This window comes from Grampus griseus (assembly GCF_964374135.1).
Source record: "Grampus griseus genome assembly, chromosome: 16".
Lineage (NCBI taxonomy): Eukaryota > Metazoa > Chordata > Mammalia > Artiodactyla > Delphinidae > Grampus > Grampus griseus.
Genome location: NC_139010.1, coordinates 84,312,897 through 84,384,651, shown reverse-complemented (window position 1 = coordinate 84,384,651; position 71,755 = coordinate 84,312,897).

Sequence of the window (71,755 nt, the reverse complement as noted above, 5' to 3'; positions counted from 1 at the left end):
CGGACTCTCAACCACTGCGCCACCAGGGAAGCCCAAGGTCTGCATCTTTATTCCCGTCTTGCCTCTAGGTTCTTCTGACCACTTTTTTTTCTTTCTTTCTTTCTTTTTTTTGATTCCATATGTATGTGTTAGCATACGGTATTTGTTTTTCTCTTTCTGACTTACTTCACTCTGTATGACAGACTCTAGGTCCATCCACCTCACTACAAATAACTCAATTTCATTTCTTTTTATGGCTGAGTAATATTCCATTGTATATATGTGCCACATCTTCTTTATCCATTCATCTGTTGATGGACATTTAGGTTGCTTCCATGTCCTGGCTATTGTAAATAGAGCTGCAATGAACATTGTGGTACATGACTCTTTTTGAGTTATGGTTTTCTCAGGGTACATGCTCCAAAACATACAAGCGGCTCATGCAGCTCAATATCAAAAAACAAACAACCCAATCCAAACATGTTCAGAAGACCTAAACAGACATTTCTCCAAAGAAGATATACAGAGTGCCAACAAACACATGAAAGGATGCTCAACATCACTAATCATTAGAGAAATGCAAATCAAAACTACAATGAGGTATCACCTCACACCAGTCAGAATGGCCATCATCAAAAAATCTACAAACAACAAACGCTGGAGAGGGTGTGGAGAAAAGGGAACCCTCTTGCACTGTTGGTGGGAATGTAAATTGATACAGCCGCTATGGAGAACAATATGGAGGGTCCTTAAAAAACTACAAATAGAACTACCATACGACCCAGCAATCCCACTAAAGGAATGTCCTTTTATCCCTGCTCAGACCTGCAAACATTTGAAGGCAGGAGAGCGAGATCAAGACAGCCAAGGAGGGAGCAGTTAGCAGAAACTAGGTGAGCTGCGGCTGCAGGAGAGGCTGGTGGAGGATGGAGACTGGGCGGGGGGTGGCGGCCAGGCTCCTGGGGAGGGAGGCGAGGGGGAGGGAAGCTGCCGGCTGCGGAAGGCTCCCCAGCTGGATGGCAGAGCCCTGTGTTAGCTCGCAGAGCACAGGGCAGGGCGGAAGAAGTGGTGTGGGAGCAGTCGGGCTGTCTCCGCAGCGAGGGCGTCCAGACAAGCCCCGAGTGCCAGGTCACAGCGTGTCAGCAGCTGCCCCTTCCTCCTGCCGTCCTCTCGGCCTCACAGACAGACCCCCGACGTTGGACGTTTCGACACGCTTGTGTCCAAACGCCCAGATAGGAATAGAATCTAGATTTTCTGTGTGCTCACCAGCGCGTGCTTGACATTTGCCAACAACCCACTTATTCAGAAACATCAATAAATTAATTCATAATTCGAACCGATTTTGCCGGGCCTCCTGCTGCTTCTGCCGTGACCAGTGATCTTTCATCGTGAGTCACCGCTCTGCTTGGATCAAAGTTCTCCGGCAGACGTGTCTGTCCCCACTCTCTCCTCCCCGGCTTCAGTGCCGAGGCCCCTGCTGCCCTAGGCACCGGGGATCGGGGATACGTGCCCCTGCCCGCAGGGGGCCACGGGGAGGAGGGGATGGTGTCCTAGCCAGCCCACGACAGGAGAGGTCCTCTAACTGCAGGGAAGGGCTGAGCGGGAAGGGAGTGGGCACACTGGACAGGAAGTGACCAGCCCACGTCAGAAGGGCTGTCCCATGGTAAGCGAGGTGGGCAGGGGGGCGCAGGGGTTGGGGGGCTTCCCTCCACCTTCAGGGCAGTGGAAGCCACTGCAGGACTCCAAGCTGGTGGCAGGTGGTCCAACGAGCAAGTCCACGGGAGTCGCGGGGCAGCGTGGAGGACGGGCGGGCGGGGGGGCCAAGTAGGAGGAGGCAGCAGGTGCTCAGACCACAGAGGATGGTCGGGTCTGGGGCTGGGTGTGAACACCAGGCGGCAAGTGGGCGGGGCTCGGGAGGAACTAGGGGTCTCTGGGGAAGGCGTCTCACGTGGGCAGGACCCACCCAGAGTGCCCTGCGCCACCTTTCTGCTCACCTGGTCGCTGATCAGGCTCTTGGGCCATGGTGTCTTTCTTCTCTGTCCCACCCCACCCCACGTCAAAAGTAGCACGGAATGCACCCTCATCTCCAGTCACCCCACCCCCATGCATTGGCTCAGGTCCACGTGGGCCCAGGGCCCCTGGTCCTTTCCTTACGGGCAGAGACAGGCCGCCGAGAGCCCCTCCCCCGGGAGCCCCTTGCAGGCGGGCAGTGGGCAGTCTCCGTCCTTGCTGCCCTGAGGACACGTCGGGCTGGACCGCAGCGTCAGTTAGCCCTGTCTCCTTTGCAACGTTCCTTAGGGTGAATGTTGCAGACCCCGTGGTGCTCATCTCTGTACACAAGAGCCTATTTAGGGATTGCTGTGATACTCCCATTCCACTGATGAGAAAACCTTTTCTGGGAAGAGTGGCCCAGGCCAGGTCACCAGGCCTGAAACAAAGAAGCAAGGACTCGGCATAGTTAACACCAGGCCAGCCTTGCGATAAGCAGCTTTACGTGTCTGTAACTATGGTGCCTGATTATGTCACCAAACACGAATCTAAGGGCTTCGTGCAGGGATTCTGTAGGCGGTTAACACTGATAATCGTTCGACTTTAGGGAAAGGTGATGACCTTTGAGAACGTAGGTGGGCTTCACCGCATCCATGAAGCCTTAACAACAAAAACTGAGGTTCCCTGAAGAAAAAAAAATCTGCCTCAAAAGCGCAGCATCACAGCCTGCCTGAGTCTCCAGCCTGCCCTGCAGGTTTCAGACGTGCCTACCCCCAACATCACACGAGCCATTCCTTTAAAAAACCTCCTACTCTGTATCTGCCACTGGTTCTGTTTCTCTGGAGAGCGCTGACAAGTCCAGCCTTCTCTGACAAATACACATTCTTCCTGTGTTCTGTACTCAAGGGGGCAAACAGAACTAAAGGAAATGTGGGTGGGTGCTTGCAAAAAGGGTCCCATCAATCTTAAATCTCCCACGCCGGTGACCTTTGCCTGTGTATATTTCTAGGATGGACGGTGCCCAGGGCGATGGCATCTCATAACCACTGTATCCCTGGATTCAACAACAGATGCTCACACCCTCTTCCCAGGGGTTCTGAGGCCCACCTGAAGCCAAAAAGGAACCATTCCTGGCCTGGTGTTCTCACACCCAAGGCCAGAATCACACTTAATAACCAGACATTTAACAGTTCACTAGCTTGATCCATATCTCAGGGTCCAGGCTCTGAGCCCAAACCATTGCACTGGGTTGAATTACGTCCCCCCAAAAGATGTGTTTGAGTCCTAATCTCCTGTGCCTGTGAATGTGCCCTTATTTGGAAACAGGGTCTCTGCAGATGTGTTAAGTGAGGTCCCAAGGTGCGGTCACGTGGGCTTCGGGCGGTCCCAGTAGAATGATTGGCCTCCCGTACGAAGAGGAAAGTCTGGACACAGACAGAGGCCACGCGATGATGGAGGTGGCGACTGGAGGGCTGTATCTACCGGCCAGCGGTCATCAAGGATTACCGGAAGCCACCAGAAGCTGGGCGAGAAGCCTGGAACAGTCTCCCTCTGAGCCCCAGGAGGAACTAGCCTGCGACACCTTGAGTTTTGAACTTCTGGCCTCCGGAGCTGTGAAAGAACTAATCCAGGTTGTGGTACTTTGTCATGGTGGCCTGAGAAAACTGGTACAGCATCCTTGATACACTGTCCTTGACTGCAGACTCGGGGGAAAGAGCTATCTAGATACGTCCACCAAAGATAGCATCTTACAGATACCCACCATCCTTCTGTTGGACACTGAAAAGATGCAAGACTTGGTTCGGGGTTGGAAATGTCAATACCTTCTTTCTATGAAGAAAACCACAGCTGTGCAGAGACTCTGATTACAAGCGACACCCACCTCCACAGGTGCTGGGATTCCCAAGGACCTCAGAAGTCCTCAGTCCGGTCTGCACCTCTAATGTGAAGTTCGGGATACGGACAGTGAATACGAAAAGAGCCATCACCCCCTCGCCAGGGTGCTCACTCACGGACGTCCCCACACCCGGTCCAGCTGCCGACCCATCACCAGATCGGTGTAGGACGTTCCAGGCTAGAGAAGGTCGGTTCCTTGAATGTCCCGATTCCTCAGTAAGCTCAGCTCGAGCCCCCCGTGGAGAATAAGCACATCAGGCTGTTGCGTCTTATAGTCCTGCTGGGAAAATCCACTTTGAATGCTTGAAACCTAGAGTCACTGGGCACAGAGATTTTCAGTTTGTAAGAGGACCTGGAACTGCATTCGGCAGCACCTGGGGACAGAGGTTGGTGGCCCTCACCCCCTCGCTCTCTTTCTTGCTGTCTCTCTACCTCCAGGCAAGAGAAAGCTGACAGGTGAGTCTTTTTTCTACTGATGGCTGGAATTTGGCATTAACGGTACCAGCGATCTGCAACCAGCCTACAATCGTGTAGCGATATGCAATGGATGAAGCCGAGGCCAGAACACTGCTGTGTCCAGAGAGCTGCGTTGTACTTGACGATATCACATCATAGAATTTTAATGTGCAACTTATTGTCTGGAAAAAAAAAAACCCTCTGTAGGCCCACTAATGGATGGCCCGAGGTCCCCGAGCCCTGCTTCTGTGGCTTTGAAAGGAATCGACGCCTCCTGGGATGAAGATACTGAATCTCAAAAAGAACAGGTTTGAGTAGGAGAAATAGACATTTCTGAGTCTATTCTAGAAAGATCACCTGGACGGGTTTTTACACACTCAGAGAATGACAGGAAAGACTGGGTCTTCTAAAAGAGTGGCACAAGCAAGGTGAAACTAAATACTCGTGAGGTTTGCTTTCCTTTACCCACTCAATCCACCCAGCCCTGTGCCGCGCAGATGCCCTCTGACCCCCAGCTGGATTCCGCCAAAGGGGCGAGGGCATCAGGGGGTGTGAGACGGGGACGAGAGGGGTTCAGGGTGCTGCCACCCCGCTTCCTCCTCCAGCTGGCCGCATCACCCCCCCCCCCGACATCTCAAGCTCCCCTCCAGCTCCCAGCCCAGCTCGGGCCGTGCAGCCACGCTGTCCAAGTGCCAGAATCCCACCCTTTCTCTAGCCTCCCTTTTCACAGTATCTCTTCGCTACCCTTCCTCGAGTCCCCTCAGCTAATCGGGGGACCCTCTGCTTCCCGCACGCCTGGCCCCAGTGCCTCTCAGGCATCCCTGGTGACCTTTCTTTTAATGTTGGTGATGTCATGACCGTGTAGATCCTTGAAGAAATCTAATTGCTGGGAAAGCACCTGCCAGCCGCTACGGTACGTGACACGCTGGTCTTTGTGGCCGCCCTCTGGGGGAGTGGGTTTCTGTTTCTGCTCTAGAATCCACACACCCCGCCAACAAGGACCGCTTTGCTCGCACGGGGCCGTGTCTGACATTGTCAAGTTATGGAGACTTCGGAGGAGAAGGAGTGAGGGTCCAAGTTCCCAGCGATGGCCGGAGCCTGGGGCGGGGGGACTAACGACACCACGTGGAACACGCCGTCGGGGAAGGGCTGCCTTGGGAGGGAGTTGTGCGGCTAATGGTTTATCTGTCAAAGGTTTCAAAGCAGAATCAACCCTCCTCCCAAAATGAAAAGTATAAATGCGGCGCGTTCCTAAGGACTCACTCACACCTGCAGCAAATGTTCGCTGAATCCTCCCCGCACGACGGGCGCGGCTCCGGGTGCTGGATCGCGGTGGGCCAAACCGTCTCAGCCCACGGGAAGCCCACCACCCACAACAGCATTGGTAGCAGCCGTGCCGCAGAGAGCTGCTCTGCAGCAGGACCCACCAGAGATGCGCCCTGAGCGCAAGAGCCGGCGTGACTACCAGCCCAGCCCCGCGCCCGTCGCCAGGGGCTCTCAGAGGCCCTCCGAGACGTTTGGGGCCGGGCAGGCCTGGGGATCTGCATTGCATTCTCCGGTGAGTCTACTGCCATTGTCTGTGAAGTTCGCTTAGAGAGAAGCTGCGTTCCTGTGTCTGCCTGTGCACCAGCCCCAGAAATGGAGGCCCCAGGAGGAGGCCGGACTGTCCTCACGCTTGCCCACTTCCCTGCGAAGCTTGGCCCAGCGGCCCAGGATGTAGGGGCCTCCTGGATGGTCTTCCTGGACGGTCGCACTGAGGGCCTGCTCCAGGCAGAGACCCTGCCACGCAGATCCAGCCACCCTGGGGGTGACGCCAGTCTCACCCTGGCTGCTGGCCTCCCTCTGAGGATCCGCTGTCGCTCTCAGAGTTCCCTTTCCTCCGGCCGGTCTGATGACTTAGCAAGGCCAACTGCCTCCCTTACGGCCCCATCGTGGCGGGTTCTGTGGCCGGGATACTGTCCAGAACGGAGACACCCCGATGTGTTCCTCTCATCCCCACTCTGGAGCAATTTCTCCCGAGAAGGAACCAAGTCCCCGCCCGGTGCTGGCTCTGAGCCCCGGGGCGTGTCGGCTTCCTGCTCACATATGTTGTGCCTGGGACACGCCCCACAGAGGCAGCACAGGGAGGCCTGCTGGCCGTCGGGACCGCTCACAGCCCATCCCTGCCCCTCTCCCCATGCCCACCGGGCCCCTCCTTCCTCCCCCAGTGGACCCTTCACTAGCCCTGGGCATCACCCCACATTCCACTGGGGCTCTGACCTGACATTTCCAGGGCTGACCCCGAGTCTGGGTCCAGCTTTGCTTCTGCTCTGTCCAGACAGCGAGCGTGGGGTGGTTCCTGGGAAAACACAGCCCTGAGCCCCACGGGCCTGGCCCCAAGTCAGCTGGCACAGAGCCGCCCTTATCGCCCTTTCCAGTGTCATGCAGGCTGGGGACACCTGTTGCCCTCAAGGCTGAGGTCTTAGAGAGACATCCCCCCCCCCGCAACTGCATGGCAAGGGTGACCTCACAGAACATGGTTTAGGGTCAACCATTTCTTCGGGTAACCAGTTTCCACAGCTCCTGACTCAAGATCAATTCGCTCTGAGTTGACTGAGCCGAGCATGAGATGTTACCACTTAGGGAAAATGTTTAGAAAAAGAAGATGCAAGTCAGTGCAAAATCAGTCCTGCCAAAGCTGCCGCATTCCTGGTTCCTTCCCTGAATTCCGGGTACAGATTCTGCTCCCTGACCATGGCCAGCTGATGCTGAGACGCAGCTCTGATGTGACAGGCAAGCAGAACAATTGTCCAGCAGACACACACTGGAGGGAGCCCTCAGGGCCCCCATAAAAGAGGGGCTGCGACTTCTGAGTTGGATGGAAAAGTACCAGAGTCCCCCATTCCTACAGTGAGTCGTGTAGCAGGACAGGTCGTGCTTGGACGTGGTTCCCACTGAGTTAGAAATCCTGTGACAGCTGCTTTACTGTTGGAGCAGAATGTCCCCTATCTGCTTCCAGCCATGCACGCCATTAATCCAGAGGCTGATGAGAACTTGGGAGACGGCCACCAGTGTGGGAACATCAGTACAAAGCCATGTATGTAGCCTCCTGTAGGCGAGTGGAGGTCAAAGCCAGTTACCAGTAAACCCTCTGGCGTTGCTCTTGTCACTGTCGACTTAAAAAAAAAATGCACAACGTGAGAGTTGCGAGTAACTTTTATCTGGGGCAAAATGAGGACTCTAGCCCGGGAGACAGCATGTCAGAGAGCTCTGAGGAACTGCTCCCAAGAGGTGGGGGGAAGTCAGTAGAGATGTGATTTTGCTGAAGGGGGAGTACGCGAAATCAAGCACATATTTTTTGCAGAGGTTTCCGCTCGTCCCGAGGAGCAGACGTCACCAGGAAGGATTTTAGTGCCTCTCTAGATACAAGGAGATGCAAGAATTGGGCTCACAAAATCTGCTCCTGAAAATATCTGAACCATCTGACGGCCTGTGCTGCAAGTTTCTCCCAGAGCACAAAGCACCTCATTCCTGATCTCCGCCCTGAGCTCCTTTCAGGGGTGCTGAAGGTCAGCAGGTGCAGCGGCTCATGATTTGATCCTTGTAGAGGCAGATGGCAAGTGAAAATTTGTAGATGACATCACCCAGTGTACTGAGATGACTAGTGTCCCCCATTTCACGTCCACCGAACCCCCAGATGGTGACATTTGGAAATAGAGCCTTTGCAGATGTAATTAGTTAAGATGGGGTCGTACTGGATTAGCCTGGCCCCTTAAGCCAATGGCTGGTGTGCTTGTAAGAAAAGAAGAGACACACACACAGGGAAAGGCCATGGCACAGATGCAGGAATAGGAGGGGTGCAGCTGTGAGATAAGGAGTGTCCAGGATTCTGGCCATCACAGGAGCTGGAAGAGGCAGGAAGGACCCTCCCCTAGAGCCTCAGAGGGAGAACAGCCCTGCAGACATTGATTTAGGACTCCTGGCCTCCGAAACTATGAGACAGTAACCTTCTGTTGCTTTCAGCCCCTCGGTCTGCGATGCTCTGTTAAGCAGCCATGGGAAGCTAGGGCTTCCAGACGCCGCCCATGCGGTGGGGTGCAGCCACGTTAATTACAGGGACATCTGGGGAGGGGGGAGCCTCCCAGGTCACAGCCAGGAAGGAAAATCCCACGATGAGCAGGTGCTTCTGGGCAGAGCCTGGGTGTCCACTCATGCCCTTGGGATGGTAGGTACTGGGGCATCCAGGGGCCAGGGGCCAGATCCCGCCCTGGCTCTGGGCTCTCTCACCAGAGCCGCTCATCTCCTGCCCTGGAGACCTGGGCGGGCTTTGACGTTCCAAGGTACATGTCAAGAGCAGGTGCCTTGTGTCCGGGCACTCACTGATAAACTCGCTCTCCGAGTGGTGGCCAGATGGCCTTAGGTGGCCACGATGTCAGGGGTTTCCCTTAGGAAGTGCAGAGAACTGCAGATGTGCAAATCCACACTTGCGGTAAGTTTAGGGTCAGATGATTACTTTGCGAAGCGCTCAGCTCTGGGAGTATTCACAGTCCTCGGCCCCTGCCCCAGATGCAATTTAGAGACGCACTAAACTCTAAGATGGGGGCTCTGATCTTGCCCCCAGAGAAGGTTTGGATCCATTTTTTCCCAAAAAATCAAACAACCAATTATTCCACCGTGTTTTCCCAGTCATTCTGGAGCCCCTGCTTTGAGCATCCCTCAGCCACCGTGAGTCAGCCCTTTGAGAGACCAGGCACTGGACACGGGAAGAGAAGGCCCCAGACTGACAGAAAGGACTGTGCAGGTGCCGCTGCTCAGGGCAGGGACTGTTCTGGAAGGCCTGGAGGCTGGTGGCACGCCTGGAAGAGCCCTAAGTTCTCAGTGGGTCCCAGGTAGAAGCAGGTCTCGCCTCTGTCTGCAGTGCCAGGGGCCAGCAGGCTGGGGAACACGAGGGGCGTCACAGAGAGCTCTGGAGAGTGGAGGCTGGCAGTGCCCCATGGCCCCTCTGCGGCAAGCCTACCAGGCAGTCCTCAGCCAGAGTGGCTGGGTTTGGCCTGTTGGTGGTGGCCCCAGGATGGAGGGGTCATCAGCGAGAGCTTGTGCAGGGCTGAACAGGGCTGGGGCCGCGAGGGTGTCAGGCCGAGTCCTGGGCAGGGGTCTGACCAGCAGAGACGTGTCCCTATCTGAGCACAGAGCAGCCCAGGCCCATCCCCCTCATGGTGGGGGAGGGGTGTCAGGCCACCGGGCGAGCTGTTGGAGGGCCGTGCCCCTAACTTAGGGAGGTTTTGCCCTTGAATAAGGCTTATTTTCATTCACACCAACTCACGCTGAGCCTCGAGCAGAGAACAAGCTGCCCAGAGGCTCCAGTTAGGGGATGTAGGGCCCTCGTCCATCCCCAGCGTCCTTTCCTCCCCCCAACGTGGGCTCCCAAAGCCTCAGTGAGCCAGCCCCCCACTGAGGTTTACAATCGCTCTGATGGATCCCAAGCTGGAAAGCGTTTGCTCTCCTCCTTTCAGGATTGCGGACGCTGTAATATCAGCCAAAATAGAAAAAAAGAAGGACGGCATTGCCCGTGTTCCCTCTGCTGCAGTTTCTACCATCACCAAGGAAGGAGCTAGCGCCATTGCAAGAATTATTAAGATGCTAAGAAAATAAGCTGCTAAGAAAATGCATTTAGGTGTAAGAAAATGAAAGGGCCTTGGTTTTCTTTGCCAAAGCAATTATGCAGAGGGAATAAAACGTGATGTTATGACTATAACCTTCCCGCTAAACATTTCTTGCCCAGCCACGGCATAAGGATGGTTCGAATGGAGCAGGAAAGCAAGCCGAGTACAGAGACCAGGCGGCAGCCTGGAATACTTTAAAGGACCACGGGTGTGTGCTTGTCCATTCCTGTATCTTTTCAAGGATGCTCGATATCACCAGGGAAGAGCTGACGGTCACGACAAAGCCATTTGCTGCAAGGGCAGAACTGCTAGAAAACATGGTTCCACGAAGTCCGAATCACTAAGCTTTGCGGGACCTTATGTCTATTGGCTTCTGGGGAAACGGGTAAAAGCCATGAGCTCACTCGGTGTGTGCTACTTTTTCATTACCCTTTGGAAGCAACACGTGCCCTGCGTGTGGCAGTGGAAGGGCCTCATGTCACAGGAGGCGACTGAATAAGGGAGCAGGCCGCCAGGCAGGAGCCTCGGTCACGGCCGCCTCTGCCTCCTCTCTTCTCAGCACTTGCTCATTTTGGCAGGAGTCCCTGTTTCTACGATAGGCCTGGGCCAGTGGCCGTGGCTGAATGCGGGCAGGTCTGCGTGGAGCGCACGGGCCAGGCCTCCGGCTCTGGAGCGGAGCCCTCAGAGGTCAGAGCGCCGACCCGCACGTAACGCAGTTTCCATCCTACACGCTTTATCAATCAGCTCCACAAAACCCATAAGAACAGTTTTTAAATGTATGACTTGACCCCTTGAGCTGTAAATAAACATGAAAACATTTCGCTTCTTACCTACTTACTTAGCACCGGCTCAAGTGATGCTGTGATTTTTCAGAGATGTCTTCCCACAATTCACCAGCTTTGTTTTTCTTTTTGTCCACGATACGTCTCGAGAGGTAAACGGATCTGAATTCATTCTGCAGTTTCAGCATGGACTCTTTTTATTTCTCCCTTTAAAAAAAAAACAAAAACCAATGAACTGTGCACTATAAATAAGGAGAAATGAAATACTTTTTTTCGTGATGATAATGCTTAAACCTATTTCCCCTGATGAAACTCTTATGGTAATACACAAGCTCCGTTATAAATACATTTCTCATATTTTATGCAACTGGTTCTAAAGTTACAATATTTACAATGCACAAATACAAATTCCATCATTAATTCACGGGTTAGCTCAGTTACCCAAGAAATGGCGCAAACACAAACAGAAGTAATGGAAAGGCGGAGCCAGATGCCGGCCCCCCGGGGCCCACTGGCGAAGGGAGCGGAGGCCGCGGCGCCGGTGATGCCTCCATGTAGGTGTGGAGGGGCTGCGCTCTTGGCCCGGACTGCCCCCCACACACACACTGGGACTCTGCAGTCAGCACAGAAGGCACCCACCTCCTCGTGCTGCCGCTGTCCCACTGGGAGAAGGGCAATGAGGCCCCAGCAGCCAGGCCCCTGGGCACAGAGGTGGAGAGAAGGAGGGGGACCGAAAGGGCAAAGGAAGGCGCCGTTAAGTCCCCCGTGAGCCCCTAGGTTCTCAGCCCGAGCCATCCTTCTGTAACTGGCAGAGGCTTCCTTATCAGGCTCTTGTGGTCCAGCAGCACCCAGGGCATCACCGGCCTGACTGTCCACATCCACTCCGGGGGCTGAACGTGGAGGCCACGGCCAGACTCTCTGCCAGGCCCGGGAGGTGCCCACAGGGCCGCTCCAAGCATTCCTTCTATTCAGAGACCCTCCAACCAGGATAGACCCTGGCCCCCAGCCCCGGAGACTGCAGATGCATCCAGGGGACCAGGGTCCGCAGAACCTCCCACAGACCCGTGGGCTTCGGTGCCAGTGCTTTGCTGAGTGCACTCCTGCCCCCTCTGTGCCGTGGTTCCCTGTGGAAGGCTCCAGGCCTCCACTAGCCACGTGTGGAAAGGAGGGGGGAGTGAGGCAGGAGGGAAGGCCGGGGAGGCAGGAGTGACGATAAAGTGCTTCTAACGGTGCCTGTTAGAACAACAAGGTCGCTGCCGCCCCTCTTGGCAGTCTGGCCCCGCTCCTCTGCTGGGGGCTGGGATAATCTCAGATGGCTTTTCTAGTTTTGACAAAGGAAAATGAGTCTCTGAAGACTGGCTTGCCGTTCTGAGGTCCTGTTTTGAAGCCTGGGAACCCCCTTTTCTCGGTCTCAGCTTCTCCTCCCGGCGGCCGGGCGTCTGTCACTACCCAGCCCGGCTTCGTGATGCAAACGTGGCCGTTTCTGTGCTGCGTCCCCAGAGTCAGTCGCCTGGGGAGGAAAATACCTGCCTGGTGCTCAGGATGCAGGCCCTTAATTAGACTTAACCCTGTCAGCTCCGAAGTCGGGTGAATTCCCGGGACATGTGGGACCCTCTGCACACACACAGTGCACGTGCGCGCGCTGGCACGTCCGCCTGCTGCAACTGTGGCCAGTGCTTCTTGGGGAGGAATGAGTAAAGTAGAGGAGGATCCCAAAGGCCACCGCCAGGTCCCACACGTGTATGAGGGCCTCGCTCTGCGCCGGATGCTCTGACAGACCCCGTGTGGTGAGGACCCAAGTTCACGGTCACCAGCCTGCAGGCCTCCCTGATTTTGGGGGGAGGTAAAGGGTCAGGACAATAATTAGCTCAAGGACGGCCATGGAGCAGTTCTGCCAGGACAGATAGAGGCCACGAGGCATATTCTAAGTATTTATTTGCAAGTTAAAAATCAACCTATCAAATTATACTGTAATATATCCATCTTCCTACCTTGACAAGTGTACCTCATAGGACAGCGCTGAAAAATACGTGTGCATCTGTGGTTTCTATATTACTGAAAGGTGGCGAAACAGGAAAGGTGACTGAATTGGTTCCCGTTACGTGTGGCTGACAGCTCTGTTGGTTGCCTGGTGAGGTCGAGTGAATAATAAAACAGGGACATACGAATCCCATAAACAAAATCCATAAAACAGTGTTGCTTGCTTTCATTCCTGCAAACTTTCTAATTATTACATTACTTCAAGAGTTTTTAGAACTGTGTACTTTTGACAGGAATATTATAGAACTAAAAATAAAATTCGATGATATTCAGAATGTAAGAAAATGAATTTTATCAAAAATTAAATACGAATTTTCAAAAAAGTAAAACGACTGTACATATTTTAACAATTTTCTCAAAACAGTAAGATATCCAAAATACAGATTGTGATTTGTATTACTGAATAGCAACTATTAAGAAAAAAATGATTTAAAACATCTGGATTTTTAAACTTTTCACTTTGACATTTTAGGTCAATCTTGTCAAACGACCTTTATAAACAATAAACTCACCACAAGCCTGGCATTCAGCCTCCAGAGCAGCGTGCCTCAGTTTCCAGGAAGAAGCCTAGGTTCTCACGCCCACAGGCCCCTCCCCACTCTGACAGCCCCCTCGGTTGCCAGCCCACCTCAGAGCAGGGGACAGACACCCGGATGTCCTTCCCATGGGCTCCCGGGGTCCATCCCTCTTACAGGTGGGAGCATCCCTATAGAGAGTGGATGAACTGGGATGACGCTGGGACAGCTCAGAGGGGACGTGTCACCCCCCCGTGCACGCAGCACACCTGCCGAGGAGGAACTGAGGGGGCGGGTTGCCAACAGCTGGGGAGTCGCGACCTGGGAACAAAGGGAATCAGCGCCCCACGTGCTTCCTCCCTGACCCGACCCTGTGACCTCCGACCCCACCCTGAGATGGGAAGCTTCCGCTTAGGGGGAGGACGGCACGGCAGGTGCTCCCCTCTTCCGGGGGAGTTTCCACAGGCAGCAAGTGGTGTGCTTAAGCTTTAAGCCACTCCATTTCATTTTCCTTCTGGCTGAGTTCCCATTTTCAAAGCAGCAGAAAGCCTTTCGGAGGGTTTACCAGAAATGGCTGGGTTTCCCTCCAGGGGCTGCGCAGGCAGCTTCCCACCAGCGGGTGAGCGGGGAGCAGAGGACCCTCCAGCCAGGGCAGCTCCACAGGCCTGGTGCCCCCTCCAGTGACCAGGGGCAGGCAGCTCACGTCCCCATTCCCCAGGTTGTCCTGCCAAGGAGGCACCCTGGGGACCAGTGGGAGGGAAAGAAGGTCCCCAGCAGTCCCCAGGTTTGCGGTCCGAGCCTCTTCCCTCAAACTGGCCTGCAGCTGCTCTCTCAAAGGGCGTGAGAGCCTGGCCTCAGCCCTCCGGGCGCCCCTTCTGAGCTCCCGGCTCATTTCAGGCTGTCCCATGTCCCTGCCTGTCTCCAGCCTGGAAGGCCACGGCAGCCCCGAGTTCTCTGCCCCAGCGCCATCCCCACCTCAGTCCTGAACATGTAAACAGACCCCCTACGGCCGGGCTGGTATCCCCCGACCAGCGCCCCTGGCACTGACACCCCAGCTCCTCTCTATGGCCTGCAAGCTCCCACAGGCTGTGCCCCAAGACCCGGGGGCCCTGCAGCCCAGCCGGGCCCCCCTCCCAGCCTGTTGGGGACTGGCTTGCACGCAAGCTTCCTGGGAACACGCACAGAGGGCCGAATGGCTCCGCGGTGTCCGTGGTCCCCCCGCCGGCTCCCGGCAGAGCTGTCCCAGCTCCCTTCTCGGGGAGACTCCCACACACATTTTGAACCAGATCTCCAGGGAGGCCGGAGCCCAGACCCAGCACGCACGTGGCCTTGAACGAGGGCTACCCAGTTCTGGGTTCCTGAGCCCTGTGGGGCAAGTGTAGAGGCAGGGTGGGGTGCCGGGGGACCCCCCCAGGGGTGACGCTCTGGGACCACACGCCCATTGGTCCCCATGCCCCACAGACTAGACCAGTCGTGCATGTCCGCAGCCCCAGGAATGTGTGTGTCGGGTGCGGTCCACAGCCTGAGCCACTCTGGAGGGCGAATCCTACGAGGACACCCGTAAGGCAGTGCCCACGACCCCACGCAGGCCTGGACGGGAGCTCCAGCGCGAAGGAGGCTGGAGAGGCTCAGCCCTGAGTCCTCATCTGTCTGTGCAGCTGTCACGAGCAGAGGGAAGAAGCTTCCAGACCCTGACAGATGAGGCCGAGGTCAGGGCTGAGACCCCGCAGAGAGGGTGTTCACGGCACAGGAGACAGAGCGGGCCCTACGTCAGCGGCGATGCGGCTGTGAATCGCCCGCTGGGCCTCAGCGTCGTCCGTGAGGATGCAGCACTTCTCTCCCCGTGCTTCCTCCTGAGGCCGACTGCCCGCCTCGGTCACAGTCCTCACTGTGGGGTGCTGTGAGCTTCTCTGGCAGCACCTCCAGAATCAGTGAGAAGGTCCTTCCCCATGGGCATCAAGGAGACGATGTGGGCTCCTGCCGTCCTGGCTGGGAAGATTCCTCCGCCAAACGAGCGCATCCGGCTGCACTCGCAGGACCCAGCGGCCTCAAAAGCCCCCCTCGCCTGCAGGAACGGGGTGACTTCTCCTTGCAGCCCCAGGTCCTTCCAGGGAAGCTGCACGTCCTCAGCTGTTGACCGGGGTGGATCCCGCGGGGCAGCCCTGCAGCATTTATGTTGCTACTGTTTCTCCGGAGCATCCTGCACAGGCAGCCCTGCAGCCTCGGCGGGAACCAGCTCCACGAGGGCGGGGCCAGAGCAGACCCAGCTGGTGGGAGAGTAGGAAAGACCCCTGCTTCCGCCTGGGGACCCTGTGCTCTCACCCACCCAGGGGCCCCTCAGCATGAAACCCGCTGAACTTGGCTAGAGCACAGCCCCTTCCACACCCGCCCACGCACGTGGAAGACCCACCCGACACAGCGGTGGGCACTGGTGCATCTGAGAGAGCAGAGACCACTCCCTGGGGGACAGCCCCGGGGAGCAGAGGCTCGACAGTGGGGGCCCCTCGCTCACCACCCAGAGCAGGGCCTTTCCCCTCCCAGCCCAGGGCCCAGCCCCTTTCTCCTGCAGGACCCCACCTGCCCCTTGGGTCCCCATCTCAACTTTGTCCCCCAGGCCCCCGAACACCCTTCCCAGGCGCCCTTTCCGGCCCCTCCAGCCATGTCCCCACCACGCCCCGCCTTATCCTCAGCCCAGCAAAGCGGCCCCTCCATTTACACCCCTTGCAAACCCAGATGAAGACATGAGATGTTCTTTGTTCTCAGCACTCAGAGCCAGGATTTCCACCGCTGTGTCTACGGAATCCCAGCCCCTAAGCAGTGCCCTGGAGGAGCTGCAGGGACGGCAAAGGGAAAAGTCATCTGAAACCACCTCCAGGTCCTGGAACGCCTGTCTCGGGGCTGCACGCACCCCGAGGTGGACATCAGCTCCATGTCCCTCAGTCACCACATCTCAGAGTCCAACCCGTGCTCCCTCCAAATCCAATACACCTCGTTCTCCCAGCCCCAGTGCTGCCTCGGACCACAGGCCTCTCCAGGTGGGCAGGAGGGACCAGAGGGGCCTGCAGAGAGCTGGGCCACGCAGCCACGAGCAGACCCCCTGTGCATGGCTTCTGCAGAAGGGATGGGGAAGGCAGGTGGTGACACACTTCCCCATCCCCACGCCCCAGGACACGGAACGGGGGCCCGGGTCTCGGCGATGGGCAGCGAGGCAAGCGAGCTGCCCTTCCTGGCTCTGCCTGCCCACCCAGCCCCACAGGCTCCTCTTGGCCGGGCCGGGCCGGCTCTTCCATCAGCCTTCTGCTGCTGTAAGGGATCTGGTGCTGACACACTATCAAGGCCTGCTCATCGCAGTGTAGACACACACTTCACGTCTCCCCCCGCCGCATTTCCAGTGAGCTCACAGGCGAGGAGAAGAAGCCGCAGGCGTGGGCCCAGACCACCTGGTGTGAGTCCCAGCACAGCCACGTGAACAAGCCGGGTACCTTCTCTGAGCCTCACTGTCCTCATCTGTAAAATGGGGTGATGCTTTCACTTTTCCCGGGCTGTGAAGATGCAGGTACGTGAGGCCATGCCGGGCACACGGTGAGAACTCTGTGCACGCTTGCGAGAAATAAAAAGAAACCCAAACCCACCCACCCACAGCGGCCACGCCCTGAGGGAGCACATACTTCGGGTGGCAGGCCCTGAGCCAGTGGCGCCGGAGGTCCAGGGCAGCCTTAACTGGCAAGGCCAGCATGGTCAGCAGAACGACACCCCCAAAGCGTCCCAGAACCTGTGACTATATTGCCTTTACCTGGCAAAGGGAAAGGAAGGAGGCTCTGGAGACAGGTTGCGAATCAGCTGGCCTCAAGATGGGAAGATTGTCCGGGACTATCTGGCTTGGGCCAACATAATCACATGGGTCCTCATGGGGAAGAGGAGGCAGAAGAGGGAGAACCAGAGACATGGCAGCACGAGAGGACTCTACCCACCGCTGCCGGCTCTGAAGAGGAAGGGAGGGGCCATGCGCGCGGGCTGCAGGCAGCGTCCCCGAGCTGAAACAGCAAGGAGCTGGATTCCCTTCTAGAGCCTCCAGAGGGAAGCCTGCTGATGCTGATTTCAGCCCAGCGCATCCACTGTGGACTCCTGGCTCCAGAACGGTGAGGTAACGCATGTGTGTGCTTGGAAGCCACAAGCCTGTGGACTGGTGCTTTATGAAGCCGCCCCAGGGAACTCACACAGCGAGAGCCAGTCCAGTTTCTGCTCGCCTCATCCTTGCCATCCCTGCTGAGGAGCCCGCACTCGGCGTCCAGGGCTCGTTTTCTGAATCCCAAACACACAAGTGCTGGTGAGTGGTCTCAGCCCACATGTTAATTACGAATTTTCCGAGCTTGAAAGAACGCACAAGTCTGCTAAGATCGCTATAGCTTCTTTCTGAATGACAGCTGTTTTATATAAACGTGCCTTTTATGCCTATAAATCTTTCCAAGAGGCTGCATTTCTAGGCGGAGTAATATCTGTTTGTCGAGAATTTAAGACAGCTAAGGAATTACCTTAGTTGTAATCTAAGGGCTGCTTTTTCTTCCTTGCCCGATGGTTTTTCTGTAGAAAGTCAGGGCCACAGTCTCCCTGGTCGCTGCCTCTGTGCAGCACAGATGTCGGCTGTTCCCACGTGCTAAGTAACACTTACCTGCATGACAGTTGCATGCAATGGTGACCGGCCTCAGGAGCTGTGGCTGAGACTTTGAACCGAGGGTGGACTTCAAATGACCTCGAAAGGCAGCAAGAGTGTACAACCCAAGAATCCGGGTGCACATGCTTCCCGTGTTTGAGGTGAATGTGGTTTGATACTAACAGGTAATCTCGGGACTTCCCTGGTGGCGCAATGGTTAAGAATCCGCCTGCCAATGCAGGGGACACGGGTTCGAGCCCTGGTCCGGGAAGATCCCACATGCCACGGAGCAGCTAACCCCGTGCACCATGACTGCTGAGCCTGTGCTCTAGAGCCCACGAGCCACAACTACTGAGCCCACACACCACAACAACTGAAGTCCACACACCTAGAGCCCGTGCTCCACAATAAGAGAAGACATCGCAGTGAGAAGCCCGCGCACCGCAACGAAGAGTAGCCCCCGCTCGCAGCAACTAGAGAAAGTCCGTGTGTAGCAACGAAGACCCAACGCAACCATAAATAAATAAATAAAATAACTATCAAAAAATTAAAAAAGATGTAATCTCTCCCCGTTTTCTTTAACAAATCTTTTATATTTTGAAGCAGGAAGTTGCAGAGGTAGTAGTAAGAGGTCCCATGAACTGTTCACCCAGTTTCCCCAGTGGTTGCATGTTCCGTAGTTGCAGCACAATATCAAACCCAGGAATTGGGCATGGACACCAAGGGTGAGGTTCTAAGTCATTGCATCACATGTGTGGACTCACGTAACCTCCGCCGCCATCAAGGTCATAAATATCCCACCAACACACGGATCCCCTCACGCTCCCCGCGCATCGTGCCCACATCCCTCCGCACCACTAATCCTTTCTCCTCCTTGTACTTTTGTCACTTGGAGAATGTAACATACATGGAATCACACAGCATGTGACGTTTTGGGGCCGCCTACTTGGGATGTGCCCTTGAGATCCACCAAGTTGATGTGTCCACCCGTAGTTCATTCATGTTTATGGTCAAGCGGTATACGGTTTAATCATTTTCCTATTGAGGGGCATTCGACTGTCCCCAGTTTTCTGCTTATCACAAATCAAACTGCTACAAACTATTGAGCACAGGATTTTGTGTGGACATGTTTCTTTATTTTCCTGAGAGAAATGTTTAAGAGTGTGGCTGGGTCGTATGTAAGCATGTGTTTAGCTTTTCAAGAAGGTGCCAAAGTAATTGCCAGGACAGGAGAGGCCCAGTGTCTCCACAACCTCACCAGCATTTGGCCTCATAGCTTTGTCTTAGAAGGCCACCCCTTTCCTGGTCTCAAAAGCAAGCTCTGGTTGCTTTTTTGGTCTGTACTTATTGGCATTTGGGGGTTTCTGGTTTCTCCCATGTCCCGTCTGGGGTACATGAAGCCAAAAGAAAACCCAGGGAACTCATCTTCATGTCATTCCTTGGGTCTTGAGGGTCTCTAACTTGTCTTCTTCTGTGTGTTCTGTATGTGATGTTCAAGGATTTTTGCCGCACTCGGTGAGAAGAATCGTAGACACTCAGTCTGTCCAGAAACATGAGTCCCCGTATCCACTCAGAACAGAGAAAACGGCTTCCTAGACAAGCTATGCGTGCAGTGGGCAGCCTGTTGTCATTGATGACCAGGTTAGAAGAAACCCTTTAAGGTCAGTCTGTGTGTCCCTGTCAAGCTGAACACTAATTAATGATGCAGCCTGATCTGTCATTGCGTCAACCAGCACATAGATGTTTCTCTAAGTTCAATCAGCAAGGTTATGATCGCTATTATACTCAGAGAAAGAATTTCTTGAAAATCAACAGATATTGGAAATGGTAACTGTAGGTATCGATTAGCGAGTATTAACACGTTACACTTAGCAAACTGCACACTTATGCAAGAACCCCGACTATCTACCTCCTCTCCTGTGGTCGAGCCTTTTTAAAAAATTTTTTTAATTGAAGTGTAGTTGATTTATAATGTTTTGTTAATTTCAGATGTACAACAAAGCAGTTCAGTTTTACATATATACATATATATATATATTCTTATTCTTTTCCAGCATAGGTTATTACAAGATATTGAATATAGTTCATATAGTTCCCTGTGCTACAAAATAGGTCTTTGTTGTTTATTTTATATACAGTATGTGTATCTGCTAATCCCAAACTCCTAATTTATCCCTCCCCAACTTCCTCTTTGGTAACCATGTTTGTTTTCTATGTCCGCGAGTCCATTTCTGTTCTGCAAATAAGTTCATTTATACCATTTCTTTAGATTCCAGGGCCCCTAATGTATGCACTCTCATCAAATTCATTGGTGGATCCATTCACTCATTTAATCACATTTTGTAAAATAAGTTTTTCTCATGGAATAATTTTTGGTTTTCCAAGATAGTTCAGAGAGCTCCTGTCTACTCCCCACTTAGTTTCCCTTTATGTTAACGTCTCACGTTTAAAGGTTCACTTTTTAACTAAGAAATTCACATGGGTACAGCACAGGTAACGAACTAAAGGCTCTGTTTGGATTCACCAGTTTTCCTGCCAGTGCCCTTTTTCTGTCCCAGGACCCTCACTGTACTCAGTTGTCACATGACCTCAGCCTCCTCCAGTCTGGGACCAGCTCTCAGTCATTCCCTGTCTTTTAGCTCCAACAGAGACTCTTGGCAGAGACTCTCCTGACGTTTGCCCCTCACCTCGGGTTTGTCTGATGTTCTATCTGATGACGATGCTGAGGTCGCTGGTTTGGGGGGAGGGTCCTGGAGGTGAGGAGACCTCTGGGCACAGTATAGCAGGGGGTGTGTGACTCACACACCTGGCTTATCCAGGTGACATGAGCCCCGATCTCGAGGGTAAGCTGGGGTCTGAGGGGGTCTCCACCAGGAAGGTACCATTTTCCCTGTTTACTTTCTGTTCTTTGGGAACGAAGTCACTAAGTGCAGCCGATGCTCCAGGGGCAGAGAATTCACCCGCCCCCTCCTGGGGAAGAGGGAGCACGTCCATACATTACCTGAAATTCTTCTGTATGGCAAGTCCGTCCCCTGCATTTATTTACTCATTTATCTCTGTCAGCAGGATGTAGATGAGCGCAGGCTCGTGTGTATCCATTTTACTCTGTGCGCCGTCATCCAACAGCCCGCGTCCCCACGTCCCACGGGGTCTCCACAGACGCTGCCTGGCCGGGCAAAAGCCCAGCTCCCTGTCTGGCCTCCTCTGACGCTGACCTTCTCCTCCTCGATTTACTGTCGGCACAACAGCTGGCTCTCCTTTGGGGGGCTTCTCGAAGTTTCTGCTGCTGAGACACGGGCCTGAGCAGTGGCGAGTCCCTCCGTGGGCTCTGAGACTGACTCAGAACTGCTTCTGGCCAGCCCTGTCCCCCGGCCTGGCCCTTCCTCCCTCCCGGCCCGCAGTGCAGCTGCAGGAGCTGCTGCCGGAGGAGAAGGGGGGCCGGGCGGCCCACCAGGCCGTGGCTGTGTAGGATGGGGGTCGCCCCGGCTTCCTCGTCTCTGACGTCTGGAATCGGGGGGAGGGCTTGCCCGACATCGTCCTGGTTTGGAGATAGGACAGTGTGTTTTATAAACAATTAAAAACCTGCACCCTGCGGGCAGGATGCAGCCTTTTCATAGTCAAACTGGACGGATGTTAAGATTTCCTCTAACTGTAGATCGAGGGCCTACGCGGGGCTGGAAGGGACTTGACCTTGGAGCCGCCAGTGAGGACGCCCCCTCAGCCCCTGGGTAATGGCTTCGTCAGCAAATAGTTACAACGGCTGCAGAGACTCACAGTCTAGGATCAGAGCAGGTGACCGAAGACCTGAATGTCTCTTAGGCTGAAGCATTTTGTGTTGGTGTGTGTGTAACATGTATACAAACACTGCTTGTCAAATATGAAGGTGACAAGTCCCAACTGTTAAAACATTTTAAACTTCAAATACATCAGATGTTGTTTATCTGCTACTCAATGTTTCACTGAGGAGGAAATCTTTCTCCCCCACGAGCAAATCAAGGCCTGAAGGACAATCCTGCACAGGTTATATCAGATTAATATAATACAAGGTCAGATTAGATCACTTGGGTTGACTGGATCTTTCTCCAAAGTCGCATCGTCAAAGTGACACTTCAAGGGCAGCAGAGAGCACAGGAGGCAGCTGAGAACCGGTGGGGCTGAGGCTGACTCACGGAGCCACGGCTGCAGACCCTCCTGGGGACCCAGTCAGCACCTCCACCATCTTGCTCCAGGCAAGTGATGGGGCCGGCAGTGCCCTCGGGGTGTCCGGGTGAGGACATGCTGCCTGTGAGGTCTACAGCCTGCCAGCTTGGCCTGCTCGCGGCTCCTGTTTCCAGCAACCCCACGGAAAATGCAAAAGGTCCCCGCAGAGCCCTGTGGTGTGTGGGAAGGTGGGTAGGCCTGAGGGGCGGGTGTGGTCCGGGCCCCACTGGGGAGGCTGCCAGGGCTCGGGCTGCAGCCCAGAGGCTGGAAAAGGGGGTCACTCTCCATGGCCACTGACTTCCGGCTCTTTCTTAATTCCATGGGAGGCTGAGATCTCAAGGCCTCTTCAACTTGAAAATGTAAATTGGGAAAACTTGTTCACAAAACCCTTTCTTTTCCTGTTCAAATAGTCTTCTGTTCAAACCCTAAGAGAGTTTTCTAATATAAAGTAAGAAGTACAAGAGAATGAGAAGAAACAGAAATCAAAGCTGCTCTTCCCTGGAGAAACCGAAAACAAGATGACAGGGCGTGTATATTAGTGGAAATTAAAGTGGTTCAGAGCGGCCTTTCCCACTCGCCAAGTGCGTGACGTTCAGGGACGCCACGTTGGTCTAGACGCTCGATGGGCCTCCCTGAGCCTTCCTGCCTCCTTGGGCTGCGGTGATTGAGGCTGTGACAGTGATGAAGCATTACTGCGGAAGTTTTGTAGATTTGAGTCAAAACGGGCCTGACTTCTGCAAGATGATGTGACAGGACGCAAATGAACATTATGCTCACCTTGTTTTACGAGATTCAGCCTTGCCTGTTCCAAGGCTTTCCCGTTCTTTAAGCACAATTCAATTAAGCTACTGCCGTTGAGCTGCTTTCAGAGAGCACAGTAGCACCTAAGCAATCTTGAATACACGAGATGGCCACACAGCCAGCTCTACGGGGTCACTGGTGTGGCTGCCAGGCCGGCTGTGGTACCGCTGTGCCTCTGGCAACGAGAAATAAACCCGAGAGAGGGAGAGGCTGTCTTCGAGAGGATTATTACAATGGGGTGGGGTGGGCTACTGCCATAGGGAGAATCTCAGACCTTGAGATCTGCAGGAGTCTCCGAGGTCAGAAAGAAAGAGATTTTCTTCTATAGGGAGGCGTAATCAAGGCTAGAAAGAACTGGGTGTAAGGGGGTGGCGTGATGGAACATTTAATCAGGGAATGTTCCGGGGAGCAAGCATTCCATGTTCCCATATCCAAGTGCTGGTCAAAGTTCAGGGCCTCAAGGAAAGAGAGAAGCCTGTGCTGGGGAGAAAAAATGTTTTCCTCCTCTACCTTCTTAGGTTCTGTACCTGAGGCATGTGAATTAAACCAACAAAAGGTAGATTAACAGGAGAAAAAATTACACATGCAATGTGGGAATACTCCGTGGTGAGTAATCCACTAGGGTGGGTAGAACTTGGCGCTCATATACCTAAGTTAGGAGGTTAAAGGGATGGGAGAGGAAAAGCTTTGGGGGGAAGAATAAAAAGATTTCTTTAGGAAAGACAAATGGGTTTTTAGGAGAATAAATGAGAAGTAAGAAAGTTTGCGATAATGCTTGTTTATGCAGGTTCAAGTGGCCCTTCTTCAAGGCCACGACTCTCCCCAGAGAGGGGAGCTGTGGTAGGTGTACTCTTGACCTCTCCCCCGGAAGCAGACCCGCCCTAAAGAGGGAATTGATGGCAGCCTCTTTTCCCAGAAGTCACTGTCTTTTAGCAAAAAAGGGAAGCTCCGAGGAGGCTTCTTTCTACATCTCTTATTCTCAAATGTTTCCAGCTTAAAATAATTTTCTTATCATTTCTGGGGTTCCAAGTGGGTTCCCACAGCTGATTAACATTTGGTCAAGTAGGCATTTCATCCAGATTTGTCAGCGGGGACAAACAGTTCGGCTAATCGTCAGTGAGGTAAAGAATGGGAATTTCAGGTCGGGGGCTGGGCTTGTTGTAACCAGAGGGCATCTGAGTCTCACCCAAGTCATATGGGGAGGGTGGATCTTGGCAGTTCTGCCCGGAACCCAAAAGGGCAGGGGGATTTGATCATTCAACATGGTCATCATCTTGGCCATCTTAGCAATCATGTCTGGTCCGCTAGGGTCCCCTGATCCGACAGACACCCCGTGGGTTCCAAGATGGGGCCAAGGTCTGGGAGTATTTTATCACTGGCTTTGCTTTTAAATCCTCTACGGGCAATGCCCCCTCTACTGCCTGTGCCTGGGGAGGTCACACCCACTCCACTCCGGGGAGCCAGGCCCAAGGCCCTGCGTTACAGTGATGGGGAGAAACCCCACGCGGAAATTGTCCTCAAACCTACATCACCAGTGTGGCTGATGAGAATCAGTTTTAAGAAAATGGGAAAAAACAAGGCAAGACTTCTCCCTCCTGAGTGTATTTATAACCGACTTCAAGCCGCCTGCAGCCAGGCCGACGCATGCGGCTTCCCTGGTTAGCTGATGCGGGTACTTCTCCAGCTGCGCGATCCCGTCTGGACCACATCTGGAACAACATTACTCACCCACACCTGCCCGTGTTCAGGGCGGCAGGGTCCACTTTCCGAGCTGCCCCGCGAGACGTGGACATCGCAGCAGTGGACCCGGGGGCCGGGGGGGAGCGAATCACAGGGAGCTGCTGCCTGCGGCCCCCCGGCCCCTGCCAGAGCTGTGTTCACACACACACCGCGAGCAACGTGGCCAGGTGACGTCAGACACGTGCCCTCGTTCGTCAGGAAGCCTCCCAAAGCGCTCCCTGGAATGTCCAGGCACTGTCCTCCGCAGGGAGGGCAACACTGTGACAAGGGGGAGCGCAGATTCTAGAAATTCTAGAAACTCTCGGGCAGCGACAAGAGGGGCTGGCCGAGGCCCCTCCCTCTCCTGCTGCGGCCCTGGAGCCAACAGGTACCCATGCTCGCGTGTCACCCCATCCCTTCCCACCTCGCTGGTTTGAGCTGCATCTGGACATGGGGTTTGTTGAAGCTTGAACAAGTGATTCAGACAGGAAGCCGGGACCTAGAACCACTGCTTTAGGGACTTGTTACTAACAAGCATGGCCTGTTACAGTGCAGAATCCCAGGCCCCACTCCAGACCTAAAATGTGAAGGAGATTCCCCGGTGCTTCACGAGGAAATTTGAGAAGCGTTGCCCAGGTGTCAGCAAAATTGTTCTATAAAGCGTCCGAGCAATGATTTTAGGCTTTGAGGGCCGTGCAGGTGGCGTTGCAACGTCCCAACTCTGCCCTTGCCGTGTGCAAGCCGGCACAGGCTGTGTGAGTGTAAATGGTGAGTGACCTGTGCCCCAAAAAACTTTGTTTACAAACACAGGCATGAGTTCGGCCCACGGGCTGCAGTTTGTTGGCCCTGACGTGGAGGCACCCCAGGAGTGATCACCCAGCTTCCACGGGCAGCGATGATGTAATGAAATGATTAGCCATCGTTTCATGTGACAAACTGTCTTTAATGTGTACACGTGGGTGGACCTCGTGGCCATCTTCCAGAAGGGCCCCGAAGGAGGCTGGCCACGGGGCCAGGCACAGGGGACAGGAAGACTCATGACAGCTTTCATCTCCTACCCCCACCAGGCATCACAGACTGCCGCGGGGTACGCTCACCTGCTTCTCTCTCACAGGGAAGTACCTCTCCAGCTGGTTCCCCAGGTTATCCCAGGTGCCGCGGGTGGCTGTGAAGTCCTGGGATGGACTCTAACAGGAAGGACGGGGGCGTGTGGACAATCGTGGCTGTGATAAGGTTTTAGGGAAGCAGCTCTTGGAGCCTTGCGCGGCTAGTGACTGGGGGTCGGGGCGGCTAACACGGAGGTTCAGGAAGATAAGGGGACACATCAGCAGAAGCAGACTTTGCCCAGGAATTCGGTGGTACCTCATCTACAATGAAATCGGACGCACCTCAGAGCTGGCGTGGAGGTTGCCAGCCGGTCTCCCGACAGATCGGCACCCAGCCTGGCTCCGTCTGGGCGGAGGGTGGGAGAGAGGATGCGGAAGGATGCAGACCCTCGCCACCTTTGTTGGACGTGTTTACAGTGGGATTTGCGGGGTGACCCTGTTCTCGGGACGGTTCCAGCATATTCCCCACAAATGCCAGACGTCTGCAGTGCCGCCTCATGCAGTTGCTGCCTCCTCCGATGGGCGCCTTTTAAGCATACGGGTGATTGTTGGTTTAAATTCCCAAATATTTGCTGACAACTTCTTAAGGAAAAATAATGAAGCCATCGAGTTGGAGCCCATCACCCTGGGATCTGGGCACAGTGACTGCGACTTCATTTTTAACCGAGAAGAGTTCCGTCATTCCAGAGGGTCGTCATGGCAACAGTAAACGCCGGTTTATTATTCTGTCAAGTCACATATGGATCTGGGATTATGGGTCCCCTGCAGCCCTCCTTCACCTGGCCCAGCAAGGGGCTTCATCTCTTTATGATTTGCCAATGTTTGGCCTTTGATTGTACTTTTTAGACTAGATATCAGCGGGGAAGAAACATAGAAAAAGATTGGATTATGGGAAAGAATGCAAACAACTTTGTATCCCCACTGAGCACTAAAAAGTTGATCTGGGAGGTTTCATGGTGGGTCTCAGGAGGGATGACGCTGCCGTGAGGGGTTCTCGTTTTCTCGCCCCAAACTTCAGGAGGCGGGAGGTGGGGCAGCCGAGCCGGGTGGTTCACGGACCCACGAAGTTCTGGATTTTTCACCTCCTCGTCGGTCTCAGTCCCCCTCGTGAGGGGCCCTGGCTTTGGGGACCTTCCTACAGGAAGAGTGAGGAAAGGATGAGTGGCCACGAGGTATCAGGAAGGCAGCAGTGGATGGAAGCCAGGAAGATAGAGAAAGTAAAGCCTCCATCTGGGGTGGGGGACAGAGAGGTGAGGCTGGAACCAGTGCCGAGGGCCCCAGCGCCGGCAGCCCCCGTGGACCCCGGGACAGGAGGAGCGCAGCTGTCTTCCCATCAAGACACGGGCTCGGCTCAGAAAGGCGATGTGGCCCAGAGTCACGCTGCACTGGGCCTCCGTGCTGGCCCTCGTCACAGGTTAACAGCGTGGGGCAGAGGGCGATTCTGTCCCCGACTCTGCCAAGGGGACAGATAGAACCAAAGAGAAAGTGGAGACGGAGGGTGGAGTCCAGTCCTGCCGGGGCCCAGCTTGGGGCAGGCAGTGCAGGGGGCGGCAGGGGAGGTCCCCTAAAGCCCAAAGACGCCAGCCACTCTGCCCAGGGTCAGGAAAACACAGCCTCCAAGGACAGCTTTTCGATTAGGGGAGTGCCGGGAAGGCTGGGGAGGCTAGAGGTGACCACTGCCCGTGAGGGCTTCCCCGAGACCCTGGGCTAAGTCCTCCTGGGCTCCCTCTCGGCCTTTCAGAGCCCTCCGTTTTCCAGGTCCGAATCTCTACATCATCAGGTGCCTTGTAGGTCCCCTATTAGTGATGGGAGGGTCTGTTATTCCCAAAAGGCATAACAGTTTGAAAGACATAGTTATATATTTCTCCTTCGTATCCTGAGAGTTCTCTGACAGTGTTCTGCCATGTTGGAACTTGTCTTTCTTGTCTGTTTGCCTGTCCACTCCGGCACTCCCCGCTGACCTGGCCATCTAGTGGAAGGCTGAGAGGACCTGGCCACACTCAGGTGCCGGAACATGGCCACAGTTTCCGCAAGCCTCTTTCTAAAGTCTCCCACATCCTCCTTGTTTTGATGTATTTTTGGATTCATGTCCAATCCCTTTGATCGTTTGGTGTCTGAAGAACAAGAAATTTTAGGACACATTTATGCCTAAATGTAACTATGTGTGGTGACTTAGAAAAGTTTTCCAGAAATTATTAGAGAAACTACCTTTCTTCGATAATTAATTAATAATGTGTGTTCTTCTAGAATTTGTGTTCTTCCCTAATTCTGTGCAGACGAGAATACCCAGTAAGGCCCCATTTCTCTCAGTTCCAGAGCAAGAGATACCAGGCTGCATCTTCACTCCCGATGGCCAGTTCTGAGGGTCCTAGTTGCTTTCCTGAGGGAGGGAGGAAAGAGGGAGCTTTCCTGTGCTTGGCCGATGACCCCCTGCCGCTGTGTTCAGGACACAGCATCAGGTTGCCGCCGGGGAGGCTGGGCTTCCGGCGTCTGAGGAGCCCAGCCCCAAGCTCCCATCCAGTCCCCTTTCCAGGTGGCCATGGCTCGGCCACCTCCCTACATCCTGGAGATGACACTGTTCTGGGGAAGGAGCTGTCCCCGGGACCAGCCTGGATCCCTGGCTCTCCTCTCCCCCCCTCTCTGACCCCTGCCCACCCCTGCCCCTCCCAAATGCTGACACGCACCCCAGTGGCTCCAGTTTGCCATGGACCACTAGATGGCTGGTGGTGCAACATTCGCTGTCTTGCTTTCACCCAGGCAATTTTATGACTTCAAGTTGATTAGGAAGAAGAGAAAAGCTGCCATATGTTTTAGCACCAGAATTTAAGACCGTGGAGAGATCGCACTGGAAGAAGGAAATGGCCTGTCCCATCACCTGCCAGATGTGGGAGGAGTCTCTGAGGAGGGTGACCTGGGCCTCACAGCTGGCCTGGGCTCTCACGCAGCACCTCTCTCACCCGTCCGCCTGGTGGTACCCAGGTGAGGATCGGAAGGCAGGTGTTGGCAGATTAACTAGTAAAATGAGATAATGTGATTTAGACAGGGGTGCTTGGCCCACTGAACACTCTGTGGCTTCTGCTCTGTCTGTCTGCGGGTTTTCAAAACTTCCACGCGGAGCAACTGGGCGCTCATAAGCTATCTGCCGTCAGAGCTCAAATTGCTGCGGCGTCAAATGCGACTTGGTGCTTCCCCCCTTTGGGGGGGCGGCAAGTGGCCCTGCGGTCCTCGGCGGGCTGCCACTGCACGGCGGCCTCTCTGAATGCGGCCCCAGAAGGTGCGGCTCGGGGAAGCAGAGGCGGGCAGAGCTGTGCTGGGGCCCAGGAGGGCTCTGTGGGGTCCCGGCTGCAGCCCACCCTCCTCGGTAAGGGCGCTAGGGCAGGGACCCCATCCACAAACAGGGTGCTCAGGGACCCCACCCGAAAGACCCTGGGCTCACGATGATTTTCTTAGGGGTGGGACTCCATTATGCGGACGTTTGAGACGTTAATGAAATGCCATCCCAAGTGCTCGTCGAGGTCCCGAGTGACTTTCCACACTGCCAAGCTCAGGGCCACCCGTCAGCCCTCCCTTCTCATCGGCCTGCCGCCCTCACATCCAGCCTTTGGTCCCTTGGCCCTCCCTTCTCCCTTCTGCTCTCGGCTCCCAGGTCCTGATCTCTCTCGGACCGTCTCCTGCGTTGCAGCCCCTCATTCCTGTGCCCCGGACGCTCTCCATCCGGCTGGCACTTGGGCTCCGCCCTGGAGCCTCTTGCCTTCTCTTCCCACGTGCATGCACCAGGTGGTCCCACACGTAAGGCGCCACAGCTCTGCAGACCATCTCTGTACTAAGGGCTCGTGCGTGTAGAACAACAGTGCTGCCCTCTCTCACCCCACACCCATGAACCCAGGGCCCCTCAACCTTTCCACCTGTGCGTCCAACAGACAACTTGAAGTAAACATGCCCAAACAAACATTTAATTTGTCCTCATAGCTCTCCTGCAAAATCCCCATCTCCGGAAACAGGAGCTCCATTCTCCCGTTCACTCGGGTCAAAAGGCTCCGAGGCCCGCTCGGCCCCTCTCTTCTCCTTACGTCAATCATGTCGTCCAATCTACTAGCACGTTGCAATGGCTCTGCTTTCAAAATGTATCAAGAATCCAACCACTTCATACTGTCTGTCTTAGGATGACCTAGTTGAAACCACTTTGATTTCTTGCCTGGACTACGGCACAAACCTTCACAAAGTAAGGGGGTATTGTATGCTTTTATGTTGGTGTTTTGTTCGCTGCTATGCCACCAGGTACTAGAACGATGTCTGCCAATTAGTAGGTACTCAATAAGTACCTTTCTAAAGGTTTCTAATGTTTTACTGAATATCCTTTTTTATATATATTTATTTTGTTATTGGGGTACAGTTGCTTTACGATGTTGTGCGAGGTCCTGCTGCGGAGCGAAGTGAACCAGCCATGTGTACACACGTATCCCCTCCCTTTTGGATTTCCCTACCATCCAGCTCACACAGATGTAGAGAACAAACCTGTGGACACCAGGGGGGGAAGCGGGGGTGGGATGAATCGGGAGATTGGGACTGACACATATACGGCACTGGGTATGAAACAGATGTGAGGACCTGCTGCAGAGCACGGGGAACTCTACTCAATAAACGTTTATCAAATAAATGTATAGGTTTCTAGCTGGGTCTTGCTTCTCTCCAAACCGCTCTTCCCAGACCTGTCAACATGATCATTTTCAAAGCCATATTATGTCCCTCTTCCGGCGCTTCCCCATCTCACTCAGGCTAAAGCAGGTGCCCTGAGCACAGCCATGCGCCTTGCGTGACCGGGTCCCGTTGGCCCCCCGTCTTCATCTCTCCTGCTCTCCTCGTGCACACTGCCTCAGCCCCTCTGGCCTCCTGGCTCTTCCTGTGCACGCCAAGCACGCTCCTGCCTCGGGGCCTTTGCACGATGCTTCCCCACGCCCAGGTGCTTCTTCGCAAGACGTCCACGTGGCTCAGCCTCTGTTTCACTCAGCTGCTGCCCAAGTGTGACCTCATCAGAAAAGACTTCTTTGACCACCTGTGCTGGTCGCCCTGAATCTGCCCCTCTGTATCCCCTTCTCCACCCTTCTCAACCACGAGGCACAGACTCCGTCCCCCAGGCCCCCTTGCCTTCCAGCTTCTGGTGGGGTTCAGCAACGGGAGGACCCACGTGAGTGGGGGAGGAGGGAGGAGAGCGAATACCGGACTCTGTAACCCTGGCCTGTTACCTCTCTCTGGCTCTGGCAGTGAGCGTGTGGCCGCAGCTCCCATTACTCAGACCTTCTTCCGTGGCTACAGCCCTTGGCAGGCTCTGGAAACACAGCTCTTTTCTCTCGCCTACCTCAGGCTTAAAGATGTAAACGGCTTGATGCTGTTCCCATGCCTGGGCCCTCCACCATCGCTTCTGGCTTTCCTTAATGCTTCACATAGCTCTGTAAGTAATTCCTTCGCTAGGTCTCTCGAGGCTGCCCTCTCTGACCTGCTGGGGCCCTGACCGTTACAGCACCCTACCTGAAATAGCACTTCATCTATATCTGCCTGTTCCTGCTTCATCTTCCCTTTAAACCGTTTGCAGCGCCTATCGTGTTTTTATTACTTTACCCGTTTATGTCTGTCTCCACTAAAACTGTAAGCCACGTGGGAGCAGAGGCTTGGTCTCTTATTTTCGTCCATATTTTTAGCACATAGAATGGAGATTTAATATAATTAACAGTCAGTACACATTTCTTGGGATAGTGAGTGTACGAACGAACAAATAAACCCCGTTCCTGTGGGTACCTGTAATCATAAACGTCAGATTTTAGGTACTGCTATAGTTCTCCGGTCATGATTTGCTGGACATGAATGTGCTACGGTGTATCTAACCCCTTCACTCCTTCATTCGTCCGTCCTACAAGTGTTAATACTGAGTTCCCAGATCCCTTAGAGAAGCATGGAATGGGGCCGTGAGAAGAGTGCAAGCGTGTGGTTACTGAAACACCTTTCCCCATTAGATCAGGGACGTGTCTTTTAGAAGCTGATCCCTGTGCTTCCTGATGCTGTGCTTACACGAAGTATTATGATTCTGCTTCCACTTCCTATCTGCTAGGTTTTGAACTTAAGTTTATCCAACTCAAAAACTGGGGCCTTTCCCATAAGGCACTGCTGCCTCCTTAGGGAAAATCAGGCTCTCAGCTCCTCGAGACCATAATTCTGGATATTGAAGGGGGTGCCCATCCACAGCCCCCACCTCCCATGTTCTCCTGTCGTGACTGTTCAGTGCACCCAAGTACAATCACTGAATGGCCACGTTGCTTCACTGTTACACCAGCCTCCAAAGAGTCTCTCCCTCTCCTTCTAGAAACCCTCATTCTGCAAACCTCGCTGGAACTCGGAGGTAACTTGATGAGTGCTTGCTTTTCCAGCTCCCATCCACATTAGAACTGTAGTGCTAATTAAGTCAACTGCCCAGATGGGTCTGCAAACTGCCCAAGCCTCCACAGAAAGGAATCGCGTGTCATTTCGTTGGAGCAATGACTTTTTATGAATAAAATAATTAGAAAAAGATATGTAAGGGGACTATAATAATCCATTAGCGAAAATTATACCCTTGTATTTTTTTCACTCTAAGTGGGAAATACTGAACGTCACGATGCTGCCCACAGAAATCCCGAATCATTGTGGGAAAGTCGTAGAAAAATGCCGCTGCGGCATCACGATTCATTCTTATCATCAGTTAAGTAACTGGATGCTCAATTTCCCACCTGTCAAGGAGGGGGTCAAGGTTCAGGGTGCAAACTTGGGAGAGTAAAGTTTTAGTCTAAAGTCAGACGCTAAATGGCCACGTGGTCCAAGTTAAGCCACCAGAGGCCTCTCTGAGCTTCAGCGACCTCAATGCTGAAAGGGGGCGTTAAGGAGAGAAAGGGCTGTGGGTTACGGACAGTGGTATGTATTCCAGGGATAACGTGCTCAGTGCTGTTTGAGAGTGCACTGCGATGCGCTGTGATTAGGAGACAAGTAAGCTCTGATGTGCGGCTCTGTGTCCCGGGAGATAAAAGGCCATTGGGGGGCTGGTGGTGGCAAGCAGCAGGGAGCATTAGCTACAGACGGGCAGGAGCTGATACCAAGGCAAGGACCAGAGGGCATGTCCTCAGACAACCCTGGGATCTGATGCCCTAAACTCCCTGGGGCCTCTTGGCATGGCAGTAACTTCATTCAAAGGAAGAGAACTGTACTGGGCTGGTTGTGTTCACAGAGGGATGGGCAGGCACGTGTTAAGACCAGGGAAAATGATCCAGGACTGCTGGATGTAAAGAGCGGGGATGGATGGGGGAAGAATGCATCGTTTAAATAGCAACCCCAGGGCCATGCTGGCTTCCCTTTATCAGTGCTCATGCACCCAGTTCCGCACCGCAAGGGGCCCTGGGCTCTGTGATGATCCCACCGGTGTGGACTGACGTCATATCTTTTTCAGTATTCCCATCTGGATCCTGAACTTCCCATGTCTGCATGGATCTCTTCTCCAGGTCTTGTCCTCCGCGCTGTCTGACTTCACCCTCGCTCTTAGGGTACCCTCCTAGAGCTTGGCATTACGGATCGGTACAATCCCTCCTAACTTCTAGTTCAAGCATATCTGGCTGGTGCCTTCAGCCCATCGTCGGCGTTACCCGGGTTCCAAGGGTCCCACGTGCCACAGCGTCTTCATCTGTCACCCTCACAGCCACACTCTCCCCCTTACTGGGACTAGACTTCCTGGTTAATTTTACTGTTACTCCATGCATACTCCCAGCTCTCTCCCGTCTCTCCCTGTCTCTGCTGCACTATTTGGCTAAATTATAACCCAGGTTAAATTCAGTTCTCTGCCTACTTCAGGACGACTGCCGGTGTGACTGGAGAAAACACACGTCTGCGCTAACTGGATCTGCAAACTCAAGCTGGCTGGCATCAGGGCACCCTGACGCTGCCCAGGGAGCCTCAGTATTCATTCACGGTGCACTACCCTTCTCTGCTCCTATATGCCGCCTTCAAAACCCCTCCTGCCTCTTAAGATATCCAACACCTTCTCTGTCACGTGCACACCCAGCTAACCCTGCTTCCTATTTCACCAAGAAAGTAGGAACCATCAGAACAGAATTTCACCATCTCCCATCACAACCACCCATCCACCCGAGCTTGTGACCCTGGACTTTACCTTCCCTCCAGGTACAAAGCTCAACCCCTTCTCTCTTGCGTGAGGCCCCGCCCCTCTCTCCCCCTCGAGGACCTTGCTAAAGCAATTCTCCCTGCTGCCTCCAGCCCCATCAAATTTCTCCTCCTCACTGGACCTTCCCAATCAGCACGTCAACCTGCCATGACTCCTCCCGTTGCAGGCAAAGAGCAAAACACCTGCTCTCCGTCCCTGTTTCTCCTGCAGCTCCCATTCCAAATCTCTCCTCCCCTTCACAGCACAGCTCCAGAAACTTTTTTTTTTTTTTTCCAGGGAGTTTAGGGTATCAGATCCTAGGGGTGTCTGAGGACATGCCCTCTGGTCCTTGCCTTGGTATCAGCTCCTGTTCTCAATGCCTCTACTTTCTTTTGAACTCAATCCAAGGTTTGGCTGTCATCTCTCTGCTGATGCTACGTACATCCTGATGACGAGGAAGGAAATGACAAGTACCAACAGCAGCAGATGCTCCCCAATCTCAGAAAGTTCTTTGACCCCAAACAAGGGGTCACGCCGGATTCCCGCCTCACCACCAGCTCCACATCCAAGCCATCGGCAGCTCACGTGGGTTCTACCTACCCTGCGATAAACCCCGAACCTCTCTCCTCACCCCCACCACCGGACCTACCCCCCACACCAAACCACCCTCCTCCCCGCTAACTCAACTGGTCCCCTCTTGGCCCCTCTTTCCACACGACCCCAACAGTGATAGTGAAATGGCAGTAATAAAGTGAGCACGAGTCATGTGTTGGAACCTCACCCTGCCTTTCCGTCCTACTTGGAATGAACTCCACACCCCACCACGCCTGTGGGGTCTGTCACGTGACCTCCGCCTGCTTCTGCACCCACACCCCGATCCTGCGCACCCCCAGACCTGACTTCCCCGCCACCACCAGCCTTCTCTCCTTTCCTAAAACAAGTCAGGGCTGTCCACAGCGCTGCTCCTTTGGCTCTGAGCCTTCCTCTGTTTGGAATACTCTTCACTCACATGCCCCCTGCATCCTCCCTTCTCATCACTCAGGGCTCGGCTCAAACGTCCCCTCTTCGTGAGGTTTCCTTGACAACCACCCATTGGTACCCACTGCCCATCGCTAGCCATCACATCCATCTCTTGCCTTTTCCTGAGAGCTCTAGTTACCATCAGAAATATCTTATTTTCCCCAATTTGTTTGTTCTTTTTTTTATCCTTACAGGAATGTATGGCCCACAAGGGCAGCTACCGTGCTCTCTGCTTGGATACGACATCCCTCGAACTTAGATCAATACCCAACACGGGGGTCCTCGTGTTGCTGTTGCTGCCAGAGTGGATAATGATGGCTGTTATTTCTTGCCCTTCTTTGAAGTATCGTTTTCCGTGTGTTTCTCACGTAATAACTCTTTTTTTTTTTTAAATAAATTTATTTATTTATTTTTGGCTGTGTTGGGTCTTCGTTTCTGTGCGCGGGCTTTCCCCAGTTGCGGAGAGCGGGGGCCACTCTTCATCGCGGTGCGCGGGCCTCTCACTGTCGCGGCCTCTCCCGTTGCGGAGCACAGGGTCCAGACACGCAGACTCAGTAGTTGTGGTGCACGGGCCCAGCCGCTCCGTGGCACGTGGGATCCTCCCAGACTGGGGCCCGAACCGACGTCCCCTGCAGCGGCAGGCAGACTCCCAACCACTGCACCACCAGGGAAGCCCTCACGTATTAACTCTTAATTCTCAAGACCATTCTGCAAAGCGACACCTATTATGCCAACGTGATAAGTGAGAAAAGTGAACTGTGGGCAGGGATGTGATATGTCCACAGGACCAGGCAGTGCTGAAAGCTGAGCAGGAGCCCGGATCTTGCTGCCGCCAGGACCCAGGCTGTTTCAATAAACATCACTTGAGAATAAGAACAGGTAGCATCACACATCTGGGCATACTTTCATTTTCTTTTTCTTCCTGAAGCATGGAAAACACAGGATGGTGAAATGGTCCGAGCACCCAAAATGTAATGGAACAAAACATACCACCGGAAAATAATTTCAGTTTTTCTCCAAATAGTTATAAGCATAGTTACTAGGTCTTCCACTGTACTGATCAAACAGAAGCAAATATATTTTAATATAAAAAGTGGTATTTTCTCTTTAAAAATTCATGTTTAAAATGCCTTTTAAGCTCCTGTTTAATGCTGTTTGGCATCATGAAGGGGGAGGGCAGTAAATCGATGTCACTCTCTTCCTCGTGACCAAGAACAATAGTTGTTGGAGCACCAGCCACATCCTCAGGTACCGTGTAATTATTTCCCCAGGAATATTCATGTTGACAGCTGTAAAATTGTCCTGTGTTCTATCATGCTAATCAAATAACGCCTTGCAGATACCAACGATGGCTCGATGTTTTAATCCAATTTGCAAAGCACTGTATACTTTATTTCATTAAAAACCCACTGTCAAAAAGCACATGAATATCCAAGGAACTCAACACGTACACGAAAGATCAGTGCAGCCTCGTCTTCCTTTTCAGTATTTCGCAGACGTTGCTACATCCTTGATGTGGAAGCAAATATGTCTATCACCCAGGTGAACAGAACAGGTTAAGGCTGATGGAAGCTTCCTCATTTTTCTCTGTGTCTCTATGGCATGTTCAGGGCTGCTTTATGTATGTTGACTGTGCAAGGCTCACCGTCAGCTGAAAACAAGGACCCACCTGGTAATGACCCCCGATTTGAGGCAGGAAGGCAAGGATTTGATGAAGCCCCAAAATGGCTTACTCGACGGATTTTACCAGGAAGCAGCAGACACATGAGTTTGGCCCCAGGCCCTGAGAAATTATCTGCAAGGCCTCTCCAGACAAATGTTTCTTCCCAGGTACTAAGTGCAGTGAAACAGGGAGGCTAATGGGAGGACCGACAGGCTCTCCATCCCAAACGGATGGTGCTCTCTTTTCGGTCACCACCCTCACCATCCTTTTCCTGATGAGTTTCTTCCTTCCCCACAGGGACACATTAGGTTCAGTGCAGTAAGGATGACAGCCAGTAGTTTCAAAAAGACAAATCAACACAAACTCCCTTGTAACCAATTTTTCTTCTCCCTATCAGAGGAGATCAAGAAAAACCAGTCATGCGGAAAGAGCGTTACGCTCAGGGTGTTATGATTGCAAGAGTTTAAAGATATTTTCTCGTTATAACTATAAAGGAAATTGCCCTCCTATCTTTCCACTGTTTTGGACACATTTCTATACGAATGCAAAATCTGCTCTGAAGGCACAGGCATCCTTGATTGCTAGGAGCTGGTGATTTCTCTCCTAATTACTAAATTAATGACCTCTGAATAGAGTGGGTTGTTTCCTCCACAGACAAACGCTGCTGTTTCAAACAAGGCTGAGGGCTGAGTGCTCTCTGGCACGGGCCATCCTTGCCCTTCCTTCACTCTTTCAGAAGCAAGTGGGTTTTGGGAATTCCCTGGTGGTCCAGGGGCTAGGACTTCGCACTTTCACTGCCAAGGGTCCGGGTTCAATCCCTGGTCGGGGAACTAAGATCCTGCAAGCTGTTCGGCGTGGCCAAAAAAAAAAAAGAGAAATAACTGGGTTGTGAACCAGGCATATTATTTATTAAGAGTAGGACTTTATTTCACTTATTCAACAGTGGCTTTTTTTCCTTTCCTAGAGTCAGAATTTGATATTCTTTTCATTCAATTTTCTTGACATGAGGTGAGTCTTCCCCATCTCACTGAACTATTTAAAGAGTGGAGTAATTTATTACTCTTTTTCCTCAGCTCCAGTCATGTGCTGTGGGAAAGCTTCCAACTTCCTTAGTGCGGTTTCTTCTAGCACGTGGAGCCCCAGCAGTGGGCTTCCCACTGGGGCGCCGTCTCCAGGGGCTGTGTCGACAGATGGGGCTCCGTCCTGGGAAGTCTGGACCCAGGCTGCGTTTCTGGGGCATAGAACTGGGGGAGGGCTTGGGTGACCTACTTCTCCTGAATCCATGTGGAAAGTCGGAGCTGCCCAAGGCAGGAACGCGGCTCCCAGGAGAAGTTGGGACGCAGGTGGTGAGCAGACCACAGAGCCGCGTTTCCACCCCGTGTCCAGCCCCTGTGCAAGGACACCTAGGCAGCAAACGTCCTCCAGAGAAACGTGGTGTGAACTGGGCCAGGTTGTAGGATTAAGAGGCGAGTACACTCTCTTTTTGGCCCCAAGATAAAGTTGGGCCGGTCCCCTGCTCTCCCTGGGATGACCCGGAAGAGGCTGTTATGCCCGGCTCTGCATTTCCATCCATCCACACATACGGGTCGAGAACAGGGGAACCCAAAGTCAGAAGTCCGGGGCCCCAGAGCCCCAGGACAATCTCTGGGGGAAGCAGGGGGCAGCAGACTCTCCCACTCACCATTCCCCAGGATGGATGGCCCAGGAGGACTTTCTTGGCAAGAGGAGCTCACGCTCCCGGCTGCTTCCATGGGAGCTGGGAGGTCTCGTTCCCTGCAGCCTAGATAGGCCAGCGGTCCCAGGGACAGCCCCCCCCCCCCACCACCACCACCACCACCACCGAGGCCTCCAACACCTGTGCTTCCTGGAAAGCATCAGCTCCTGGCCGCCTTCCCCAGCTGCCCGGGCCTGTGTCACAAGGCTCCAGGGACCTCGCCATATGCTGGGGACCAGCTCCAGCCTGGCGGGAGCATCTTGGTGGCCGAGAGCCTGGCGGGACGTGGTGACGAGAGGCGAGCCTGGCCCCCACTGCGCCGCTTGCATCCATTACCCTGAATCCAGGAAGGATCTGGGGCAGCATCCTTAGCCCTTTTATAATTTCTTAAGCTTCCCCAGCGGCGCCGTGGTGGGAACAGTTCACAGGTCGCTCTGTCTGCCTTTGTCTTTGAAAAGCACTCGGAGAGTAAAAGGGAAGAAGCCCGAATGACACGTGAGACAGGCAGCCCGCTCTGCCGTCCACCTGAGTCACTTATGGCCACGTGAACCTGCCTTTGCCGACGGAATGGGCCCTGCCGTCCACCCATCTTCCTGGACCTGCGAACGGCTCAGGGACCACAGTTAGCACAGATGCCCCCTCTGCCTCTTTTCCTCTGGACTGTGACCTCGGATAACCTTCAGGATCCAAAGAATGACCCCATAGCCCTCAGCACGGGTGCACAGGTAAACGTCAGCACGGCAGAATGCGAGTCACAGGCCCCAGTAAGAGCTGATGGCTGGTTCCCGGGAAGAGCCGGGCACAGACGCTTAGACACCCGGGGAGCCCTCTCCTGCCTCCGCGAAATCCCTGGGCAGGAACTCTTCCGGTGTTTACAGCCCCCAGCGTTTACGACGTGCTGGTAGGTGCTTGGTCACTGAGAGCCGAACAAGCCAAGGTGGAGGGCACTGCTCCTTCCCCGGGATAAGCTCCCCACCACGGCCCCTCGGACTGAGAAGCTACGTCACCTTCACAGAGGCCAACCCCGGGGCCCTGCCGACGCCTCATCTGCTGTGGTTCCTCACAGGGCTCTGCCTGTTCCCTGCAGCCTCTTCTCTGCACCTCGGCTTGGTCCTGGTCACCGGGCTGAAGGCTCACGCCCAGGGGGACAGCCCTGGGGGGCACCTCAGGGCCTTGCCACCAACAGCACTTAGAGACCCACACGGGACTTTTATCAAGTGCCCACTGTGTTCCCGATCTGAGCTACTGTCAGGACGTGGACCCTCCGAAGGTCACTTGGATCTCTCCGAGACACGCACAGCCTCCTAACTGTTGAAGTTCAGGGGCAGAGGGACACTGGAGGGAGAGGACAGAAAAATGGCATCGCCAGGTGCTGGCTCGAGGCCAGCAGAGCTCACGTGCTAACTTACGGGCTCCAGGAGGTTCAGGGTGGTTACGGAAATTACAGGTATCTGAGTCCACTCAGGCTGCTGTGGCAAAACACCACAGACTGGGTCACCCACAAACAACAGAAGTTTATTTCTCACGGTTCTGGAGGCTGGAAGTGCAAGATCAAGGCAGCGGGTGATCAGGGTCCGGTGTCTGATGAGAACCCCTCCCTGGTTGGTAGATGACCGTCTTCTCCCCGTGTCCTCACAGGGCAGGAGGGGTGAGGTTGCTCTCCAGGTCTCTGTTGTAAGAGCACCGATCCCCTTCACAAGGGCTCTACCCAATGACTTAATTGCCTCCCAAAGCCCTCGTCTCCTCACAGCATCACACGGGGGTTAGGTCTCAACCGATGAGGTTGGGGGCCACAAACCTTCAGACCACACACCCGGGCAGGGGCCGGACCCAGGTGTGCCACCGTGCACATGTCCCCGGCCCTCCCTGACGCAGACCTGACCCCACATGTGCCCTTGCACACGGGGGACCCCAGAGCCCTCGGCGATCACTGTGACTGCACCTGCTTTGGTCCACACTGCTGACCCCGGCCGCTCTGCCTGCACCGGGAACAAAGTGGGCAGCTCCTGTCCTGAAGCTCAGACACAGGCAGGGAGGTCACAGGAGGCAGAATCGGCCACTGACACAACTAACGAGCGACCTTGCTGATTTACCTCCACTTCATGACGGAGGCCCTTGGGTTTCAGATGGTAAACTTCCTCTTCCACAGTCGCACTGTCACTGAGACCCGAACCACCTGGCCTCCCCACCTCCCCACCGAGACCACGAGTGTATTCACAGCACCTGCTCAGAGCGCGCCCTCGGGTTCACAAAGCCGCGCCTCCTCATGTTCGTACCTGGGCAGCGCTGCAGGTGAAAACTCGAAAAGGTAAAATCATCTCGACTAGAATGTTCTCTTGTTCTCAGGGAGGGCGATGAATCCCTCAGCCAATCGGAGTGGCAAGGCATCCTCATTTCCTGCATTATTTCTGAGGGAAATGTTTGCTCGTGGTTTCTCATCTGCTCTCTTAGAAGAGCATCCTCACCGCTGTGCATCATCTCCATAAGAAAACCGTCCCTGGAAGATGATGCCACCTTCCCTGTTAAACAGTCACTGGAGACAATGGGATCTGGAGAGACACACTTCTGCTAAATTCCCCAGATGTACGTGCCTGCGGGCCCTTTAGAGAACAGCCTCATGAGACAGTGAAGTGGAGCTGAACTCCCCTACCTGCCTGGGAGCTGGTATAAAAATGAGGAATGACAGTCATCCTGTTCCGCTCAACTCCATTCTAATTGAAAATTATTTCTAAAGTCTCTGCCTAACTGGACTTTGTCGCCATCCTTTCGGAGTGCATGGATTTATGCCTCTGCTCTTATGAACAGCTCTACTATTTCCCATAAATATGCACAGGTTTCTGTTTGTACAATAAATATTACCAAGATCTTAAGGAAATTAAAGTGGAGCTTGAAGATGGCTGTCGTCTGATGACATACCACACATGAATCATGTCCTCAGGAACTTCCATCCCCTATCATCACATTTCCTATATAAATATAAATATGTTTGCTCCTTGGTTCTAAATGGCAGAGGAGAGACTCGCCTAATGGATTTATGGCTTATCAGCGAGTTTCAGGGAAGGTGGAGGTGGATGGCTTCTCCCCAGTCTGGCTTTGTTTAGAAACAATCGACCACGTTCAACTTTGCAGTCTGTTTGTTTTGGTGAAGTGGTGCACTAGCTACAATTCACTTCATGTTTAAAGAGGAGCGTGTGACCTACACAAGCTGAGGACCTACACTCCTGTGGATTAAGTCATCAGAAAGTATTTGTAGAGGCGTTTCTAAGGTAAAAATGTTGACCTTATTTCTTAAGCATTCACTTTCTCCCTTGGGCATCGGGACATGGTTCTAAAGGTAGAGGTTTGAATAAAATCAGGTTTAGAACATAAATTAAATGGCTTTAACACAGAAGCATAACTACAGGATTACTTTCAAATTAGGCGATAAAATGCCCGGTGCCCTGGGCACGCTGCTCCCCTGGCCTGAGCGGCTCTGGCACTGACCCTGCAGCCAGCGTCGCGGCGCTGGGAGCAGGTGCCCCCAGCTGAGCGCTGGGTCTCACAGGCGGAGCGTCTGGACTGTCAGCCCCACGAGCAGAGCTGTCGCTCCGTCCCAGCATCTGAAAGCATCCTGGTCCCCAGTAGATGCTCAGTAAACATGAGTCAAATCGTGAAAGACAACTAACACTCCTGCGAGGGGCAATATTTGTTCAATCCGACAGGATCACAAGCGAGAGGCGTCCCGTGGCACTCCAAGGCTCTCGGGGTCAGCGTCCGGCTCAGCCTCCAAACCGCGTCCTTGGAGTCGTTTGTCAACAGACCCAAGACAGCCCAGGGGCCCATCTCCGTGTCCCCGGGGTCACTCCAAACTCAGGCGTTCAGCCCCAAGCAGAGCCCCCCCCCCCCAGGGCAGAGCGCTCAGGAAGTGCAGGGTGAGCGCGGGGTCACGTACTCTGCACCAGGCAGGGCCTGAATCCCCCCAGAGAGTTACCCCAAGACCCCGCTCACGCAGGAGCATCCGCTCTCCCTGCCTCTGTCTACATGTCCTGTCCACTGGGCTGCGGTGGCTGTGACCCCCGAAACCTGGAGGTGCCCACCTGGGGCGCCTCAGGCCAAAGCCCTGGATGGGCTCCCACACACTGAAGTCCCAGCTGACCAATGCGAATGAGGAAAGCCAGTGCCCAGGATGAGGCTCCAGCCAGCCTTCGAGTGGTCACTCAGAGGGAAAGGCTGCCAAGACTGCCATTCCGGGGAGAGAGGAAGGGTCTCCTGGTGCGGAGGGAGTACAGCGGGGGAGGATGCTCCAGGCGATGGGACGGGCTGACCAGGGGAGCCGCTGACCTACACTGGGTTTCTTCTGGGCCAACCCTGCTCTCCAGAGAGCTTGCTGGGCTCAGGAGAAACCCCTCAGACGGGCGCACGGTGACCACCCGCTGCACGTTTTCCCACCAGGGGACACGAATCCTTAGCTGCTTGAAAACCATCCATGAACGATGAGCAGTTCTCTTCCCCCCATACACCCCCTCCCCCGCCTGACCCTGGGACCAGGTAAACCTCTGCTATTTTCAACAGCCGGGAGCACAATGGCTGTACTGCGCAAGAGACTTCATTTCAGACATTTTCATTACTTTGAAAGAAGAATTGGTCAGGAAGCAGAGGACCCTTGAGGATCAACATAAAAATGATCTACGACAGTCACCTGGGCGCCAGCCAGCAGCCCCGGTCAACACCGCTGGCCCTTCTCATGGCCCCGCCCACGGCCAGCTCAGCGACGCCTGGAGAGAAGAACGTCCTGTCACTTTCCACCAGGCCACACCCCCTAGGTTTTGCATGAAGACGTCCTCGGCAGAGGGCCGGCAGAGGGGCTGAGAGCTGGCAGCCTGAGGTTGCTGCAGCTGCGGCATCAAGCACAGCCCACCCGGTCCTGCCCCTTGCACCTTCCCCCAACAGAGAGCAGGGCGCCCTCAGCCCCCTGGGGGCAGCGGCTCTGGAACCCTTGGGCTCTGGCTCCTGGAGGGAGAGCAGGGAAGGCCGAGACCAGGTCCACTCCTCTCTGGAGAAGGCTCCCTGGATGGCCCTTCCACAGGGACGGCCAGAGAGCAAGGATGGGTCGAGCCCCCAGGGAGCCTCCTGGGCCTGCTCGGACCCCCAGGGCTGCCTGTGGCTGGGAGAGGCCCTCCGTGCTGTCCCCCCAAAACGTGACCTGCTGCTGGCACTGTGGGTGGCCACCCCGAGCCTGTGGGTCCTGCAGAGTTGCTGTGGGATCGATTCCTTCCACGTGCCCTGGGGGCAACCCAGGTCCTCACTCCCAGAGGACATTACTTGTCTTCTCATCCAGGTCTTTCCCAGATCCCGGCAACAGGGGCCTACTAGTTTCATTGCTTTTATATAACAAGAATCCGAAGTTCACAGGGGTTAGACAGCTCTGCAGTCACAGTTGCTCATGAACTTCAAGCTCTTTACTCCAGAGCCCACCCCTCTGATGAGAAGGGGGCATAACCGACATATAACATGGTGTGAGTTTAAGGTGTACAGGTGTTGATTCGATACGTTTATTTGTTGCAAAAGGGTTACCTCCATGGCCTTAGCTAACACCAGCATCACATCACATAACTACCATTTCTTTCTGTGGTGAGAACATTTAAGATCTACCCTCTTAGCAGCTTTCAAGTATGGAATATGGTGTTGATCTCTGTGGCCTCAGCCTGCAGCGGCTTGAAGCAAGGTTTCGGTTCCCGGCCAGAGATTGAGGTCAGGTCGCAGCAGTGACAGCACCAAATCCTAGCGACTAGACCAGTGGTCAGTGATAAGGCCCCGGCCCTTCGGCTTTGCAGAAAAGGATTCCCACAAAGACGGGAAGTAGTGAAACAAGTGAAGTGTTTATTAGGAGAGAAAAAGAGTACGTGTGGATAGACACACGGGCGGGCTCAGAGAGAGTCGCGCCCTCGTGGTAGTTTGAATCACTTTTATGGGGCATTTCTTCTGGGTTTCCTTTGGCCAATTTAAAATTCTAAAAAACTTCTTGCTTTGCCTGGTTCGGAGTCCCCATTTGGCGTATCTCAGCGTTCTCCCGTGTGTGCGTGCGCATCTCTGAGCCAAGATGGGTTCCAGGGCAGAGGCCTACGGGTAGTTAGCGTCATTTACTATGGGGCGGTGCCCCCTCCCTTTTTGACCTCCAAGGAGCTTTCTAGCCCGGAAGGTCTCCTTGACTTCAAGCATGAGAAATACGTGGTGTCTTATCTTCTATCTGGGCGGGGCCCAGCCTCTCCTCTCCATCGTCCTGCTGTTCTCATCTCGGAGAATTGGTCCACAGGGAACGAATATCCAATTGCTTTACCCTGGAGGGGGTCCCATCTACCTCCTGCCTCAGTATCATCACCTGTAGTCACCAGGCTGTACGTGAGACCCCCCCAGAACTTGTGAATCTTATAAATGGACGTTTGTACCCTTTGACCGACAGACAGCTCCCCATTTCCCCCGCCCCTAGCCCCTGGTATAACCACCATTCTGCTCTCTGCTTTTATGAGTCTGGCTTTTTCAGTCTTTCTTGTCTGATTTATTTCTAGAAGTGATTCTTGATATAAGCTTGTTCCTAACCCATAGTTCAAGTTAGCCAGCGAGCCCTTTTTGGGAAGGAGAAAATCTTTTTCCTTCTACCCTCCAAGCTTCTCTGGCCAAGGCCCTGCAAACTAGACTGACAAAAGGCAGGTCAACCAGGGAAAACAAACAGAAGCCTATTAACATGGGCATCACTAATACGCAGGCCAGCACTCAGGGGAGAGTAACTTAAAGGGTGGTGGGAACTCAGGCTTATACAGCATCTTAACAGAGAAGGATACATTGCAGAGAAGGAGCAGGACAAAGGGGAAGGCTTGAAGCTTCTGGAAGCAGGCAGCAAACCCCAGGAAGGCAGACGTGTGGGGAGACTGAGGGCACAGAGGGCTGGGTGGTGGCGTGTGTTTGTGTGGAGGCTGTCGGTACTGCGGTGACAAGCTTGGTCTCCCCTCCCTCCGCAAGGGCGTTTACATTCCGCCTTCGGGGCAGTGGGATGCGGGGGGGGGGGGGGGGGGGGGCAGGGCGGAGAGCTCCTCACGCGTCTGCTGTTGTTCAGTTGCCCTGAGCTCCAAACACGCCAGCACATTCGGGGTGGCGTGTTCTGAAGCCCTTTACCCTCTAGAAAGAAGGGATTCGGGTCCCTGGAACACAGGTCTGGAGCAGCCCAGGTGCTCACTCTTTATCTCTCTTAAGTGAGAAGCCAGTACAGGCTAAGAAGGACCTGTGATGGGCATTTAAAATTCTAAATAAAAATACGGTTGCCTTTCAAAAACTCCCTGGGTCCCACCTTGCTACCCAGAGGTGGAATCTCGGTTGTGAGAGTGTCTTTGTGGGGTGTTTGACTTTTCCTAGCAGCTATGATACAAATGTAGCTAGACTCTGTGTTTCAAGAGAAAATCATTTAAAAGTAAAAGTCTCATTTAAAAAAAAAAAGGGGAATATGATCAATAGGGGAAAAAGAAGAAACAACCATATTGTGAAATGAGTTACCCTGAGAACAAAGTTTTCAAGTGTCTATTTAAAGCCTCGCATGTAGTTTCAACGGTTATTTAATTGGAAAAAAAAGTTCAAAGGCCTTTCCGGTGATGGCTACTGCTGCAGCTGCCGTGGGTGACCCCGCTTTGGAGCTGGCTCTGCAGGGGACGATAGCAGCTGGAGATCGATCGCATTGGTGCTCCGAAGCAGCAGGCAGTAACACCCCTCCGATTGTGCCTCCTGCTTAAAGAACAGTTTGCACCTTAAAGAAGGCTTTTCTTTCCACACATTAGGAAGATGCCAACAGCCCGTGCAGCTCCCTGCCCGAGGTTCAGTTCCACACCGAGCTTCCTGCGAAGTCGCTGCAAACACTTTCAGCTCCAGAGCAAAGCAACAGCCATGTGGGCAGAGCTTACTGCAGCAGCAGAGGATAAAGCAACCAAGGAGAGTGGGATTTGTTGAGATATAAAACAAGAGGTCTCTATTGGGTTGTAGTTAATGTCAGTTCCTAGTCTATGTTTATTCTAATTCCTAATGTCAACAGATGGACAAAAACTAAGCACACATGTATGGTCATCTTCAAAAGGAAAAACAAAACACCTTCATTTGCACTAATGGTCAGGATGGGGTGTCGTTGCCCTGAGCAAAGCTCCCAGGTTTCAGAACCAGAGAAGGAGCGGTAGCATGAGTACCCTGTGGGCTCCCGGTCCTGCCAACACTAGGCTTTCACCTCGACAGCTGAGGTTGGACACGCTGTGTGCCAGGGACTCTGCCCCATCCTCTCCCTAAGCCTCACAACAACTCCAGGTGGCACTTACAGGAATTGTCCCCTTTTAGGAAGGAAAGACAGAGTCAGAGAGAGTGTCCATGACTGACCTGAGCGCCGCCATTGCCACTGGAATTTCAATCCACACGGATCGGACTGGGAGGTCCTCCTCAGTCTCTGTGTCCTGTGTCTGTCCCGGCACATGGATACGGACTGAGCTTTTATACGTACCTACGTGGGGCTATTTTAATTCAGTGGGAAATGCCTGCTTTCACAGGTTAAAATACACGTATGTGTTACTGGAGCCGAACTTGCATTTGAAAGGAAGAGAGCCAGGAACGCCTCTCCCAGCACACCCTTTGGCCTTAAATTCAAGCTGGTCTACCGCTTAGCGCCGCCCTCTGCAAGTTTCCTCCTGGGAAGCCTCCCAAGGAGCGATGCCTGCCGTGTGCATGGCCCTTGACGCCGCCCACAGAGACGCGTCCTGAAGACAGGGTGCGGGGGGGGGAAGAAGGGGCCGATCCCCAGCCATACATCAGATTTGAATCTGGGCACCGAGAGGCAGCGCACTGACGCACCTTCCTTCCTCTTGGGTGACAGGTGACTGGGCTCCTGTAAGAGCGTGCTCATGGCTTGGTCAGCATGGACTCGCACAGCCGACCCCTCACCACGTGCCCAGCTCTCAGAAAGTGCCGTTGAGATGGGACTTTTTAGGGCAGCAGTGCTGTCCTGTATCACACTGAATGGTGGGTACGTGATACTGTGCACTTGTCAAAACCCGCAGATCTGCACAGCACCAGGAGGGAACCCCGATGTGAACGATGGACTTTAGTGAACCATAGCCTGTCAATCTCAGTTATCAGTGTAACAAACATGCCATACTAACGCAAGATGTTAATAACAGGTGAGAGGGCAGGGGGCGGGGGTGGACGTGGAACTCTATGTACTATCTGCTCGTTTATTCTGTAATTCTAAAACTGTACTAAAAATAAAGTCTTACTTATAAAAACATAAATTAAAGCAAATAAGTTTTCAGGCGCTGCTCCTGTCACCAGCCTGGACCCGGGGTTGGGGATAGAGCAGCACGCGGAGGGAGCTGCCCGCATTTCCCGGTACCCCTTGTGACTTGCAGGCACTTTGGAATTATTGTCCCTTTCAGTTTCCCTGGGGCCCTGGGTGGATGGATCAGCTGGAAAGTTAAACAGAAACGCCTGTGCAGGGCCAGGTTGCAGCTGCACTGAGTGGAGACACACGCTCTTTCTGAAATGAACTTGAGTGCGGGTACTTCACTTCCTAACAGGTCTGACCCTAATGGCAAGTCAGGTGCTCTCTGAGCAGAAATCGTTTCTTAGGAGCACTAACTGTCTTCTCCAGAAGAGAGAGGCACAAACTCCTAGTGCTTTTGAGCACCACCTTGCCTGCTACAAATAGCCTCCATTATCCCATTAGAAGGCATCCCCGCCGCCCCGATTGCCATCACCGTGTGGATAGAGACTGTGTGTAACCTCGGGACAAACGACAGAAGATAGTGACATTGTAGTGAAGAGCAGAGGCTCAGGTCAGGCGAGGTGGGGCTGGTGAAATGGAGCAGGACCCTAAGGTCCTTCCTGCCCACGTCCTCCGCCTGCCTTCTGACTGTAGGAAAATTTAGCCAAAGAATAAGTTTAATCAGAGAAGTGAGAAGACGCAGAAACTAAGGAAAGCACTCAAACACAAAGTAATAACAATTTAGTCATTAAGCAAAGTCAAGGACCTTTAGTTCCTCCTCAAGGGCTATAGATCATATTCTGAGCCATATCCTAGGAGCTGTCTTGTAGATACTGAAACCCCCGCCAGGTGGAAGAAGTTAACTCCATGATGACCAGGCTGGAGCCATGACATAAGCTGCCACAGTTCCGAGAACTGGCCTCAAGGCAAGGGGAACAAACCACCCAGGAACTGAAGACTCACTGTACCTAAAACAATCAAGAGGATACTGGTCAGACCACCGATGACCAGTTTCAAGATGACTGTCTGAGCTGACTGTGCCGTTTCTGCAGGGAGCCCCTCCCTCCGCCTATAAGCCCCTGAAACTCCCCTTTAAAACCTCTTGCCCACAGATTGCCGGCTGTGGTAAGAGGAGTCGGCCTTTGGACAAGACTCCACCTTCCCCACCGGCTGCCGGCCTCCAGAATAAAGCAAACTTTCCTTTCCACCAACTTTGCCTCTCGAGTATTGGCTTTTGAGCAGCGAGCAGCCGGACCTCACTTTTGGTAACACTGGCTCTGCTGTTCAGGGGCTCTGCCGTATCCGAACGGGGTAACAAGGATCACAGGACACAATGAGGTGATGGGTGCAGCCGGCTCTGAGTGTCTACAGAGCAGTAAGCAGCCAGTCTACAAACATCGCCACATCAGAAGCTGCGACACTGACAGGAAGAAAAGGAACGGAGACTTTTGTTTTGACGTTGTTTTTAAATATTCACAGTTAGCGAGACGGAAACCACAACCAACCATGACCTAAATAGCAAGCAACTGGAAGCAGATAAGAAAGTTGTGAAAGTGTCAAAAATTAATAAGGCAACTCACACAGGTGGGTAAGGGGGACGGGGCGGGGAGGCAGCAACCGGGGTGCGCAGCAGACCAGGACACACCCCGAGCACCCGGGGTGGCTTCTGTCTGCATTTTCTCTATCTTGAGAAAAAACGTGATGCTTTTCTACATTGCTGTAAACAAAACAAAACAGAACAAATGCCTGATACGTTGCAGTCTCTGTAGCAGATCACGATACTTCCCTGGATGGGAGGCTGAAGGGAATCCCAACCTCGCGGGACAGCTCGTGTCCACTTGACTTCCATCTCATTCCCCTTCACAGCCGAGTGGAGACCTGGGCCCCTGGAGGCTCTGGGGTCCTGTGACTTTGCCTCAAGGCGATGGCGCTAGGAGGACGCTCTGGACCACACACCCTCTTCAGGGAGCCAGCCCGGCTTCCTCCATTTCCAAGTGCCCACCAGTCCTCTTCCTCCCATCATGGGGCTGTCTGGGGAGTGTCCTGGCTCCTCTGAACCAGGACTGTCCCTGCCCGTATGAGTGCCCGCGCCGGTGTGGTCTGATCAGGAGAACAGCCACCCGAGGTGTCCAAGTCCAGAGAGGCTTGCACAGCCGTCGGGCATCCCCTATCAGAGCAGGAGACGCGCAGGAGCTCACCTGAAAACCACTGTGACTCTCCTGTCCCTGCCTTGTGTCCCCAGACGCAGCCTCCTGCCAGATCAAAGCGGACGATCCACAGACCCTCCGGAAACTCCCGGGGACCTTTGTCTGCCTCTGCCCTCTGCCAGCGGTGCACACACCTGCTTGCAGCTGTGATGAAATAACACCCGCTCTTTCTGTCCACACTCAACTCTCAGCAGGACCACTGGAAGGACGGGGTCCTGGGGGACGCAGAGTAGATTGTAGGGTCGAGGCAGGGGGTGGGGAGGTGACCCCATTGCCTGGACACACATTTGAGAGCAAAGGGTAAGGGGTTAAGACCAGTCACCACAGGGGTTTTGAGGCTTGAACTGGACCCCGGGGGCTGATTAACCTCGACCAGGAAGGAACGGGGAAGCACAGAGAGATCGTGCGTGGTCTCCAAAACCCTCTGGGCAAATTTATCTTCAAAGTCCATTTCTTTTCCCCAAGAGGTGAATTTTGTTAATACTTCTTCAAAACCGGATTAATACGAGAAAGTTATAATGGAGAAGCCCGCAGGGAGAGAAAACCCCAAGGCAAGAACCTGTGAGCGCTTAAAACTGCTGGTCTCCAGGGATGTAAAAGGACAACTGAGAACGGATGATGCTAAGTGCGCTGCTTTACAAGAGATGTGCATCGCTTAAAAATCAGTAGGTATTTCACGGGAGCCTTTGTCCTACTGGAGAAGCTGATTCACGACATCTGCAGAGTCAGCAGCAAGGGCGCCGGTCCGCGCCTGCACTTCAGAGGCAGGAAGGGGGACTTCGCCGACCCATCCCTGGGACTCCAGCCAGCGGCGTCCACAGTGAGGGGCTTCTGCCTAGAAAGGGCTTTCCCTCCAGCCCTGATTGTGCACGGATGTTCTGTCTTTGACCTCAAAGGCTTCTCCCTTTGGGGTAAACACACAAGCCAGAAGGCCTACACTCTGAATCTGAAATCAGATTTTCCAGAATCTGGTTATGAGCAAGGTCTAGGTCAGGACAGCGTTCACGTATCGAGTTTAGACCAGGATTCCGACCGGGCAGCCTGGAAGGCTTCCTGAGTGTCCACGTGGGCTGCCCTGAGGTCCCACAGCCTGGCACCCGGCAGACACCCTAGGCCACCATAGGTTGTGTCACGCATCCAGCAATGTGCTCTGCCCTGAAGAGGACGCCCAGCACACAGGTGAGCTGCCGTCCCCGTGAGTTTAGTTTGCAGGAAGGCAGGTGAGGACCCTCTCAAACAACAGAGGACACAGTGCAGCGAGCAGCGGGTTTTGCGTCTGAACAAGCTGACGGCCCTAATGGCCCACTTGGGGCCCGACTTGGTGACGTCCCCAGGTCCCCCTGCAGGGAGGGCTTGCTGCCTGGGGCTGGAGAGGGGTCAGGAGAGGACCTCCAGGCCTCCGAGCCCCCAGGCCTGCCTTGATGCTGGGAGCCCCCTCGACTGGGTCATGTCCTTAGCAGTTGCCACACCACTGACAAACTGCAGTGGCCTCAGTCCCCTCAGGCAGCAAAGAACCTGCCGTGATGAACCATTTGCTCCTTCAACAAGGGCACCTGCCACGTGCCAACCGAGGCATCCACATGGAGGACGTTTGTACTGAAACAAGCAAGTCTCTGGAATTCTATGCTCAGAAACACAGCACAAACTGGAAAACTTGCAACCTCGATAAATTAATCTCTGCTGGTGACATTTCAGACACCACGATCCTTGAGAGATGGAGAGACTCTTGGATGGGAAACACCCCACTCGCATCACCTCAGCTGCCAGGAACACTGCCTGACCTGGACGTTTGTTTGCCATGAAAACAAAGTCCCAGACATCGTGACCCTAAAGGCCGTATATGTATGGTCTTGAAGGCTCCCTAAAATTAGCAGAGCCCCTACTGTGAGCCTCTCCTACGAGAGTCAAGATGCAGCCCCTCGGAAGCCTCTGAGCCTCCGAACAGTGCGCAGCAGCTGCTCCATCTCGTGTGAGCACGAGGGGTTATGAGATGCCAGTGAAAAGCCTCCTCGGGAATCATCTGGAGCTGGCGACGTGACACCAGCCTGGTGACACTCACGGCGACACACACAGGGACTCAGGAAAGCACAGGGTTCCCCTCCACTGAGCCAGGTCACCGGGTCAGCAGTGACAATCGTATCTGCATTGTATTCAAAGCCCATGATGATCTGGGGACCCTGAAAAATCCAGTCGTTGATAAATGGCCATGATTACATCTATCGATGTCTTCCAGGAAGCTTTATCGGACATGAGAGTTTTAAAGTGTGAAACTGCACAAAGAATCAGTTTCCACCAGGAGTGGGAGGTTTGAGTCTACAAGCCAGGTAGGAATATATTCAATATTCTCTAGGAACAAAGGCTTCTCTGTAAAGGAAAGTAGGGCTGATTCTGCTGAGTGGTCCTCGTCAGAATCCATTAAGTGTTACCGAAACTTAGGATGTCCCCTCCAGCAGCACCTCATTAGGCTGACGAACGTCAAGTGCTAATCTAGAAGTAATGGGATCTAATTTTATGAATGTTTTCATACATATTAGAAAACATCTCAAGAGAGACATACTGTACTCCACATCTCTGTAGGTGACGAATGCATGCAAATGCCCTGGCCCAGCTCTTGAATAATTCATCATCATCATCTTATTTACACAGGAAAACGATACTTGATTTGTTCAGCAGATTTTAAGCCACCGTTTCTGTCGGTAAACTGAACCCCTGGCGTGCAGGCAAAGGCCCAGGGCCGTGGGAGGTCCTCTGTGCGGGACACAGCAGAAGTCTTCGCTCTGTGATGATAACTCGCATAGCTGCTTTCAGAAGAGACACATTCCCCCTTTCTGTGCCTCTTGCTGTTGCCTTGAGAAACCAAAGAAGAGAACAGGTAGGTGACAGGCACTGGGGACAGACCTGGGAGGAGAGTGGCCGGCGCCTGGAGGTTTAGGGAGGACGCAGGGGGCCCAAATGCTCTGACACAGTGACCGGTGCCCTCTGGGCCTGGAGGACCTGAGGATACCCAGCAGGAAGCCACTTTGCAAGCCGTCATCACCGGTTTCCTTTCTTCCTGTGAACTCGTTAGACCAAGGCGGGGTCTGTCCCCTTGGAGGCTCTGGAGCTCTTCTGCGTCATCAAAGCTGCCGGATGCTGGCAACCGGCCCCCCAGCACTCGCCCCCTGAGCCCCTAGAGTGCGGGACCCCAGAAGGAAGGCCCGGAGGCTTCAGCATGCTGGGGGAACCCAGGTGGCAGAGACTTTGTAGCTACCTTCCCAGAGAACGCCCTGACCTGTACATCCCCGCTGACACTGCCACCACCTTGCCCATCATCTGCCCTTCGCGCCACGTCACGACATCGTCTTCCTCGGGCCGAAGGGGCAGTCTGCTGGGCAGGCATGTGGTTGCCTGTGGTGGCCCAGATTCCCGAGGTCTTTTGAGAGCGCTGTCTCATTTTCCCCTTTGCGTTCCTTCTTCCGCAGAACTCAGATCTCCCCTGTAATTCCTCTTTCTGTTCCCGACTCCTTCCAGCAATACGGGCGTGGGGGGCATCCCCCCTCAGTGGAGGTGAGGACGCAAGCCGCAGCAGACGCCTCCTCCCACTGGGTCTCACTCACGGACGGTGGGTGAGCAGGGTGGCTGATGGGCGAGTCCTCGGGACCCCCGCCCCACCCCCTGGTCCATTCTGTGCATTGCTCCATCTCCAGGTGACGCCTTCAGGTGCCCTTCATCCCCCAGACCTGTTCTCAGTCCCGGGATGGAGGGGCCCCACTCACCTCCACCACCCCCGGCCGCACCAGCCTACCATCCTGTCCCTGTCCATGGGAGCCGGCTGGACGCTCTGCCCCTGTTTGACCCCTGCTCCCTGCTCTCCCCGCCCCCCAACCTGGGACACATCCCACTTTCACGGGAATCCTCATCTCAGAGTCTCTTTCCGGGGAACCCAAACCGAGACAAGCGAATGCAAATGCCCGCTCTGTCCCCAGTCCCAGACCACAGGCCCCTGCCCAGAAGCAGCCCCTCCGGAGGTCCCGGTGGGGCTCCATCACAGAGGGCAGAGCACGCACCGGGAGCCTTGCTTTCCGCATCTGTAAAATAGGACAGTAACAGCGCGGACGTGACGAGACGGCTTTGTCACGAGGATCAGAGAGTTGATGTTTGCAAAGTGCCGAGGGCGGTGTTCGCGCTGGGGCGGCACTCTCCAAAGTCACTAAAGCCATTAAGTCACTAAAGGTTGACATGCACGTGGGAACCTCTTCTCTCCCCCAGCCTCCCATTTTGACTCATCTGTGGATGAGAGGGTGGATTTCGCTGGGATCCCCGTGCTGCCTCCGCTGTCTGTGAGCCTGGCGTCCACGGGAGATGCAGGTGGCTGCCAGGACCTGGTCCCGCAAACCCGGCAGGACCTTGAGAGCTGGCGCGTTGGGTCGCCACTTCTTTCAGAACCCAGCCAAGTCCTCGGGTCTCATCTAAGCACAGGGTGCGGGAGGGATCTGCAAACACAGGGAAACCGAAGGGCTGCGTCTGAAAGCCTCACAGCCACTCCAGCACGAGCGCTCAGGGAGCAGACACCACATCATCAGAAACGAAGAAGCAGGTGGAAATTCGCCTTGCCACGGGGAGACCGCCCGGCCACGCCTCCACAGCCGTGTCCAGGCTATGTCACTCATCACACCGGCCCCAGCAAGGCTGTGGCTTGGAAATGGCCAAGCCGTGACACCCCCATGCTAGAGCTGATAGCTCTGCAGTCGAGAAGAATGAGGGCCTCTGGTCTGAGATATCTGCCTGGACTGTGGTGTGGAAGCTCATCCCACTCACAGCAGGAACACGAAGGCGGTGGCCAGAGAACATATGCGTTTCTTGATAGAACAATCGGGAAACAGCTAGACAGCTGATTGGTTCATCAATTAACCCATCTCACATCTTCCAGACAAGACTGGACACCACATGAGATTTAATAAAATATATTATCGTTTTGGAGTTGGTTTGTAGGGCTGTGGGAATTCAGCCTGGGGCTTCCGTCTCATTAAACCTACTTCATCTCAAATGTTCTCCTTCAGGTTGATCTGAGAAGTATTTTTGTCTGCATTTGGCTCCCATTGTTGGAATTTTATATCTTTTTAGATTCATAGAATATTAATAACATGGATGAGGCTGTCAGTCTCACCTCTTATCCCTTTCACATCCTTTTACCAAGATGGCTGTGTGGAATCACCACTAGACTGCATTTTTATTTCTAGTCCTTATAAATACCAAGAAAATACTTAGACTTCACAAGCCAAAAAGAAAAAAGTCTTTACTAGGAGTCACTGTTTTCTAATAGCTCCTAAAAAACTAAATCTGTGAGGCACCAACAAAGCATAATGTTACTTTCAACACATTGACCTGAAATCTTTCTGGGATCAAGAAAATCCCAGGTGTGAGTATAGGGATTTCTCGAGGCTCATTACCTCTCTTTCCTGAGCAATGTCATACAGATGGGGGGGGTAGTTCTAGAATAATATACCCTTTCTTACAAAGAAATTAATGACAGAATTAAATTGCATGAAGAGAAGAGCAACCCATTAGCATTGCTGGGCCCAAAGATCGCCTCTATTTTTCTCTTAATGTGACCTTAATAGATCTTTAATCAACACTTCTTTGAAGAGTGAAAGATAGAATTTCTGGAAGATCCTGATGTGGGCAGTAGTTAATATCTTAATTTAGACTCAATCAGTCCAACACTTGTTTGGAGAAAAGGATGGATGTGAATCATCGCCAGTTAATTCAAGAACGTGAAAAGCTCGAATCATGCCCTTTCCAACTCCATTCAAGGTCCACGTGGGGGACCGATGCTCGCTTAGCGTGGAGGGCTGTCCTCAGGTGCCCACGGAGCTGCTTCAGAAGAGGACTCACAGACGTACCTCCCAACCTAGCTAAGCGTCAGGCAAGGGGAGTCCTGCGGGTCTGAGCCTGGTGTGGGTGCAGGTCTCTGCAGCCGTGGTCCCCACCTGGATTGTCAGATACGGTGCCCTCTTCCACCTGCGAGAAGTCATTCCTTCCAATAGCCCTTTACAGAAAACCTCGCCTCCACCTATTGAGATAAAATCTGTGTGTCTTCATTCATACAGCAAATATACAAGAAGTATGCCAGTGGGGTGTTTGCATACCATCTCCTGGAGGAAAATAATGATGTATTTGTTGCGTTTGCCAATTTTTGTTGTGTAAATATTCCCAACATGATCTATTCAATCTACCAACCCAACATCACTAGCCACAGAGTTGGGGAGAGATGTACGAAATCAGCTCCTTTGAGCTGGTGCGAACCTGCTCCAGCACAGCCCTGAAAGCACCTGTTCTTTTGTGGATGTGATGTGAGATGATGATGCTACAAAGATTCATGGCACCGGGCTGCTGCCCTTGCGGAGCTCACGATATAGACAGGAGCACAGCACATGCGTGAGAAGCTTCCTTCTAGCGAATGACATCATCTAAGTTTATTAGTGAGAGGAATTCTCCGAGAATGTTACGGAAGGCGTGTCTAGGGATCTGGGGGTGACCACGGCTTTGACGTTGGTTCATGAAACAAATGAATGAAATACAAAATCAGAAAGAAGAAAAGAAACCACAGAACAGACAATGCTAGTCTATAGGCCAGTAGAATACTCCTGAGATTTTTGCAAATATTTTTAAAGAATTCAATTAACAGATTTATAATTTAAGTGGAAAACAAAAGTTGCAAAATAGCTGAGGTACATCGAGGAAAGAAAAGAAAGGAGACTCTAACCAAAATTAAGATAGAAATCCACATCCAGTAATGGTAGACATGGTCATTGACACCAACCCTTCCACTGAGAAGAACTGTAAAAGCTGGATATCGCAAGGGGCCAGTGGGACGTTCTGGGGCACGTGGCAGAGGTGGTCATAGATAAGGACTGACCCTCAGGACAGCCTTGGGCTAGCTATTATCTTTTTCTTGGGAAGATCCAAAGAGAGCTTCCTACTAAGTTGTTCTGATCATCTCAGGCAAAAATGAAGCAGAACTCTTTGGTCTTAATACCCTAAGAGTCACCTTCTCTGAACTACTCACACATAGAATGAAAGCCCATTTGGAGGGTGGTGGGACTAGGATAGATATTTTTCTGACAAAGAATGCGCTGGATGAAACAACAGAGATAGGAAAATAGAAAAGGAAGAATGTCTTAAAAAGACTTACACCACCACTTGACTCAATGAAAATCAGTGTAAAGGCTCCAGGTGACTGGTAAATATTCCTTGTGCATCTTCTGAGGCATAAAGTCTTTTGCTTCCCAAGCGTTGCCTCTGTAAAGACTTAAATGACTGTGCCCTCCTATAGTTCAAGATATCGCTTCTGTCGCTCACAAGGGAAACCCGTCGGACAGCATCTCTTATCTGTCAAACAGACGAAGCCAGGGCCTTTCCTGGCTGCTCTGATAATGGTCATTAGAAGGAAGGGGTGGTTGCCTGCACCGCAGAATGATTTGTGCAGATTGCCAGGTTTTAATGAGCAAAGGAAAGTGTTGCCCATCTCAACAGCGTGGGAGCTGGCGAGACTTCCCTGGGAAAGCCATTTGTTCTATAATTATGTAAGACCCATATACATGGCACAGGAAGGCAGAGGGTTTACTATTTTAAATTAAATTTTATTAGTGCTAGGAACTTCCACAAGCCCGGCTAACAGTCTACACCACCTTATCTCCGTTCTGAGTGGGTATTTCACCGCAAAGAAGCCCTCCTCCGAAGGAGAAGTGTGGTTTTGCTTGGCTTTGCTTTTCTCATAGAAAATGAAAATTCCATTACACAGAAGTGGAGAAGGGCAGCCGTTGATCCAGCTCTGCGTCAGAGGAGGGAAGCTCCCTTTCACGCTCTTCAAGCCCCTGTACAGTCGTGAGCCCGGTGCCCGCTCCTCCAGCCAGCGAGCTGGTCCAGGAAGTTGTGCCGGTTTCCAGGTTACCCTGGGAGATAGGGCGGAGCATGGCCAAGGGCACAGCCTCGGGCTCAGGGTCACACAGGGTGGTTACACGTCCTGACGTTCCTTACGACATAAGTTATGTTCGTTTAACTAACATTAAAGCTTAAAGTTATCGACTAAAGAGTTAACTACCTTCTCCACGTCTATTTTGCAGTCTTCAGGAAACCCGAGCTCCCAGGGAAGAAAGGAGCAGCGTGACTTTTTCTTGGTCAGGTGCTACGCGCAACAAGTGTCCTCTTCCTCCCGCACAGCCCTGACATGACCCTGGATGGGTCATGACCTAGGGGTCACCTAGGGGTCATGACCCTAGCACAGAGGTCAGGCGTGGGGGGTGGGTATCTGTGGAGCACTCCAGTGCCTGGGATCCAGCTAAGGAAACTCTGGGCTTCTGAACAGAGAGCATTTAGTAGAGGGAATTGGTGCCTACATGATGGCACAACTAAAAGATGATGAGGTGAAGCAGAAAAGAGCCCTGCAGGTGCCACTCACATCCCAGGGGCTGAACGGCCATGGCAGAGCCCAGAATCCAGGGCCTTCGAGTGGGAACCAGGCCCTGGGGTGGGGAGTCCTGGTGGCAGCTGGGAACATGGCAAGTGGGATGTCTAGTAAGGGCTGGGCAAAGTGGGCGGGGTGCCCCAGATACTCCCCTTTGCCATCCTCCAATTTCCCACCAGTGCTTCCATGACCTAAGCCACCGGGAAGCAGGAGGCAAGGGACCCTGGGCAGTGTGACTCCCATCACTTTTGCCATTTTCTGTGCATTACAAGTGGGTCACCAGATCCAGCCCAAACCCAAGGGGAGGGGCTTACACAGGGAAGTGAATCCCCAGAGGCAGGCATCACGGGACTCATCCCAGAGGCTGTCTACCACACCCTGAATAGCCATACAACATTGTGACGAGATGCTCGCCCTTGAGAGGCACACGGGAACAGAGGCCCACTGAGAGAGGACCAGGCTATGCGCCTGCCCATCACGCACACTGAGCCACACACTTACTGCCTGGATGTTTTACACGGTTCAGTCTCTTGGACGAATATGTGTATACTTTTGCTTAAGATGTATAGCTGAATATGTTTAAATTAAATATGCATATGACATGACTATGACATGACACTGATTTATTTAGATATATATCTGTTGCTATTAGGAAATAGTTCTAGAAGATTCAAGGTGGTGGTGGGGGAGGGAGGTGGAGAAAGGATGGGTGTAGGGAAGCCAGTTCTGAGAAAATGGTCCAGGTGAGGAATATGAAACATTTGGCATAGGGAACAGATTGCGTTCCCAAAGGGGAGGGGGGGTGGGGGAGGGATGGAGTGGAGTTTGGGATTAGCAGATGCAAACAATTATATATAGGATGGATAGACAACAAGGTCCTACTGTAGAGCACAGCGAACTATATTCAGTATCCTGTGGTAAACCATACTGAAAAAGAATATAAAAAAAAGAATGTGTGTATATATATATGTATATATACACACACACACACACATATATAACTGAATCGCTTTGCTGTACAGCAGAAATTAACACAACACTGTAAATCAACTATACTTCAATTTAAAAAAATTAAAAAAAAAAAACATCTTTGGATAGAAGAAGTGGATGGCGGCAAGTAATTAAAAGGTGTTTCAGATTTCAAAAGGTCAGCGTTGATGATGGACCAGTTAGATCCTGAGACAAGAAGACTAGGGGTTCTGATTTCTCCCATTTGCTCAGATATTAAATCTAGACGATGTTAATAAACCAAAGCTGGTCTGGGGTTAAGGAGGATGCAACACAGGTGAGAAGGATGGGGGCGGTGGTCCCCTCCATACGTGGCCCCTGCAGCCCCTTCTGGGGAGAGGAGTTCAGGGGATGCGAGCAAACCTATGGCGTTGGGCGGACAGGAGGAGCCGACAGCTGGGCCACCCCCTGCCTAGGGCCCTGGAAAACTAGTCACCGGGTGAAATTAAGGGCCAAATCATTTCCTTTTAATACAAGACTCTCTGTGAAGAGGGGGTTTTATCTACCCGTGTTTTTTATTATGTTATGCTTTGAATTGAGATATTTCAAGGCTTTGGAGCAAGAATTGAGGAATGGAGAGTGAGGGGAGATGGCTGGGGGGGTTCCTCTCCTCCATCATCCCTGTGCGCCCTCATCACTATTCCTGGCCTGCCTGTCCCTCTGCTGCCTGGGCCGCTCCGCAGGGCCTGCCTCCACCTACCCAGAGACCCCCTCCCCAGCCTGCTGCCCACCTTGCACAGGAGGGCACCCAAAGGTGCTCATCTGTATCAGGATGCAGCACAGTTGATGATCGCCCTCCTTCATGTGACGTTCACGCTGCCGGCGCTCCGCTTTGTAACAAGAATCATTTCTCCCTGGAGAAGAATTCTCTGATCTGATTAAGTATATGGGATGGTGACAGTATCCATAATTAAGAGTAGTTAGACGCAAATTTGAGGAAATGTGTTTGAAAAACCTCTGGATTATGATCTCCACTAATCACTGACTTAGATTGAACGTGACGGTTTGAAGGCCCGTTTAGCTTCCTCTGCGACAGCCGCAAAATTCTCTTTGTACATTAGACAGTCAGTCGTGATGGGTTCTGAACAGGTTCATGGAAGCCGTTCCCGGTGGGCCTGTTTTGAAAGTGGCCCCATTTTATACCTGTGTGCAGTATTCATTGGCTGTCACCCCCGATGTGATTTTTTTTTTTTACGTCTTTATTGGAGTATAATTGCTTTACAATGGTGTGTCAGTTTCTGCTTTATAACAAAGTGAATCAGCTATATATATACTATGTCCTCATATCCCCTCCCTCTTGCGTCTCCCTCCCACCCTCCGTATCCCACCCCTCTAGGTGGTCACAAAGCACCGAGCTGATCTCCCTGTGCTATGTGGCTGCTTCCCACCAGCTATCTATTTTACGTTTGGTAGCGTATATATGTCCACGCCACTCTCTCACTTTGTCCCAGCTTACCCTTCCCCCTCCCCATATCCTCAAGTCCATTCTCTAGTAGGTCTGTGTCTTTATTCCCGTCTTACCCCTAGGCCGGTTCCCCAATCACTCAGAAGCGCCCTGGCCTCGAGTTTCAGTCCCAAGGCCTCACCGGGGACAGTTTCTGACCTCAGAGCTCAGCACAGCACAGCACCCGCTGGAATCCGTAAGTGACCGTCGTCTGAGAGCCCTTTCCTCTACGAAGCCATTTTTAAACTTGAACTATTAGCATGTTTATTTATACCTAGGCAGCTTCCAAAAATAGCGTTGGAAACACTGATGCTGTAACATGACAATGCATTTAAACGAAGAGAGCAGCCCGTGGGTGGGGCTGCTGGGGGCAGTGGGAGGCCTGATGGGGAAGCCGGGGCCACGACCCGATGCTGCAGCCCGTCCAGCGCTGACCCCCAAGCTTCCCGACAGCCCAGGGCCTGAGGAAGCCGAGCAGAGGGCACCCAGAGGTCACCCCGAGGGCACCTTTCCCGCAGGGAGCTTGGAGGGGAGCTTTCCTGCCAGCTCACCATGGTGGCCTCACGGTGTAGAACTGTTCCACAACAAGACTGTTTTGAATCCCTGAATTCAGAAAAAAATGCAATTGTGAAATAACGTGATAAGTCTGGCGGCGGGGGGTGGTGGTGGTGTCTGGGTTGCTATCTAATAATGTCCTGACATCAGTGAGGTGCAGTTCATTTCGATCCCCTCTGCAGCTTTCCCAGAGGTTCTAACCGCCAGAGCACCGCGACTTCTCCCTCTCTCCTTCCTGTTGGGTCTCCCCCCAGATCAATTTCCACGAGCTCCACACAAGCCAGTGAACTACGTGGTCCCCCAGCAGGAGTTTCCGTGGCAGACGAAGAAGACGCGTTTCCTGTGACACTCACTCCATCACGAGAGGATCTTCTGCCGCCCGCTGAATCTGGGTAGGATCTCTCACTTCCATAGCATGGAAGGGACAAGCCCAGGCCTTAAGAAATCAGAGGATGCTACTTGCTGTCTCTTGGGAGGCTCCCTCAGGGGAAAACCAGCTTCCCTGTTACACGCCTGCCTATCCTTGGAGGAAGCCTTTATCAGCCTAGGAGAGGCTGAGTGCAGAGAGAGTGATGCCAGCCAGCCCAGCCCCGGGCCATCTTGGACATTCCAACTCCAGCCTCACCACGTGAAGAAGCAAAGCTACCGAATCAGGAGCCCAGAGGAGCAGACCCAGCCAGCTCCAGCCCCGCAAGTCCCTCAAGGGAGACGCCAGCCGCAGTCTCTCCAAATTCTAGAACCACAGAACTGTAAGCGTCATAAAAGGTATGTCACTTCGCACCATTAAACTGTGTTGGTTTGTTTTTTTATACCAATAGCTGACCAGAAAAACTGCACATTGGAGGTTACATTCCTCCCCGCTGCCTCGCAAAAAAAAAGTTGTTCTATCCCTACCTGGAGATCTTCCATCCAGCTGTCACTCTTAGAGCTACCTGGGGCCACCCACACTCCATGCTTTTGCATTATTCAGCATTCATAAGGGGAAAAAAACATGTATGGAGAGAGATGGGGAGAGGAGAGGAGAGACAGAGAGAAACGGAGGGACACAGAGACCAAAAGAGTCAGAGAGAGATGAGGTAGAGATATTGGGTGAAGAAAGGGATAAGCCAAGCTTCGGGGCCTTAGTGATGTGGACAGAGGTGCCCTGTCTCAGACAAGCCCACCAGGCCATTATGACGTCTAATCACCCGGGGGAGAGCTGAGCTAACATAATACCTAACATAATGCTGCCTAGAGCTACAAAAACAAAGCCTGGTGGGCTCAGATCAGCATCTGTTTTTTGTCTTTTTTAAAAAAAAGCATTTGTTTTCCTGCCACTACTATGGCTGGCAGCATCCCTCGCATTCAGAAGAGGGTTCCTACCGCACAGGCGGAGGCATCTCAGAGCCCAAACCCCTCATCTGAACGTTGAAGAACAAGTAGAGCGTGCGGGGGTGGGGCGGGGGGGGGGGAGAAGCAATGGGGACCCTCCCGGCCACCGGCTCTGCAGCTGGTGCCACAGGTGAGAGCCTTCTGGATGGAAATAAAAATTTTATTTTTATTGGTAGATCTATCGCCAATAATTTTACATTCATTCTTGTCACACCAAGTAAACCTGCAAAATGTGTTCAAGAGCTGCCACCGCCTGATATGCGGTGGCACAAGCCACGTGATGTGTTATTAAGCTCGGGGCCTTGGAACTCTGAAGAAATGCAGTCATGACAGCCTTCGTAAACTGTGTCCATTCCCGGGACGGTGCCTGAGACGCAGAGCCAAGGACTGACAGGTGTTTTGCTTCAGAGCAGAGTATATTCATCTTGGAAATCCTGTGGCTACGTGTCAGTTGGCCGTGGAGAATTTCCATGGAAAGTTGCACGAAATCAAGCATATTAAGAGAGGTGGTAAGGCTGAGATGCAATTGTTAATGGAGAAGAATGTCCCCGTGTCACCCTGATGTGAAAAGCTGCAGCTGGGGGATGACCTCGTGGGGCACCTACGCTGTCGTTCTCAAATCACGTGGGAGCATCCGCCCTCCGCCTCACCCTTCAAGTCTGGAGTCAAGAGAAAGAAGCAAAAGAAGCGATGAGGGTCCACGGAAAGCCCCGCCAGGCCCCACGGCAGAGACCCCAGTTTATGAAAACGGATTCATCAGTGTCACGGGCGTTGCTGACATCAAGCTTGCTGTCCATTTCCTCCCACGTGACAGTGACCTTGCCATCTTAGGGGGGGACAAAGTGATCCCCGGACCCATCAGACCCACTAACCCTTGTCCGGGTCACGCCGCCACAGGCGGGAAAGGACTGGAACCCGGGTCTCTGCAGCTGCGGCGGAAGCCAAGCACTGTCCCCGTCTGGAAGACGCTGCTGCTTCTGTCTCCCCAGGGTCAGGCTCTGCTGCCTCACTTCCCACACTGCTTGTTCCGGCCAGACTAATGCCTCGTAATCCCCACCACCAGAGCCCACCCCCGGTTCTCCGGCCATCCTGTAAGACTTTGTTCCCTGACTGTGTTGTGTCCACCCAGCCCCACGGCTGAAATCCACGCTTCTGACGCGTTTCAGGCGTACTGGCCCTGGTCCCTTTCCTGTGGCCACCGGCCCAGCACGCAGGGCTCCTGCCTCCCCACAAATGGTTGTATCTCCTCCGTGGCTCCTCGGGGAGCCAGGGCCACGTTCTCAGTGGCCCCCTGCCCCTCACAGGCTGTGCATGTGGAGGAGATAGGGAGTTAGTGAACCCACAAAGCACAGCCTGAGTGGCCATGTGGTTTCGTCAGTAGGCGTCTGGAACCTTCCCTGGGTGTTCCACCCCTGTCCAGCTGTGCTCCACCGGGGGCCCGATCAGGGCCTGGTAGTCACTTGGGCTCTTGAAGCAAGCAGCCTCCAGACACAGGGCCTCTGAGGAAGGGCTGGGGGCAGGGCTTGGCTGGGATGGGGGCAAAAGCCAGGTCAGGTGACCACGGTTCAGTTGGGAGAAGTCTGGGAGCAGCTGGCCGGCTCAGGCCTGGGAGACCCTGGGACCACCTGCTCGCTGCAGGTCACACCCCAGCGGGATGGATGTGGTGACTCTGGTGCCGTGCCAGGCCTCCTGGGAAGGGTCTGGACCCCAACAGGTGAGTCACTGTGCCCAGCCCCCAGCCCCTGTGTCCTGGGAATGGCCCACAAAGCAGGTCTCCAAGGCCTGGGTCTCTCTAGAAGCCCCCTGAGGTAGTGGCCAGAGCAGAGAGAGACGGGTATGGGAAAGGTCTCCTTGGTGAGCGCTTCCTAATATTTGGCTGGTTTGAGGCGGGATTCCTTACTGGAAAGGGCACTCGGTGACCAGTTCTGACCTTGCAGCTCTATAAACCAGAGAGCATATCACTGCCCCTCTAAGCCCCATTAGCTTCACCTCCAGAGGAAGCACCAGACTATCTGCTCTGCAGGCAGGGCTGCTTGGAGAAGCCAGGAAACTAACGTATACTACCATGTTTTCTCTTCATTATAAAATGTGTTTATCACAACCCTTGGTTTGTCCTTAGCGACTGACGGTGAGAAATAGATACTGGGTGTGGAGAAGAAGGTTGATTAGACATTCAAGAATAGGGGACACCCACCTAGGATATTAAGATCATCACGTCAAGAGAATCCACATTTGTAACCTTTCTCCTCTATTTCTGCAAAGATTCCTGCCCCTCTGCCCCTGTTTTTGCTCCCACAGTGGGTGTGACGTGTGCCTGGATGGCCAGACCACACAGGTGCAGAGAACTGCTCTTCTGAGAGGGTGTGAGCGCCTGCCCCAGGGGGATGAACTGAAGGACCCTTTCTCCTTCCACATTCTCTTGAACTGGAAGTGATGGTAGAAATTAGGTCGCATTCATCTCAATTTTAGCCAAACGCCAGTAGCTTCATCTCTGCTGTCCTGTCTCTATTTCTCCACCCGCCATTCACCCCTAACTGGCTCCCATCAGCCTCGGGCCTGCATCGCTCCATCCAAGCCGCCATCCTTAAAATCACCAGTGACGGTGACCTTTGGCGAGTGTCCTCTGTACTCAGAGCAGACCTCTGTCTGTGGAGACTCTTCCTCAGCCCACCTTCCAGCACGCTCTAGGCTGCTCTGTCTGCACCTGCAGACTCCTTCCTCTACCAGGCTATCAAATACAAAAGACTCTCAAGGTTCTTTCTCTCCATTTATACCCTTTCTCTAGGAATTCTCATCTGTGTCCAGTAGAATCATAGACTTACATCTCAGCCCAGACTTCTTGTCTGGGCTACAAACCATATACACCAAACAACTTAGTGGGCACGTCTCCGTGCAGGGCTCACAGATGTTCACACTCCACAGAGCCAGAAAGTTAACTCCCAATCTTCTCCTCCAACCCTGGTCCTCCCCAGCATCCCTTTCCTTAGGAACTAGAACCACCATGCAGTTAGCTGGACAAACCGGGACTCCAACATTCATCCAAACTCCCGTCTCTCCTTTATCCGCCCATGCAAAGGTCCTCCTGCACCATGCCCTGGAGATCTCACCTCCTCAGCCTCTGTTCCAAACGTTGTCCATCATTGGTCCTGTCCAAGCTGCCACCATATCTGCCCCTGTGACCCCTGACCTCTCCATGTGATAAGCCTCGTCCCCTCCTGTACCTCCCAACCCGACAAAGCGATCTTTTACAAAAAGGCAAAACTGATCGTGTTGCCTCCCTGCCAAAATCCTTCCCGTTTTGTAGGCCTTAAAGACGACCTCCCATCATTCTCAGGGTGAATATACCACAATTCCTTGCTCGGCCATAAGACCCTGCACACGTTCCTCCCTCTCCGAGGACAGCTTCACGGCAGGAAGAGCACAGCCCTTAGCACAGCTGTTTGGGTGATGATTTGATCGCCGGCCACCTTCACCCGCAGGCTGTATTCTTCACAAGGTCTGTCTCGCTCACATTTTATCTCTGTGCCTAGCATGATGCCTCGTCCAAACAAATCCTTATGAACAAATGAGCTAATCATTATTTTAAATGTTTCACCCCTAACCAAAGCACACTGACCCTGAAAAGCAGAACCAGGTCCCCCCCAGACACCCCAAGGATGGCACTGGAGAGGCAGCTGGGGCGACGTCTCTGTGTAAAGCTACTGCTCTCTGCTTCATCTTTGCCGGAGTGATGGGGAATCATCTCTGGCTGGACCACAACTCACCGCCTCCACCAGGACAACTCTGGAGGAGCCAGCCTCCACCCCCCCTCCACTGCCAGTCCCCACGGCTCCAGTTCAGACCGTGAAATGTGCCCGTCCTCACGGGCAGCATAAATTATGCGTACATTACGCTCCTCTGGACCCGAGAATGGATTTAGATGTCTTGTTACTGCCCGGTGCGCACTCATGCTTTCTTTCTCTTTATTTCCATTTAAGTATGGCTGGATGGTTTGCCTCCCCTCGAATCTGAAATGTGCTTTTCTGCTGAAATGTGTTTATGAGAAGGAGAGAAAACAGTTTGACTGTAAATCGTGGCTCAGCCTAAGTATTGGTTGGTTAAATCAAGTCCATAATTGCTTTCACAGGAGCCGCTGACTCAAAAAACAAGCCAATGCCATTTTCTTGAAAGTGATTTGGAGTCTAGGGGTGTGACAGGGGAAGGGAGTGAGCGGGGAAAGGGTGGATTTAATGGGGCACGAGTAGGTAGGAGACAGGGCAGCATCTGTGGGGACCAGGAATACAGTCATCGTAGCCGAGAGACAGTGTCTGGACACAGCAACCCACCATGCTTTGAGCCCAGGGACGCAGAGGTTTTACCACGAGGGGTCCGGAGGGAGAGCCCAGGCTTCTTCCGCTCATCTTCATAAATGCCCAGATTTACATAGAGAAATGGCTCGTCCAACAGCCAAGGCTCCCTCTGGGGGCAGGAATTATAATGAGAACCAAGCAGAGGCTGAGCTGCTGGTGCTGTGGGCATCTCTCCTTTCACGTCTGCTCCACAGCAGGGAGTGAGAGGGGGAGAAAGGGGGGAGAGTTCAGGTAGAGGTGGAGCGGGGTGGGCAGGAAGCAGAAGGAGGTGGCAGAACCCTGGCTATGGACCACAGATCCCCCCTGCATCCATCCCCTCCTGCCGGGGCACGCGTACAGCAAAGCCAGTTCAGAGGCAGGAAGACCGTCTCCAAATTGTCCTCTGACCTGTATTTCTCTCGTGCTTTCTGGCTAATGAAATATGAGACAAACATCAAACCGCAGAAGCAGATGCCTGTGCTCCAGTCTTCCTGATGGACATGTATAGCCACATATTAGAGACCTGGCACTTTTGATGAGTGATAACACGGCGTTTTGCCTCTCATCTGAAAACCTTATTTGCCCAGAAAAGTGCATTCGAGCTTGCCCTGGTTCCTCTGCACTGGCTCCCTGGGGGTACAAGGGTAATGGTTGGAGCCCAGCCGCTGGGCATCCCAAACCTATTAAGGGTGTTTACCACCTGATGACAAGAAAACAGCCCCAAGATCAAGAAGCCATCGTCAGAGAGGCTCATCGGCTCTCTTTCAAAGGAAAAAAGGATGTGAAGTCATTAATGCTGAGGATATGAGACTCTTCCGATGCCAGCCTAATGTGACGCTTTGACAGATATTTGTTTCCATGAAAAGTAATGAATTTCACAAGAGAAACAGATTGGAAAGTGATTAAACGGACACAGTGCTTCAGAGCGTGGCTCCCGAGACCACATTCCCTGAATAATGATGTTCTCTGCTGTGATGTGCTGTCTGGGCAGGAGCCTCCTCCAGATACATCAGGCCGATCACGGTGGGGACGTCTCCCCTGCCAGTGCCCCCGGAGAGGGGTAATGAACGACCTCCGCAATAGCTGGGATAGAACCAAGAAAAAGAGCGTGCTTGGGGTTTCTCCGAGCAGGAGGATTTTCCAATTTCTTCTTTATTGAACTGCGACTGCCGTATTGACCCCTGACGCTATCAAAGTCATCAGTAATCCACTACCCTCCATCGAACACCTTCTAGAGTTTTCAGAGCTCCCGTCTTTTATGCTTCTTTAAGTGATAAAAGCAGAGACAGAGTCTGCTCTGGACTGGAAGTTTCTCTTGGTTCAAACAGGACATTTTTCTAGGGTCTGTTCACCTGGGCCTCTATTGATAAGGTGTTCTAGTCTGTAGAAGGTTGATCTAAAGGTTAGGGCACATTCTTTAAAAACTGAAAACCTCAGCAGGACCATTTCCAGATCCATCCAGGTTTCCAGCTCCTGGCATCTTCCCAGAGCAATAGCAGTTGCTGTTCAACAATTCTTCTTTTTTTTTTTTTTTTTAAGAGGAGTTTAGTAATTTATTTATTTATTTTTGCTGTGTTGGGTCTTCGTTTCTGTGCGAGGGCTTTCTCTAGTTGTGGCAAGCGGGGACCACTCTTCATCGCGGTGCGCGGGCCTCTCACTATCGCGGCCTCTCTTGTTGGGGAGCACAGGCTCCAGAAGCGCAGGCTCAGCAGTCGTGGCTCACGGGCCTAGTTGCTCCACAGCATATGGGATCCTCCCAGACCAGGGCTCGAACCCGTGTCCCCTGCATTAGCAGGCAGATTCTCAACCACTGCGCCACCAGGGAAGCCCAACAATTCTTCTCTTGAACTTCAGCAACTTAGCCGCTCTTGGTGTCAGCAAGGTTCCAAACTGTGAGGTTCGATGCACACTTCCTTCATGAAGTACCAGTGACAGCCACGCCCACAGGCCAGGGCCATGGCTCCCAGACTGACACCATGGTACTTCCAATGGGTCTGAGCTGGGCCCCCCGCTGGATCCTGTTAGAGTCTGGTTAACAACTTGATCACAGATTCTGCCTAATGACCACAACAGGCCACACGGTGTATGATGGACCGTCTCAGGGACACAGAGAGAAGGGTTGGGGGACTTGGTTTACGGCCAGGGATGTGGCCACGCCAGCCCACCACTCACAGATGCTGGCGGAGCCCAAGTTGGGGCTTGGAGGCTTTGGGTCTGGGCTGCTTGGCCCCGGGCTGTGCTTGGAGAATCAACCGTAGACGAGGTCTTGGTATTAAGACGATCTATAATACCTTTATTTCTTGGTTTAAAGGCAGAAGTCCCATTCATGTACTTAACTAAAGCAACTACTATAGATCAAATTTTCACATTGGTAGGATGTCTCTAAAAATCTGCCCTGGGTTTTAGGAGTTAACCTGCACTGTCATTAGAACTATATTTGAGAAAGAATGTCCCAACTCTGTTGATCAGGGCTCTCCACCCTGGGGTCCAAAGGCAGACAACCTCCTATCCGACCCACTGGGTGGGGGCCTCCTAGTTTTCAGTGCTGGTCAGTACAACCCCCTCGGGATCTCCAGGAGACTCCCCAAAATGAAGACATTGATGAGTTATCAAGAGAAACAGGCATCCATCTTTTAAAAGATCCAACTTTTAAAAATGTATTAAAACTGAGATGCATATGGTTTATATATACATAAATGTGTCCGCAATTTATGCCAAGGAAGCCAGGGGAAATGTCAACTATAAATTGGGAATGTTTGGCCTTCGGTAAACAAAATATACAGTAGTGGATACGATCATAAAATTAGACTCAAGTCCTTACTGGCCATCGTAAAGCACGGATGTAACACTAACATCAGTGACTGATTTTACAAAACGGCAGAAACACTCTGGGTGGAAACTGGTCCTTTCTCCCCAAGGCTGTGTAGGTTGTAAACCCCTCACTGCGTGGGAGGGAGGGGGCCACCCGGGAGGCAGTGACTATCCAGGGCCTTGGGTCATTCTCTAACATCTAAAAGCCAGGTCCAGGGTGTGATTTGCACACTTGCACCTGCCCAATAGTTACAGGGCCTCCAAGTTTAAAAAAAAATTAAAAATTGCTCATGCACCACATGTGCGCCTGATACTTTGCCGGAATGTTCCTTGGCTCCACAGAGTAACGTCCAGCAATGAATGAATGGATGCATTTTGCTGCCCTTATTAACAAAGATGAATGGAATGATGACACCAGGATTAGGGGACATGGGCAAACTTGATAAGAGGAATAAAAGCTTGAGCAAAATATTTCTGGTGAGCAAATTGAAAGAAAATTTTTATTTTGCGGTACGCAGGCCTCTCACTGCTGCGGCCTCTCCCGTCGCGGAGCACAGGCTCCGGACGCGCAGGCTCAGCGGCCATGGCTCACGGGCCCAGCCGCTCCGCGGCATGTGGGATCCTCCCGGACCGGGGCACGAACCCGCGTCCCCTGCATCGGCAGGCGGACTCTCAACCACTGCGCCACCAGGGAAGCCCGAAAGAAAATATTTTAAATGGCTATGCCCTTTGGCCTAGCAATTTTGCATCTAAGAATCTGTAACAAGTAAATAATTAGAAATACATTTGATAACTTGAATTCAAGGGTTTTCAATAAAGTACATTTTATAGCAATGAAAAATATAAAAAGATACCTGAATATCAAGCAATAGGGGATTTCTTAAGTAAATTTTGGTATGTCTACATTAATAGAATTCTATAAACCATCAAAATCCTATTATATGAGAACAGTACTTGACACAAGAAACATTCACAATGCATTGAATCTGTACATTACCTTTTTGGGGAATTCCTATCATTACAACATTGAGTCTTCCTATCCACACATGTGGTATATTTCTCCATTTACTTAGGTCTTCCTTAATAACTTTTAAAATAAATTTTTATTCCTTTTCCTTATCCGTTACTTTAGATTTACTCCTTGATTCTTTTCAGATATACTTTGTAAGTGTTGGTTGCTGGTGCTAGAAATGCAATTTAATTCAGTATAATGATAAACTAGCCACAGTGGCTTTCTTTTGGTGACGATTTTCCTGGTATGTCTTTTGTCCAATCTACAGAAGGACACATAAAATCACACCCTTTTTATATAAAAAAGATAACAATAAATAAAATTATAGTCACAAAAGTAGACTAAAAATCTTACCCCAAAGCGTTGATAGCCTGGGCAGCAAGACCACAGGAAATTCTATGTATTTATTTACTGATTTTAGTGCTTGTGACTTTTTTTATGTTTCAAGTTTTCTGCTCTGAATAGTTTTTTAATTTGAATAAACATAACAAACATTTTTATTAAAAAATGAATAGTTTTTTCTCTATTGGTCTCCTCTGTATCTCCTCTCCTCTAATAAACTATTAGAGCACAGAGCCGTGTTTTATTTTGCAGATTCCAGACACTGGTTCCATCTGCACATTAGAGGATATATTTCTAGAACTGAGGAATTGTCTACTCTTTTTTTGCAATTCCTCAGTTACAGCCCGGTAAACCCTGCCTCGTTCAAGCCCTCTCCCTGCAGCCGAGCAGGACGCTATGGGGGCTTCCCAGGGCAGTCCCTTCCCCCATACCCCCTGCTGTAGCTACCTAAATAACGGTATCTAATGAACATTCCGGAGTTGTTTTACAGATATGAAAACCCCCCACCAAATGGAAGAAATCAACTACTTGATGACCATGAGCATGTAGCCCCCAGACCTACTGGCGCCTAAGGACTGATGACGTGAACCCCTGTGACACCGCCCTATTACCTCACTAGC